Source organism: Gossypium raimondii, chromosome 6, assembly GCF_025698545.1.
Source record: "Gossypium raimondii isolate GPD5lz chromosome 6, ASM2569854v1, whole genome shotgun sequence".
Classification (NCBI taxonomy): domain Eukaryota; kingdom Viridiplantae; phylum Streptophyta; class Magnoliopsida; order Malvales; family Malvaceae; genus Gossypium; species Gossypium raimondii.
This window is the reverse complement of record NC_068570.1, coordinates 24,212,429-24,284,517: the sequence shown is the minus strand read 5'-3', so window position 1 is coordinate 24,284,517 and position 72,089 is coordinate 24,212,429. Positions and strand designations below refer to the sequence as shown.

At 34.0% G+C, this 72,089-nt stretch overlaps 1 protein-coding gene and 1 non-coding gene across 2 annotated transcripts; both read left to right on the top strand.

The window, feature by feature from the left end:
* Positions 1-41,588: 41,588 nt before the first annotated feature.
* Positions 41,589-42,026, top strand: LOC105771835 (uncharacterized). The gene has a single exon (XM_012593227.1). It carries the CDS (start codon positions 41,589-41,591, stop codon positions 42,024-42,026), a length of 438 nt encoding a protein of 145 aa, XP_012448681.1.
* A 9,887-nt stretch (positions 42,027-51,913) lies between these two features.
* On the top strand, positions 51,914-52,020 carry LOC128042237 (small nucleolar RNA R71). The gene has a single exon (XR_008197443.1). It is a non-coding gene; the product is annotated as a small nucleolar RNA R71 (small nucleolar RNA).
* The last annotated feature ends 20,069 nt before the right edge of the window (positions 52,021-72,089 follow it).

Below are 72,089 nucleotides of genomic sequence, written 5' to 3'. Positions count from 1 at the left end.
TCGTGTTTGTAGTATCGGGTAAAGGTTAATATCCTAATTCATAGCTCATGTGAGCAATTTCATTCACAACTAGCGTGAGCAACTCTATTACGCATATCCGAAATTCCTTTGCTATAGTGCTCCGGGCAAAAAAAAGAGTAATCAAATGAATACGAAATGAATTGAAAGATTAAATGTGAGATGAATAAGAACTTAAGTATATACATTAATAAATCAAGTACGAATTGGATATCATATGTTATGCTATATTGAATTATTGTACATGTATATGTGAATTGCTTTATAAGGGCTTGATGTATGAGAAAACTGACAATTTGATTATTTCATAGAAATGTATATGAAAGCAACAGGATGCCAAAAGATTCTTAGCTATATTATGTTTTCATTGCTTAAATGTTGATTTATCAGGGTAAGTTAAGTGAACTTAATACGGCTTACTAAGCATTCGTAATGCTTATCTTATTTATTTTTCTGCCTCTGTATAGATCATTTCGTAGAATTTTCCAGTCGAATCAACCCAGAGCTCACACTATCCAGTCTCTAATTCAGTATGTCACTCACTCATTTGACGAACTGGTATTGTTTAGAAGATTGTGCTGGTGAGACTGCATAAGTTGTGAGACTTAGACTGGTTAGCATGGTGAAATTTACTGGTGAGGTATTTTTTCTAAGCTTTGCCAAGTTTGTAGATTCTTATTTTACGGTTGGCTAGTTCCTTGTTTTGGTAAGATCCTTATTTAGCGCACTGTTCCAATAATAAGCTTGACCCATGTTTTGTGTTACTGTAGATGTAATTGTGTATTAGAAATGGAGGTTAGTGGGACATGTTTAAGTCATCTGGCATCCTAGTGGAGGTAACGTGTCAATAACCAAGACACTTGGAGAGCCTCGTAGAATGTGATTAATTAGTGGAAGCATCTGTCCATGGTTACTAATTAGAGATTAACCCTGAGTGGGATTTGGGTTAGAGTTAGCTATAAATAGGACAAATAGGTAGTGGAGAGAATATTTTCATTTCCATCTTCTCTGCTTGCCTTTGTTATCATCGAAGAAAAATCCAAAGGTGTTCTTCATCGTTTTCGGAGGAGCTGCTTGTTAAGCTTGTAGAAGTTTTTTTTTAAGTTGTCTGTTGGTAAATTCTTAAATCTTTATTTAAGTGTACCAAATAGAAAAGAGGTATTGTAAGAGGTGTTTATTAGGGTTTCCATTTGAGTATCATATAGGAAGAAAGCTTCTATCTGGAAATTGTTTGCATTTTTACCGATTCATGTTATTTCATTAAGTTTCGGTTGTTCTTATATTTAAAGAAGTTATTTGATTGCTTTTTTTAGCTAAAGTTACAGGAGAAGGACCCAATGCTAAGGGAAAAGAACCGTTAGTAGAAAGCTATGTGTGACATTTTATGGTGAGTTCCTTTGTACTATGAGTCTGTTATTTGTATTAATATGTTTGAATTTTCCTACTGTATATCCAAGTAAGTTACCTTAACCCTTGGTTTTGGTATGTATGTTAAAAGGATATAGTAAGGATTTAATGCATGTACTTTTAAAATCAGTAAATCATAAACAGAAGTCTTGCATGTACATTGGTATAAATACTCCTTCCATGGTGCACAAGCTTCGTATATGGAATGGTGTATGGAGGTATTAGAGGGTTGATACTATGACGATGAAAAGAAGAACAAGAAATTATGTTTTGCCTCCGGTATGGCACTTTGGTGCAAAATGTGACTGGTAAATACTCGGCCTTGCGAGGAACACTTATGTGTATGAAATACAAAGAGGGATGATAGCGTACGGATGGTATGACTAGTATATTGTCTCTATAGAGCAGTATGAAGATACATGAATATTGGTTCTTCGAAACTAGGATCAAAAGCTAGCACAAGGAAGGGAGTATACAGTTAAAAAGGTGTTTATCATGTTAAACCATGTATGGAAAATTGCTAGTTGAGGTGAGACCCATAAGAGAACATAGTCAGGGCCAGACCAGGGTCTATGTTCGCAAATAAATGGCTCAGGGAGCTTAAGGTGTGGGCCTTGCCAATCAAGTTCATGAACTCTTTTATAAAATTTAGGGAGTTTAATTCTAAGCCAGAAATCTCATTTTCTTAAAGATTTATTCAATCTTACATGAATTTATTGTACAGATCTAACTAAGTTCTTCCGAACTTATTCAAATGCTTGAATGCAGGTTAGGTAAAGACTCGGAAAAATCAAGAGGGACCAAGCCAAAATCTGCTAGTGTTATGTGGTGTGTGATAGCTGTTCATGTATATAGATGGGTACTAGTAAAGGCCAAGCCTCAGGGTTGGAGTTAATTGAGTATATATATTAAGGAATAAACTAAACTTGTAAATAACCATCGGACTAATTAACAATGTCAAGTTGTATGAAATTGGAACTATTATGATGGGTGTGTAGATTTCAGACAGTAAATTTGAGGCTTAAGTTGTATAAGTATGCATTCAAAACAAGACAGAAATGTGTTAAGGTATTGGAATTGTTGTGGCATTCGATACCTAGACTTGACAATCAGGTCAGGTAAGGGGTGTTGCAAATTGAGTGGTATCAGAGCTTTGGTTTAGCTGATCCTCTAGACATGGAAAATTATGAAATATCTCCTATATACATGATACATTAGATCTGGCTTAGTCCCTCGAGATGCTGTAAGATAGTAAGTGTGACAAGAATAAGTGCAGGTTGGCGGATCATTATAAGATTGATGATAAGTGTCACATAAGGAAAGATAAGTACTGTAGAAATAAAGGGATAAGGAAAGACAAGATGAGAGTTTCCATTATGTTAGAAGATCAGTACAAGTACAATAAATGATTAAGCTTTAGCCCCAATTGGCTGATCAATCGTTTCCTTTATATTTCCATCCCTCTGAACACTAGTTTCCCTTTGGGCAGAGGAGGTGGCGGCATCATTAGGGGTTCCATCCTCTAAGGCAGTACCATATGAGGAATCCAAGTTGGACGTGTCTGAATCATGGTCATAAAAGAGTTCATCAGACTCCTTCCATTTCTTTTGGAATTTCCTCCATACAGCGCCCTAGGGATATAGGACACCGAAGCCAATGTCAGTCTTGATGAGAGATCGTAAGCATTTGAAGTTCATGTAGCGTAGATCGAAGGGACCCAAAGCTCCTTGCAACAGCAGTATCAAGCTAAACCTTTAAACTGGAAAATGTGGCTCAATGCCTTTGTTAGTATTCACCACAAAATTTTCTAAGACCTCGTTACTCTCTTTTTGTATTTACTCTTTACCGGTAATGTGTTATTTCTCCAAGGTCTCCAAATGGCGAACCTTTTCTTATAACTATTTTTTAAGCCATCGATGCTTGGTATTTAGCTTCTTATGCAGAGATGAATTAAGTAAGTTCATGATTTTGGAGAATAAGGGCATCATAAGATTGGTGAAGTTTGGACGAGTGATTGTTTTCTTGAAAGAATGATTCTCTCAGAACAGCCTAACTAGCCTCAACCTTTCTACAGGCCTGATGGAGAGCCTAACTCATAAGTTCCATTCTACAGCCATTAAAGAGAAAGAACCCACCAACTCAGCGAGGGTGGGTTTATGAATAGTCTTGGAGGAATAAGATGGGTAGGCAAATTCCTTCAGCTTAGAGGGTAAGTCCCTATCTTGTTTTTACTAAATTAAGAGTGGGGAAAATACTGATCTTTACCTATGTGTGCCTTCTCCATGGGAAAAAAGGTTTGTACCTCGCTAGAAGAAATGTTATAATCTGTAGTGCAAGTCGGGAAGTGTGCGAGGTGGAACTGGTAGTAACCCAAACTGGAGCCTCGGGTAGAGACACCGATGGGTGTGGAGAGGAGGCTGCATTATAATCTAGCTTGGTTGGAGGAATGAAGATGGCTGGGGGAGAGTTGAGGGATTTGTTCTCTAGGATCCACAGTGTTTTACCAGGTCTGTGGCAGACCAAACCAGCTTTGCTCTTTTCGACGGCATTGGGGACTCTCCTTCTAGCCTTTGCCTCTTAGCTCCCAAACCTGAATGTTAGATGTCGTTGCAACTTCTTGTACACTTTCCATAAGTTCCTCCACATCCATGTACAGAGGATGTTGGAAAAAGTTAAGGGGAGCGAAAGAATCTACAATGAAATATTAGGAGTCAGCAGTAGGATTAGTAAAGGTCTGGTGAGAAATGACAAGTGTTTATGGAGATAAGCATAAAAGAGGTATACTTTGGTGGGTAGAAGGCTCCCTTCTTCTCCTTACTAAGGACTAGACCAACTCGTCAGAAGCCTCATAAGGTCATGCTTCACTGGCAGGCTTTACTTTTTGGGGGTCCGCTCACAACGCTAAGTCCACCAATCTAAAGCCATTAAGGCTTTGCTCTTCTAAACAATAATGAAAAATGTTCCTTTCTTTTAAGAGTTTGTCCGGCTTCAAAGGACTCCCCAGCCTTAAGTTGTCATACTGTGACCGAAAGAGGTTAGAGACAATTGGTTGTCATTGAAAACAAACATACTTATGAAGGATAGACGCCAAAGTTGCCATCAAACTTCTTTCTCACTCATATGAACTTGTGGCAGTTTGAGTGGAAAATTGAAGTGGAACTTTGAATTATAGAGTCGTGGCCCTTGTGAGTACAGAAGTAGACCGTTCCAGTTGAGATCCTTTGGGTAATGAACTCCAGTTGGTAAAAAATGTTAAAATACGCTAAAGAATAGAGGCTCATAGTGTTTACTACAATCAATGAAGTAAGGTACCGAAGTCCACTAAGAAGGATCGATAAGCTGCTCGGGTGCAACCCCATAGATATTTAACACCATACAAAAAGAAATGATGTAAAGAAATATGGAAGTCTTCCTCCAATAGGTATAACAGGAGGATAAACCAATAGCGAGAGTCTCTCCACTGGAAATCTCCTTTTACAATTTCAAAATCGTAGGTAAAATTGGGTAATTTAATTCCTCTAGATGATAAATGCTTGAACATATTTTGCGAGTAAATATACATTTGTAAAACGATGATTCAATGGTTGTTATGGCACTATGGTCAAATGACCCATGCACGCGTGCTGAAAAGGGCCTAATGCCACTCTAACCCCTTTTGATTCTAATCATTGTAGTCACTTCTTTTCCCTCTCGATGATGGCTTGATTCAGGGTATGACGCTGTTGTAGTAGGTTGTAGAAGATGAAAAGGATTAAGAAAGAGTCACTCAGAAGTTGGGTAATGCCTTAGAGTGGTAAGCTCGAGAGAGAGAAAACCGTGGGAGGGGAAGAGGAGAAAGGGAAGAAAGAACTAAAATGATAGGGAAATTTTGAAGAGAAACCAGAAATCCAGTGAAAGGAATTCCTTTTCTCTATATATCTCGATCTTAAATGACCAAACATCCGTGGGAAGTTAAATTTAGAATTTCCAAAAATGATTCAGGTCTCCCAACCAATGTTTGACACATGTTAGCTACCAGGAAGGTTTTTCTTAAACCCTTCGGTAACCAGAAAAGTGGAAATGCCTCTAGATGATGTATGTTAATCTAAGAATCTCCCGTTGGCCTTGTACTGAGCGAACGCCTAGCCGATGGTGCAAGTAAGAATCCGGCAGAATAATTACGAAATAGTCTTTACGTAGTGAACTACCCTATTTAGAGTTAGGATAAGAGCCATTGTTTCAGTGGAATAAGTTCAGGATAAATTTATAAGTGTTATGACAACGTTGTGAAAATTGGAGATAGTAGAGGTGCCTGCCACTAGGTATGCAGACAATTATCTGAGACAAGAGAAACTAGTTTGGAGTCTGCCTCAAAAATTTAGGTAAGAGAGAATTTCAAGGATAAAATTTTCTTTAAGGGCGGGGGAGTTGTAACACCCGGTTATCTTTATTGACCCGAAGTTAAGGAAAGCTAGGATTAAATTGGAAGGATTTGTGAATTTTCAGGCTCCACTAGGAAATTCAAAAATGTTAATAGCTTAATTGTGATTAGTTGTATTGAAATTTTGGTTTGGTTAGGATGGAACCGGTTGGTTCCATAATAAGGGATAGAATGATTAAGAAAGAGTGGTTGTTTTGGCCTGTGGAGACCGTGCTTTAGGAGTAGATATATAGGTGTATATGGAAACAAAATTGTTTTCAATCATGTTTACCAATTTTTCTCCCTCTATAGCTTCATCTTCTTCAGCCACTCCAAAGAAGAGGAGGATGTAGTTGAGGAAAGCTTTATATGTTATAGCTGTCGTGTGATTTGAAGTCTGGAAGTAGAGAAATTTAGGAACTAGTAAGTTTCTTACCTTTATATACTTTTGGATTGAAGGAAGAAGTAAAGTAATGATTCTTAAAAACTTCTGTATAATTGATGATTTTGGATTTTTAAGGACTTACAACCTTTAGTTTATTCAATAAGTGGTTTTCATGCTTAGCTACTAGGACGAAGGAGACTCTGGCGATTGGACAAGCTAAGCTGATGGGAATAAGAGAAATTCAGGTAAGTTTCTATACTTCATTCCTGGGATGTTGTGTGGATGGCCTGAACTTGTGTTGAGTCGTGTGATGATGTACTATCTTTGCTAGTTTTGAATGCTAAGCATGTATAAAATTGTAAAAGTATATGAGTATTCACTAATGTAGTTCAATATGAATGAAAGAGTTATGATTATGTGTCTAAAAGGTAGCATAACCCGTGAAAGTATGTTAATAAATTGCACACATTGTATGTTTTTAACGATGGAGTACGAAAAGGAGATTGTTGACGGGTTAGACAAAGTTAGGTTTGGGGAAGGGAGTTCCTGTTACCGCAATTCGATGTTGTTGAGTGAAAACCATCATGTGCAAAGCTTCGGGCCTTATGAAGGGGACACAGCGCTCTTCGAGCATCAAGGTTAGAAATGGTGAAATAGAGGAATGGGTAGATGGATAGGGGAATGAAATTTATGTTATATTTTGCAATCTGGTGTTGCTAAGTGCAAATCGTGATGTGCGAAGCTCCTAGCCTTACAAAGGAGACATTGTAATGTTCGAGCATCAAGGTTAAATATGAAACGAAATGGTATTGACTGGCTCACTAGACCAATACCGTGATGACGATTATCAAGTTCTATAGAGCAACACCGCGACAATGGTAAGGTCCTTCGGGGCGACACCTCAAAGAGGTTTAAGGTGTAAGAACATAGCTCGGCTATAGCAACCAATGACATCCGCTAGGACATTAAACATGGGGAAGAATGTGTAAGTGATCTACCATAATATGATATGGCAAATTAGGCTTTCTCGGTATACCTAAGGAGCTTATTCTCTAGCAAAGTAGCACATTTTTCATAGTTTTTCGTAATTTTTAGATTTTTAGTTAATAAGTGTAAATGTCTCATTTTTACTCATTTTGTGACCCAATTTGGCCAATGGTGTCATTGGGGGCCTACCATGTGGTTGAGTGGTGTAAGATGTGTTGGAGGTTGAAAATGAGTGAAAATGGAAACAAAAGAAAAGGTATCATGATATCCATACCTTGGAATCTCGATACCTCCAATAGTACGAAAGATTGGAGACCACCCTTCAGTGGTATCGCGATATCCACCCTTCAAAGAAGACCCCCAAGGTTCGAAATTGATTGAGGTATCGCTATATCCTTTTTTGGGTATCACGAGACCGACATTGTGAGGGGGACAAAATTGGACAAAAATGGTAGTCTTTGTCCACCCGAACCACCAATCACTAAAGGCTTGTGTAAGGGAAATTTTAGCAAAGAAAATGCATCAACATTCAGCCTAAAACAACCAATTTTGGCTGATGAGGAGAGACACAGACACTAGTTTAGTTTTAGCTTTAGTTTCCTAGGTTTTCTTTTAGTTTTTTTGACAACTTTACTAGGGTTTTCATTTTCCCTTTTTCTTTCTTAGTTTTAAAGTTTTTTTTTTCATTTTCTTCTTGTTCTTAGTGTTAGTTAAGTTAGTTATCATTGTAACTTAGGTTTATTTACACTTTCAATCCCTGTACCTTGGTTGTAAAACATTTCTAGCTCTAGTTTAATGTATTTCAGTTTCGTTTACTTTAAATCAGCTAAAGTTTGTTCCTTTTTATGTTTATTACTTTAGATTTTCTTGTTAAATGCCTTTAGTTCTTTAAGTTTTCTTGCATAAAAATCAAAGCTTCTATATTTTTCTTAAGCTTTATTTTAATGGCTTCTTTACTTTTCCTTTCTATGTCCAGTTTCTTTATTTTCAACATGTGTAGCTAAACCTAAAAAGGAGGTTGGTTGATGGAGATGTGGGAAAGTTGATTTTTTGGACAATGGACTAAATCGTAAAAAAAATGGACTAAATCGAATAGACATAAAAACTTAGGAAGTGACGCCTTAAGGGAATATCTAGACAAGTGAGACCGAGAGGTAATCTTGTTGTGCACCAATTAATTAGTCGCAGATTAACCGATGAGATTAAGAGATAAATCAGATTAATTTGTCTAAGTTGGTAAAATTGAGATCGAGAGATAAAATGAAGTTACTTAGTAATTTAAGCGATTAAGTCCCTTATTCAAGGATCGACGAACCATATTGAAATCAACCAACCACTATTAATCATTTATTGATTAATCTCTTAGTTTTGTACTCTTTACTATTTGGTCCTTAGATTTGCATATTTAATTTTCTTGCAAAACTTTCTTGTTATGATTTCTCTTACTATAAAATCATATCAGTAGCCGTTTAGACTCTATAGTGTACACTATTTATTACTCAATCATCATCTCCTTTAAGTTTGGTCCTTGGAATACTCCAATGTTCTATTGTAACGTTACAAATATTACAAGTGACTTGCACGCTTGTAATAAAACCACGCTTTAAATTTATTTTATAAAATCGTTTGTTTTATGTGCACGTGCACACTCGATAAGTAAGACCATGGCTTGGTCATGGCAACATAGAGAGCCCATCGAGACATTAAACACGAGGTAGTTTGTTGGAGCAATAAACACGAGGAAGTCTGTCGTGACGTAAAACATGGGGTTACATGTGTTAAGTTCGCAGATCAGTGTACCAGGAGACACGCCAAGGTATAAACTAGAGTTCACAATGTGATTGGTGTGATAAGTTGCAAGGTCGATTGAACTTGGTGCTCTGGGGAACTTGGACTAACGGGATAATGCGAGAATTCACCAAAGGCAATGATGAGTGGAGCCAAGAAGTGTCTAAACCCAGTTAGTGTGAAAAAGGAAAAGACTCTTTAAATAAGGAGGTAAACGTAATGTACATCAAAGCGAGTCCACCAGGGAAGCCGCGGATACCATATTACTTGAGTAGATACGGAATGGGATAAAATAGTACATAGACTTAATTGGTAAGTCGACAAAGAGGGAGCCAGAAGTTTGGGTAAATCGACTAGAGTCTTTATGGTTGAAAATGCCAGCCCAAGGCTAAATGATTAATAGAGTCCGATAGAGAATAGTAAATAACGAAAGGCTTACAGGATCATGAAACAAAGTGAAGATCTTGTTGATCTACCAAAGGTAGAAACTTTCAAGAAATACCTGAATAGGAGATAATATGTTAGGAACCACATGTTTAATAGAGTATCTTGAAGGTATAGGCTGAAAGAGTGGGTACTATTGAGTTGCATTGTGGGTACTAGTTCTCCAAGGAAAAAATGAGATTAGGAAGAGATTTTATTCTGGTACGAACTCGTAGTTACGACAATCAATTGAGTAAACGCCAAGCATCACCAGTCAGAGTAATGGATACAAGTATTCGGGATGTGGAACATTGATAGTTGGGCTGAGACACATGAGAGAACATGGTCAGGGCTAAACCAGGGTCTATGTCCACAAATAATTAGCTCAGAGAGCATAAGGCATGGGCCTTGCCAACCAAGTTCACGAACTCTACTATGAAATTCAGGGAGTTTAATTCTGAGCCAGAAATCTCATTTTTCTTAAAGATTTATGTAGTCTTACATGAATTTATTGTACAGATCTCACTAAGTTTTTCCGAACTTATATAATTACTACTTGAATGCAAGTTAGATAAAGACTCGAAAAAATCAAGAGGAACCAAGCTAGACTCCGCCAGTGTTAAGTGGTGTGCGATAAATGTTCATGTATATAAAGGGGCACCAATAGAGGCCACACCTTAGGGTTGGAGTTAATTGAGTCTATATTAAGGCATAAAGTAAACTTGCAAATAACTTTAAGATTAATTAACAGTGTTAGGTTGTATGAAATTGGAACTATTATGATGGGTGTGTAGATTTCAAAGAGTAAAATAGAGGTTTAAGTTGTCTAAGTATGCATTCAAAACATAATAGAAATGTGTTAAGGTATTTGAATTGTTGTGGTACCCAATACTCGAACTTGATGATCAGGTCGGGTAAGGGGTGTTACATAATTAGGGTCTAAACAATAGCAGATGCTTTATACTGATGTCTACAAAGTATTAGGTACCTCATATCGGTGTTGGATACCTTATCGATGAATGAGATCCTACATGTGTTATAGATTCTCCATAGCTCATTTGAGACACATCAATTAAAGGTTAATGTCCCAATTCACAGCTCATGTGAGCAATTTCATTCATAGCTCATGTAAGCAACTCTATTCCGCATATCCAAAATTCATTTGTTATAGTTCTCTGGGCAAAAAGAAAACAATAATTAAATGAGTATCAAATGAATAGAAAGATTAAATGTGAGATGAATAAGAACTTAAATATATACATTAATAAATCAAGTATGAACCGGATATCATATGTTATGTTATATTGAAATGTTGTACATGTATATGTGAATTACTTTATAAAGGCTTGATGTATGAGAAAACTGACAATTTGATTATTTCATGGAAATGTATATGAAAGTAATAGGATGCCAAAAGTTCTCTTACTTAGCTACATTATGTTTTCATTTCTTAAATGTTGATTTATCGGGGTATGTTAAGTGAATTTCATATGGACTTACTAAGCATTCGTAATGCTTATCTTGTTTGTTTTTCTACCTCTGTATAGGTCATTTCACAAAATGTGTCGGTCGGATCAACCCGGAGCTCACATTAGTAGTATTTTTATTGTTTCAGACTCGATTATGTGGCATGTATATAGGGTTGGATTTGCACTTATGTTATCTTGAATTATTATAGGTTTGGCCTAATGATTATATTGATTTTGGATCATTTGGTAAGTTGTGCATATGTGCGTGTAAATTGGCATTACGGTAAGCCATGTTTGAGACAAGTGCTTGGCTAAGTTCTAATGTTCCATAGGTTAATATTACATGTTTGGGTTGATTGGTTTGTTTGGCTTTGAATTTGATTTGGTAGTATAAGTTTTAGTATATGGAAATGGTATTAAAATGGTGTCAAATGGTAAGTTTATGTATATAGGCTTGAATGCTATAAGTGTTTATCTTATGTGGAAATAGTTTTGATCCATATGAATTACTCGATTTTGAAGTGTTTATAAGATTTGTTTACAAGTAAGGTTTATAATAACATGGTAAGTTATGAAATAAGCATATGAATGGTTAAATTGAGTGACATGGATATGTGAGTGGAAATCATGAAATATAATGATATGATTAAATACTACTTGTGGTAGATTGACAAATGATTTTGGTATTGATAATTTGGTATGAAATGCATATATATGTCTTGCATTTCAAGGTATGTGTTTGAGAGTGAAGAATGACAATGCTTGGATGTTATGGTGTATAGCTTGATGTATAGTTGGTTAGTAGAGAAAATAATGTGTATTAAATTTGTGCATAATCCCATTAATATATATAATATGAATGTGATTGCAAATTAAGTACCATTTGAAGTAGTTTAGTAAGTTGGTTTATCAAAGATGAATTGTGGTAAATTGGAAGGATTATGTATTAGTTGATTATGCTCAAATGAATGTTGATTGAATTGGGTGACATTTGAGGCATATTGGTATATTGTTTGAATACAGTTAAAATGTGGTAAATTGGTATGTGTTATATTGAGTTTATGCAGGTTTTTAGTGGGTGTAATTGTACAGTTGAACATAAAATTATGCTTGGCATGAAGTAGGCACTAATTGACATATTTTGTGGTACACGATCTGGCCACACGGCCATGTCTCACATACGAGTTAGTGACTTGGCCGTGTGTCACATACGAGCTAGTGACACGGCCGTGTGCCACTGAAAAATAAGGTGCATTAGAAGTAAACGATTCCTGTTTGTCATGGGCTAGCCACATGCCCTTGTGTAGGGATGTTTAAATTTCGATTAAAATCCATTTAACCGACCGAACCGAACTAATTTGGTTAATTGGTCTGTTAACCAATCAAATTTGGTCGTAAATCGATTAATAACTTTTTGAAAGTTTGGTTAATGGTTAATTCGGTTCAAAATCAGTTAATTAACCGAACTTCATAATTAATATTATATATTAACCAACCAGGCCACAAACACTAACCTACTCCCAAAATAAACCCAATCCACTGACTCACACAAACACCGATCCACTCCCAAAATAAACCCAATCCATTGAATCACACAAAAAATTAGAAAACATAAAATTCTAATTTCTCCTAAGCCTAAAAATAATGCACACGGTACACTCAAATCTCACAGACTCAAAAATCCCTAACCCTAAATTGAAAATCCATAAGTTAAAATCTCCTAAGTCCCAAAATTCCTAATTCTAGTCACCACCGTCTGACGTCCACCAGTGACACCATTCAACATACACCAGGTTACCATCATCGTTCGACGTTCATCTGCCATCGATTTTGACTTCACCCAAAATCCCTAATTGAAAATCTCCCAAAATCCCCAACCCAACGCAATGACCAATGACGCACCTTGGATTTCGACTTCACTCACTATTGTCCGACACTCACCTTGGATTTTTCAAGTGCTTTTTGTCAAAGGGATATTCTTTTTGTTTTCACTAAAATGGATTTTTCCGCTGCTTCTTTTTTTTATGACAATACTTTCATTCTTGAATATTTCATCAATTCTGTTACTGCTTCTTTGTTCTCAACGTGTGTTTGTGAATGTAATTGAGTAAAAAGGAGTAGAGGATAGATATTTGAACTAACTTTTAAAATTTTAAACGATAAGAAAAAGAAGAGGTGTTGGTCAAAACTCAAATCTATATTTAAAAGTGATTTTAAATTCTATAGCGTCTAATGATATATAGTTCCATTAAATTTCATAACATTATATTGAATTATATATGTTTACATTGCAACTTGCAAGATGTTAACAACTATATTTATGTGTCCATATTCTTACTCTTTATATACTTATTAATTAATTGTTTACAAATATCTATTGGTTTATCGATTTGTTAACTTACTCTTTATAAAAATATTGAAAATTTTCCCTTATTGAAGTCAATATCTACATCTATCATAACAATTAAGCGTTGGATATATCATAGACCAAAGAAGTCAAAGATATTGCATGCATTATTTTTCAAGAAGTCGATCCATAGAAGCATGGAGTAAAATATTCTTTCTCGCTAAAATTAAACTGTTAAAAGTTTATTTCGATGTTTTATATATAATGCATAATAATCCTATGAAATCAAATAGCGAGTTGCAAAATATAAACTTTACAAAATATTACAGATGGATAAATATTTTAGAAAAATAATAAAATTATCTAAAACTTCAAATTAAAAAGTTAATTGCCTAAAAGAGTTGATGTGATCATAATTTTTTTTAAAATGAAAACTATTTCTTTTTAAGGAAGAACATAGGAGCTCGGATGACAGAACATAGGAGCTCGAATGACAGAACCATACATGATAGAACCTAAATTTTAATTCATTTATATATTGTATATAAATGTATTTTAATCTATTATATTATGTTTTTTTCCTGCAGACTGTCCACCAAACGAACATTTGTTGAGGGTAGTGTTACACCTCCTAGTTCGCATATTCTGGAAAATCAGTAGGTGAAACTTCAAGCCAAACAAAGGGAATTGCTGGAAAAAGAAAAGTTATTCCTCAAAGGTCAGAAGTTTCGTCTCACTTCACTAAGATTATTAATAGTGAGGGTGTAAGCAAGGCTAAATGTAGTTATTGTGAAAAGGAAATTTGTTGTGATGGGAAAAAAATGGTATGGGGTCATTGAAATATCATATCAGTTCATGTAAGAAAAATCCTAGCAATGTTGTTGACAATAGCCAATGACAACTATTTTTTACCTAGTAAGGGAGTTGAAGATGGAAAAAGCAACTTTCAACTTGGATATTTGATCAAAAAGCATGTAGGAAAGGGTTAGCACAAATGATTGTGATTGATGAATTACCTTTCAAGTTTGTTGAAAGTAAAGGCTTTAGGAAATTTATGTTCGTGGCATGTCCTAGGTTTCATATTCCTTCACGAATTTCTATGATTAAGGATGTTTATCAATTATATTTAGATGAAAGGACCAAGATAAAATAACTTTTGAAAAGTTCTTATTCTAAAGTTTGCTGAACTACTGACACATGGACTTCTTTACAAAGAGTTAATTATTCGTGTATCACTGCTCACTTTATTGATAACGATTAGAAATTGAATAAAAAGATTTTAAAATTTTGTCCAATTTCTAGTCATGAGGGTAAGCCCATCGGGATGGTGATTGAGAAATGCTTGTTGAATTAGGGGATTGATAAGTTGTTTACTGTCACTGTTGATAATGCAAGTTCAAATGATGTTGCTATTGGTTATTTGAGAAATAAATTTAGCTCTCAAGGGGGTTTAGTTCAAAATGGTAAGTATCTTCTCATGAGATGCATGGCACACATTGTGAATTTGATTGTTGTTGAAGGCTTAAAGGAAATGAATAAATTTGTTGAACGTGTTAGGGGGCTATTAGATATGTGAGACAATCTCCAACTAGATTACAAAAGTTTAAGAAGTGTGTTGTGGTTGAAAAGAAAGAGTGAAAGAAAATGTTGTGTCTTAATGTTTGTACTAGGTGGAACTCGACCTACTTAATGTTAGACACTACTCAAAACTTTGAGAAAGCTTTTGAAAGATTTGAGGAGCAAGTTACAAACTTTTGGACTGAACTTGAAAGGGGAGAGGGTTGGCCTAATGAGAATGATTGGCCTAGTGTTAGAAACTTGAGGATTTCTTGGAACACTTTTATGAATTCACTTTGAGTATATCTGGCACTTCATATGTCACATTCAATAATTTTTTTGATAAGCTTTCTGAAATTCATATTCTTTTATGAAATGCTCAGTCAAATATTTATATTGGTTTTAGTGTTATGGCCATGAATATGAAAGATAAGTATGACAAGTATTGTGGTAATATTGATAAGATGAATTTGCTTGTGTTTGTTGCTTGTGTTTTAGATCCTAGACAAAAATTAAAGTATCTTGAATTTGCACTTACTGAAATGTCTAATGCTAAAAAAGCTTATGAAATGATGCAAAAATTGAAGGAAACTTTGTATGAATTGTTTGATGAGTATAAGCCTCCACTTTATAGTACTTGTAGCCAATCTAGTGTGGCAACACATGTTTCTCTCGGTGAACCATAACAAAAAATGAAAAGGCATATGCAAGCTTTGTATAAAAAGCGTGAGTTGGAAAATGGTGGTGAGGACAAAACATTTGAATTAGATAAATATCTAGTTGAGGATAATGAGAATTTTGTCGAAGATTTTGATATTTTATTGTGGTGGAAAGTGAATAGCTCTAGATTTCCCACTATTTCAAAGATGGCTAGAGATGTGTTAGCTATACCGGTTTCTATGGTTGCTTCAGAGTCTGCATTTAGGATTGAAGGGCGTGTGCTTGATCAATTTAAAAGTTCTTTAACTCTTAAAATTGTACAAGTTCTTGTGTGTACTCAAGATTGGATTTGAAAATCATCATCACAAGAAGACATAAAAAATATTAAAGAACAAATCCAAGAGCTTGATAAGATTGAAAATGGTATATTTATTTTTAATTTAATAGTTTCAAATTTTTTACCACATCACTCCTACATTAACCTTATTTAATCAATTCAATGTTTAGACTTTTCTTGAAATGCATCGAACCTACCCTAAATTAATGAGCTTTTGTGAGTTCAAGGGTATGCTTACTATCTTATTCTTGTTAACTTACAATCTATTCCTTTGTTTATATTATTTGATTGTTTAAATGCATATATTTCTATTATATACTCATTTTTTGCACATATTTTTGTAGGTATAATGTAAATGGAGATCTTTTGGAGAGAGGAAATCGATGCAAATGAATATTAAAGACTTAGATTTTAATTATGTGTTAATTTCAAGACTTATGTAGTAGTGTTTTTAATTATGTGGTGATTCGATACTTAAAATTTGGTTAATTTCGGTTAATTCAGTTAATTTTTTATATGTTTTGTACTTTTTTAACTAAAAAACAAAAAAAAAACATATAGATTTTGGTTAATTCGGTTAACTGACTGAATTAACTGAAATAGTTCGGTTCGATTAATTTTTTTTGAAAAAATTTTGGTTCAATTAATGGTTAAGGGTTTAAAAAGTTTGATTAATTCGATTAATACTAGTTCAGTTTGGTTAACCGATTGAACACCCATACCCGTGTGAGTACAATAGATTTGGTCATTTAGATTTTTACACAATCTCAATTTGTTATATGGGCCAGCCACATGACCGTGTGACTGTTGATGAAATTATGCAATTTGGTCCACACGGCTTCAAAGAGTTATACAGCTTGGACACATGATCGTGTGACCCCTGTTTTACACGTTTGCTTTTGTCTTTTGAAATTGTTTCAATTTGATCCTTATTTTGTCTCGGGTCAACTCTAGAGCTCATGTAAGCTCGTATAAGACTCAGGGAAAGTTTTAAATGGTATCTCATGATTGAATTGATTAAAGTAATTGATTTTTTTACTGTTGATTGTTTATAACTATTTCGTTTTGTACTGTAGCATCCTGTAACCCGATTCCGATGATGAGAACAGTTGAGGGGTGTTACAAAGGTATGCCACACAATGAACATCCCAAGCGAATAAATCCATAAACGAATTCAAAATCTATTCTACTTGGGTCATGTTCGATGTACTGTCAGTCTAGTCAACCATATTTATATTTCTATCTTTTGAGAGTTATACGCTTTGATGCTTAAGACAGAACATCTCTCTAATTGGACTTGATAAACGGCAAATTACACTTTCAATCGATTTGCTCATTTCTGATTAGTCTAAGGACATATTTAGGTTCACCTACTAATATATGTTGTCTTTCCGTATTACAATTTAACCACATGATATTGCTTAGTATTAGCTAAACATTAGATAACCAATGAACTAATATTTGCTTTCATTTTGTTTTATATTCAAAAACCATTGAAGACAATATAGAAAGCGTATTAATATAATTTATGAATAATTGAATTAAACCAATATACTTGTAAAAATACAAGTATACATAGACGAAAATTATTCTTAGAACACCAAATCTAACAATTTGCCCACCCCATCCCCAGGCACTGCGTCCTGATTCAAAACGAACTCCAACTCTATCTCCTCCCACTCTTGACCGACAGTTGCTGGAACTTTGTCTCCATGCTGCCCCTACACACCCACGATCACAAGAAACAAACAGACTTGACCCGGGCAAGACAAATACATGCACTAATGGCAGAATAACTTGCACTCTTCCAACGCTAGAAACCTTAAGAGGCAAGATGGCATGTTTTAGTTTTCTCCCTATTGTTAGAAAGCAGGTAGAATAAATGATATTGCATCAAGTATTGTTATTTATAAAAAAATGTAAAATTTTTAATTTTCCAGCATTTATGTTGTTCAAAGTTATGGTTTTAGTCTCTCTACTATCATAAAATTTGGAATTTATTTTTTCTACTTTAATTTAGTAAAATTTAATCTCTCAAATTTTAAGATTTTATTATTAAGTCTAAATTGATAATACTTGAGAAAGTTTAAACAATAATATTAAGTCTAAAAATAGACTTGAGCAAAAATTATGCCCTTCTAAAATGAGTTGGGCCAAAGCCTGGGGTTCACCTAAAACAAATTTCATAATATGCTACTTTCTTTATATTTATATATTATTTTTTTATAAAATATTTTAAAATATAATATAAATAAACTTAAATAAATTTATGTAACCGAACTTCCATAAAATTTAAAACACATATTTTATATGGAGGTGAATTTGAATAAGGATATTGCTATCATATGCGATTCAACCCATTTATTAACATTTAAAATGTTTAATTATTATTGTTGAAACCAACTTTTATTTTTAAAAAAAACATAAATTAGTTGTCGACTTTAAAAAAACAAAAATTGGGAGTCGCCACCAATCTTTTATTGAGGTGTGATTGGATCACCTAAAAAATAGCTTTGGTCTATGAGTTTTAGAAAAATGAATCCGGGAGTTAGTGACGTACGAGGAAGGATTAGCACCCTCGTAACGCCCAAAATTGGTACCTAGTTAATTAATTAGTGTCTTAATGTCGAAAATTTAAAAATATGATCCTTAATAAAAACTTAAAAAACGTTACTTATTAAGACTCTTATCATTTCGGAGAAAGAAAATGTCACACCCAATGCGTTAGGGCACGACATTCTAATTCCTCAAAAATGAATTAGTCCAAAATACTCGTGTAATAAAATTTAAAAGAATATTCATTTGTTTAAGATTTAGAAAGAAATTGCGGCCCAATACGTTAGGGCACAATTTCTCAAAATTCTAAACTTGGAATATTTCATTTGTTATTATTTTTTTAAAAATTGCGGCCCAATACGTTAGGGCACAATTTCTCAAAATCCTAAACTTGGAATATTTCCTTTGTTATTATTTTTTTAAAAAAAATATTTGTATCGAGAAATTAATACGTCTCATCCAATACGTTAGGATACAACATATTAAATTGCCGACAACAAGCTTTTCATTTTATTTTTGATTAATGAGCAATTCTTGATTGTTAGATTTAACGAAGAAAATTGAAACCCAATACGTTAGGGCTCAATTTCCTTGAAAATCCTAAATACGAGTATTATCTCAATTTTGAAAATTTTAAAATCGAGTAAAAAAATGATGTAATGCTACATTAAGTGTAAAATATAATAATAAATACAACAATGGCATAGAAATAAATGAAATAAATGTACATAAAAAACAACGACATGTAAAGTATCAAATGAACAAAATATAAATGAAAACATAAATCAATAAGCAAATGAAGGAAATAAACAAAAAAATATAAAGAGAAAAAACGGTACAAAATATATACATGAAATTATAAAGAATAAAAGACATACACATGGGTTTACATATAAAATTTTGGACTATAGAATTTATAACAAAATATATATAATGCATTTATGAAAATAAAGAAAATATATAAATATATAAATATACATATATATATATATTATAACATATGTGTTGAAAATATAAGTTTGTATTTAAGCAAATAAAAACATAGACATGTGCGTATATATATAAAAATATTCATTAGAAAATATATAAATACATACATGTACATATATACAAAAGTAAAAAAAATTGAAACTAAATATAAAAGTATATATATGTATATAAAAGTTAGGAAGTAAAATAAAACAAAAACATATGTATAAAATATATATAAGCATACGTATACTATATATAAAACAATATATATATATTACATAAAAACAATGCATGCACATGAATATAATAATAATAATAATAATAATAATAATAATAATAATAATAATAATAATTATTATTATGATACAAGATTAATGGTGCCACATAATAGTATTAATAATATTAAAATAATTAATTTAATAATAAAAAACTAAAATAACAAATAGAGGATTAAATAGCATCAATAATCAATGACCAATGAATTTAAAACAAAGAGTATAAAATAAAAAAATATAAGGCCAAATAAAATGTAAACAAATTTGAAAATAATGAATTTGAAAATGAATAATAAGGGAAAAAGAGATTTGAAGTCAACAATATACAAATTAATAAATAAATTATATACAAATCAACAAAATAAGAACGCAAGAGAGAGAGAAATTTGAGTAAATATTCTTAAGAATTATTATTACTCCCCACTTCCGTCCTTTACAATGAAGGGAGAGGCATCTATTTATAGTTGAGCCTCCCCAAATCCAACAGTACAAATTAATTACATCAACAGCTAAGATTAAAAGGTATCTACAAATTAAATCTCTAAGATTACAAAATCATATCTTCTAAGATTACATATCATATCTAAGATTGCATATCATATCTAAGATTACATATCATATCTAAGATTACATATCCTTGAAGATTATGTTTCCATATGCATCAAGCTTGTAGATAGACCTTCATCCTTTTCAAGTAATGGTCGGGCCAAATGATATAATTTTGGACTTTGTTTTATTATTTTAGGTTTATTATTGTTTTATGAGCCCGGGCTAAATTGGCTTATTACAATTATTGCACTTTTTTGTTAGAATAATTAAAAATATATTATCATTATTTTGATGATAGGATGGACCAACCTGGATCCATTTTGTGTTTCCTGTTAATTTTGGTTTTCATTATTTTGATATATTATCAATGAAAACGTAATTTTTAAATAAGACGGATCATGTACTAAATAATTTTTATTATTTATTTTCCGATGAAATTTCCAAAAGAAAATCTAAACTTACTAATAGTCAAAGGTGCATGATAATTATAGTGAATGATAATCATGATTAAATCCATTATCTATAATTCTGCATTTAAAACCTGAAAAATAACTTAGTAGTCTGGTTTCTGATTCCATTGTTGCTAGTTCAGCATTATTCAAATTAGAAATTAATTTCTATGAACAGAATTTCTTCTATTTTAAAAAAAAAATTAGTTTTAAGTTTTGAAAATAATAATATTGAGAAGGATAATTTCAAATCTCGAAAAAATTGAAAATTTTAAAGTGTTATAATGAATTTGGGTGAGGGGCTGAGGCATTAGTCAACCACTACTAGACACAAGGAGACGATTAGGTTCTTGGAAACTTTGTATACTTAAACTAATGGCTGATCCATTAATTGAATAGATAGGCATTGTTACTGAGGAATAAAAACCACCCCAACAGTTGACGTCAACTCACTCTCTCTTTGACCCATCATCATCGCTAAGTGATTTTTAGAATAAATTTTTTGGAGGGCACCTAATTATCAGTTTATGCTCTTGTAGTGGATTTTTTAGTGGAGGGGAAAAACTTTACAAAACAAATTAAACAAGATGAAGTAAGAAACAGTGGAAAAGAAGCCAGGAGTAAACCCTGCAATATTGAGTGTAACCACAAGTGGGTAATTAGTAAGGTGAATAGCTAATAGAATAGGTTAAGTGTAGCTGAGAATAAAATTGAAGTTGAGAGAGCTCCAATGAAAGTTTGGGGCTTAGAATTGTCAAAACATAAAAAAAATAATATTAGAAAATATAGACATCACATACATAATAAGAGTAATTATATGTTATTATTTATTATCATAAAAAGTTAATCTAAATTAAAAGTGATATAATTTGGTTAAGATATATTGAACTTTAGTTATTAAATAAAGTATAAGACAAATATGTGTATATACTCTAGTAACTAATTTCTAATTAATGATGGGTTGATTATAAATTAGGGTTAATGTGCAAAATTATATATTAGGGTAATAGTCCCCAAATTACACATAAAGTAACTTTTCTAATATCTAATCATTAGAAAAGAGAGAGTCACCTTATCTAGTTTACTTGTGTGTTAATTTGAAAGATTAAAATCACAAGATCGAAGATTCCAAGAAATCAATATATTCAGTGCACGCTTTCACATTTAGTTTTATTCTTGATGATTTTACATGATGATCCTAGTTTTGTTAACTTTTATATTAGATCTTATTTTATAATTCTAACAAATAACATCCGAGATTCATCATGTTGAATCATTAAGAATGATTAATTTATTATAAAATTAAATTTTGCTTTGAAATAAAATAGTGGCTCAATATTTTGTTGAATGCTTTTGGTATATCTATATGAGAAGACAAACTTATTTGGATTTGGTAATATATTTTGTGCGATTAAGAAAGAAAAATATGAAAAGTTTTGGATGGGTTTCATTAATGAAACCATGGCTGCATATTAGATAGATAGATATATATATATATGATTATGGCTTTAAAGGGATTAAAAAAAGAGAGCGTTCATGCGTCTATTAATTATTGATTCTACCGCATGTCCATTTTTATTGATTGTGGTCATGGTTTTGAATATGGTTTTTTTACAAATTGTTGTAATCGACACTACTCTGGTTGCCTTAAACCGGATAGTCTCTATAACATTGATCTGATCAAGGACAAGTTGGATTAATTTACTTAAAAATGTTATTTTTTTAAATTACGAAAATAAGTCTAATTTTAGAATATTTACGGGAATAGGTCAATTTAGGTAAAATGATTTAGGTTGAATTATGAATTTCTCTTGAAAACACTTCAAACTAGAAGTGTTTTTTCCTGTGTAATATTAGGGTTTCGAGTTGTTTAGGGTTTTAGAGTTTAGGGCTAGGGTTTTGGGTTTTATAATTTTTTTAACACAATAATTCTAATTACCAATGGTTCGATATTTAAAATATACGTATTTACACCAATTGTATGTTCAAATTTCATTTTGCAAATCGAGTAAAAATCAAAACTTGGAGTACTCGATTCGGATGCAGAACTAGTTTTAAATACTTATCCAGTGTATTATTTTTGACGAGATGGGTTCTGAAAATATATCTCGGGATATCTGAAATGTTTCCAAAAAAATGCCACAGATAGTGAGGGTTGAAATTTGTAGAGAAAAAAATGCTCCAAGCAGGACATATTGTCAGCAGAAGTACTGAAAGCGCGTCCACCCAGTATCCAGGACATATTTTCAGAATCAAATAGGAGACTATCCCTAGGGCTATAAATGTAACGTATTTTAGCCTCTGGTGGCATTAGTCAAGGAAATAAAATTTGAAGAAGTTCAGAAGAATAGAAGTTCGCAGGAAAGGCATAAGTTGGAGCAACGATACTATTTGTATAAAAATTAAGCATAAGTATTGATTTTCCGTGTTAATATTTATTTGGAGCATTATATTTTTTGCATAATGTTTTTGTTTGAAACTTCTCTCGACAGATAATTTAGTTAAAAATGAGTTGACAAATTAATGCTATTATTTATTACAACGGTGAGGTCTGTGACACTAAGAACAATGTGATTTTTTTTATCGGAGAACATAGTGCGGCTGGTTTTTAACTAAACCATAGAGTTGCCTGAAATTCGAAAAGAATTAGGCAAAAAATTATCAGATCCAGACAGATGAGAGTATCGTCTATTTAGTATCGATTTTGTGCTTCGGTTGGTCCCGTGAGATATGACGCTTTTGATATCAAAGGTGTTAGGGGCTTGGAGGTGATAGTGCAAATGTACATCAACAGTGGGTCCCCATTTCTCAACTTATATGTGGAATTTTCAAGGCCAAATGAAAAAATTCGATCGTTAGCATTTGTTCTTGTTCGAGAGGCCAGAACGATTGAAAATGCCGATAGTCCTACCACTTTGTTAGAAAATTCTCATTATGATATCCCATAATCATCAATGGGAAGACACCCATCCGTTTCAGCCTTAAATTTCAATTGTGGGAGGTAAAACACCGAACAATCAGGTTTTGATGGTAGAACGGAATACACGACACTCAATTAGTGGGTAGAATGAATCTTAGTGGGTTGATGTTCAATGTTGGGAATACTTACTAGGAATGGAAGTAACGTTCAATGGTTGGTAATCAAAAAATGATTCTGGACGTTCCAATAACTACACGAGAAGGATGATGTACTCCCTACGTGTCCACCGACGAGGGGACATCCAACATGGCAAATGTTGGTGGGTCCGAGAATGAAGATGACAATGAATTTGATATGGATCTAGTCTAGGAGCCCGAGATCCTGTTCCAACTGAACTAGAAGATGGTGAAGGAGGTGAAGATGAAGAAAAAGAAGATCCACGATTCACAGTGTACTCGCCTCCAATCCACATGCATAATGTCAATATATAAGCAGATGATGAGTTAGAGTTTGCAGAACTACCACACATGAGGTCGGGCCAAACAAGTTCTTCGTTGGATTTGGGTGATTTGGAAGTGGGTAAAGAGTTTTCCACTAAAGATGGTTTTCTCGCTGTAGTGAAGCAATACAACATCAAGAACGGGGTTAACTTCTACGTGGTTAAATCTCGACCTGAAAAGTTTGAGGCCAAGTGTGCAATGCGAGACAGTAGATGTGCATGGAAATCATGACTTCTATTAAGAAAAAAATAAGGTTGTAGACAATAAAGAAGTTTACCACTCCGCATACGTGTGTTGTAGGTATTTCATGGGATCATCCAAAGTTGGATTCAGAGATGATTGCAGGCATAATACTACCGATGGTGAAAGCAAGTTTGAGGACTGCTATGTCAGTTTTAATTGCAAATATCCGTAGCCAATTCCCTTACATGCCTTCATATCGCAAGTCTGGAAAGCAAAGCAAAAGGTATTAGAGAATATGCATAGTGGGTAGGACGCGCCATACAACGAGGTATGGTAGTTGTGTAGGGTGCTAGAGAGGTACGTCCCAAGTTGTATAATTGGTATGGAAACAGGGCCCACGTAACACAACGATCGCTTGCTCCGTGGATGCCAAGTGTTCCACCATTTGTTTTGGACCTTCAAGCAATGCTCTCAAGCATTCCAATATTGCAAGCCATTGGTAAAAATAGACTGTACCTTTATGTATGGTAGATATACCCATCAGATGTTTTGGTTGTGACACAAGATGGAAATCAAAGAATCCTTTCAATTGCATTTGCAATTACACTGGAAGAGTCAGCAGACGTCTAGGATTTCTTTATTTCTAGGTTGAAGAGGCATGTCTGCCCCTAACCTGATATATGTGTCATCTCAGATCGGGGAACTAGAGTACTATTCGCAATTGAATGACAAGGAAGCCTCTGGGACCACACATACCATTGGTACTGTCTAAGGCATGTTGAGTCCAACTACAATAAAAAATATCCCTCTACCGCTGAGCGAGCACAAGTGACCAACATGGGTATGTAATCGTGACCAATATTATTTGGTTTGTAATATTTTGTTCATTTTTTCTATTCTTTGGTATGTAATCGTCATTATCCATTTCTATCGATAGGGTACAAGCTCGTAAAGGGTTGTTTTCATGAGTTGCTGGAAATCTTTCTGTCTACTACTCAGGCAGGGGCACGATACCTCTCTAACATACCCTTTAATCAGTGGACACAATCCTACGATGAAGGTCTACAATATGGCCACATGACCTCAAACCTGGCGGAATGCATCAATTCTGTTTTAAAGGGAATGCGTCATTTGCCGATAACCTCAGTTGTGAAAGAGACATACTTCCATTCGACGATATTGTTCCCAAAATACGCAGCGAGTTATGTTGGGAAATGGCAGGGAGGCCACGTATGGTGCTCGGAGGTGGTGAAACAAATTAAGAAGCCTACGACACGAGAGAACTGCATACACTCAATGTGTTACTCACGCGAAGACCTATGGTTTTGGGTAATGGAGTTCAATAAACCGGACCAAGGTATTGCTAGGGGAGTGTACCATGTACAGCTGAGAAATAGGACTTGCTATTGAGGGAGATTTTACACACGTCATTTTCCACGTGCTCATGCAATTGCAACGTGTAGCAATCTATGCTTGGATTCCATGAGCCTTATGGATGAAGTGTACAAATGAGAAAACTTGTACAACATGTGGAGGAACATATTCCCACCAATCTCAGATGAACGTATGTGGCCGTCTGTATCGAATGCTTTGTTTAATTTGTTACCCGATATGTCATTGCGTCGCAAACCAAAAGGTCGACTGACGTCGACTCGAATACACAACAACATGAATATTCGAGATAGGTCAAACCAACCAAGGTTATGCAGGTGGTGTAGGAACCCAGGACATACAATGTTGTCATGTTCATATTGAAAGGAATATGCAAACTAGAAAACAAATATCAATTTCATTATAATATGTAAACTCGCGGTTCTATGAAATGATAACAAATTTCAAGTTTTCATTTTGTGAAATGATAATAAATTACAACGTTAATTTTGTAAAATGATAACAAATATCAACTTTAATTTTGTTAAATGATAAAAATATTCATTTAAAAACATAATAATAAGAAACACCGATACAATATAAACGTTCGATACAAGGATAAAATTAATTAGTCAAGATGTCGGTCAGAATCTGTGCCACATTGGGGTGGTCGCCGGTTACGCGCTAGATTTTTCTTAGTTTAGCCTCCGGGCAGGGTTGTGGTTATCGTGGTTGTGATCTCAGTAGCTCCTTTTCTTCACCTTCGGTCAATTGCGATCCTTGCATTCTCAGTTTCCATCGTGCATCTTCCGGTCTAGGAATAAGTGGTTGGAAAGATGACCCAGCTTGGTAAACAAAGATCCTGGAAGTGTTTGAGTCACAAACAGTTATTAAGCATAATTATGTTGAGTCCCATACATTGATGGGATAACGAGTGGAATCTCTGTCAATGCCTAAAACATAGAGGGTCTATACGTTGTCATAAGAAAAGTAGATAGCATGGATATGTAATACATCGGGGATGAATGTGCAAAAGTCCAACCTGACATTGGACTAAAAGTAGAAAAATGTGGTGCAACATATGGTGCTTGTGTGAAGATGATAGAGTTAGAATATGCACCAGAATAAGATGGTACATACTGAACGGTGGGTGGTGTGGGCATCGGTGTTGCGGTCGTCAATGCTAGTTCTTGCGTGGCTATTGATTATGACTCGTCTCGCTAGCCCTTGATTTAAAGGGGGACCGTCATGGCATACTCGTATGGGGATGCTGACGCCTCGCTTCTTCCATGTACAAATATGGCTTGCCATGGATCCTAAACTATGGCATGTACTCTGAATTGCATACTAACTCCAAAATGATAATAGGTTCGCAAGTAGGTAAAAAATCATACCAATTATTCCATATGTTGATGTGTTGGGAGTGAAATACCAGCCAATTCTCATCCAGCCGTTGCAAACCGATAGGATGCAAATCATCAAGGTCTTGAGGTGCCACAGGAATCAATTATCTAAATTCAAACTACCGCAACACTCTATCGGTCTCGTGCATATCAACAATAACATACCCTACCAATAGGACCTTCACGTGCCAAGCGTTAGGATTCACAAAGAATTCCTCGAGGATGACTCTCAAATTACCGGATCTTCGTATGGTGTCCATTCAAACTATATTAATGTGATAAAAACATTCGTTATATATATACTACTAAATACAAGATCGACTACGTTAAGATTATATAGTTCAAATTTAAATAAATACATACCTTCACTTTTGATCATTAGTCTAATAGAAGCCATATATCTTAAAGCTTAACAGGTAATCCCACGTGACTCAACGCATGGTTCTACCTATTTAAATAACTTCTTAGCACAATAATTTTAATTTAAATCAGTTTTATCACGGTAATATCTACTGAATTTTACCATGTTACGAGTGGGAATATATGTAGGTAGTTCGCTCGAGGACGTAAAATTGGAAACCGGTACCGCGCCCATGATTGCAGTAAGAAAAGACAACCACCAATTTTGATTTTTCCTGGTTGCGTCACCCGACACATCTTTTGGTACAATGTCGCCAACACGGTGGACCCCCAACTGAGTTCACCCGCTTCTCTAAAATCATCGAGTTTTAGAAGCCACCTTAGATAGATGAGATTTAGTGACTTATCCGACATCAATATACCCCAAATAGGATGTACGCCCGAGCGTGTCGTTCTCTATCGACTTCAGTCGAATCCTCATCCATCCCCGCAAAATTTTTTCGTATCCAAGCCATTTCGATTTGACCTCCGTAAATCATCTCTAGAGTTGAACCCAAAAATTCTCCAAATATAGATGCATGTCCTTTAGAGTGATAGTACACTTGCTGCATGGAAGATGGAATGTGTGCATCTCGAGTCTCCACCTCTCCACCAACACACTTATGAGTTTCAGGTCCAACTTACACCCCTGACCTACAAGGGCCACGTTCCAAAAACTGCCTTCCCTCAAGTATGGTTCGATCAACGGTGTGGGGGATCGAGTTGATTATGAATATAGGATTGTAAAATTTGATCTTCCACCTATTTAAGTAAAAAAATACAAAATATTAAGTTAAAATATAACAATGAAATAAAAAAATAAACAAAATTTAAATGTATTAAAATTTATTCTTACTATTTTCAATTGATTGACGAAAATGTGCTTGTCATCAAGATGGATATAGACCTAAGCATTGTTAATTATATAAAACACGAATTAATTTTAATAAAAATATTTTTAAAAATATTAATAAAAATCTATTAAAAATATAATTTAGATAGAAATAGAATTTTACTAATAAATTTAAGAGAGAATTTGAGAGATTTTTGAGAGAATATTGTGAGAAATTAGTAAGGGGGTTTTATAGTTTTTTTTTACCGTTGTGGGAGGGGCAACGACTATTGAAAACATTCATTGGAAAAGTAGTCATTGGGGGGACGCATTGTGTTGGATGCATGTTTTATTAACACTTCTAGATGGAAGCGTTTTACTGGTGACACGCAAAAAGCACTTCCAACTGGAAGCGTTTTACCTAAATCAACTTATTCTTGTAAAAATTCCAAAATTCAGCCTATTTCGGTAATTGTTTTTAAAAAAAAAATCAGCATTTATTGGTAATTTAGTCAACAAGTTGAGTATATTAAAGATCCAAGATACGATTCTAATAAATTGTAGAAATTAGTGTAAGGACTATCAATTGTTATTACATGTTTGTGACATAAGATTGTTATAAAAGTCCTTTTCTTATTCAAGGTTTTATTGGTAAGTGAAAAATTTAGAACAAACATGCTATTCATACTTTGGGAATTTAAGTCTTTGCTGGAATTTTGCTTTGGTTTTTTCTTTCATTGACTAATGCGAGTCTCAATGCCCAATTTCAGATCTATGGATGTGACAGGATCACACTACCTCAAGACCCAATAACAATTTCAAAGGCTAAGCAAATCAAACCAAGATTTGATGAAAGACAAGATTTGAGGATGAATCTTTTCGAGGAAAGGGGGATTGATACATGCACGGATGGGGTGAAATTTATTAAATTTCATTCACCAAAACTGCCAATTTTCAAGTTTAGGAAATTAGTAGACTTGAAATGACTTTTTGGATGGGATCCAAACATTTATGGATTAAGATGTCTTAATAGAGTTCAAAGATCTATCTCTTTGCTTCAAAACGCACTTTTAATCACTCGATTTTGAGTTCAGGAACTCAATTTATGACCGTTTAAATGAAGACTGCGCGAACATAATTTTTGGACAGGATTATGACGAGAATTACGAGTTCCAGGCTTTTAATTTGAGTTTAAATCATATTGGGTTCAAGTTTTAGGCTTAATTTTTATTATAGAGGAGCCAAATATTGTAGTTATCAGCTCTTATTATTTTTTATTCCATATTTTTTTTATAATTATTAAGTATTTTAAGTTATTTAAGAGTTTTATATTAATAAGAAATTTTAGTTTAAAACTACTTATTTAGGTTAATTAGAGTTCTAGTAAACTTCAGAGTTTTATTTAGATTTATTTAGCTAGTCTATCTAAAGGCCTTTACATTGTACACAAATATCAATTCATTATTATTGAATTTTTTTAGTTAATAAATTCTCTTTGAGTTTTTCTTTTCAAGAATTTCACTTGAGTTTTCTTTTAGAATAGTTTTAACAATATTTTCAGATTGTGGGGATTATCTTCAAAATTTTTCTTGTCAAGTTTTCTGTCTTTGAGCGGAAATTAGAGTCGCTTGAAGGAGTTGTGGATCCTTCGTGTTTCCAAGGCTTCTTAGGAATACCACGTTCTATCTTTTTTCATCTATCTTCTTTATTTTCTTCTTTATTATCCAATCTTTGATATATTATTGTACTTATTTATCTTATTTATTTATTTATTTTTATTTTTTTATTTGACTAGGATTCGACTGTGGTTGTGTCAAAATCCAAGTTTCATTTTCGAATGTTTAGAGCCCTAATCAAATTCGTGACTTGGACAAACTTTACGATTCTGTTTCTGCTATCATTCGTATCATTGATTTTTTATTATAAATTCTGGATATAATTTTCCATATGAGCATGCTCTATTGTTGTTTTTTGCATATTCCATGTTTTTTCTTTTCTAAGAATTTTGATGTTGGATGCTTTAGTGTAAATCTAAACGAATTTTGTTTTTTAAACATCAGTCATAGCATCGTAATGATGGAATTGTCTAGTTGGTTTTCAGTTAAATTAGTAAAAAATTATGACTAATTCATCATCATTATATTTTAGTTAAATCAGTCAAAAATTAAGGTTTTCGGTTTTGATGGTGGCATTAAGGCAACCTTATTTTGGGTTATTTCAAAACTATAAAGCAATAAATATATTAGTTTTGACCTTTAACTATTATGGAAATTTTAAATTTTGAATGTTGGTATATTTATATATATACTTTAAAATAACTTAATTGAAATAATAAGTTGTTAAAATGACCTCTGTTATTGAAATTATTTTGTTTTAAAATATAAAAGGTTGTGTGCAAGTAAATTAAGCCATGTTAATATTGATTGCCCCAAAGGAAGGTTAATATTTAACAAAATTACATGTACAATTGTGGTAATAAACATGTGATGATTATTTGGTTTTACGTGAGTAATAAATCAGTCAAAGGAAGATTTATTATTCGACATGTTCTTATTACTAGTATTTGATTACTATACTAAGATATCACTTAGAATTTAATATTTTGTCCGAAGATGAAATATTAATGGAGTGTCTAATACCTTAAGATGGGGTTTTCTTTATTCAAATTACTTTGGTTTAAATTTGAAGTCTTATATGAGGTTGTTTTAATTTATTCAACTATTATTATACTTGCGAATATCACTTGTATATTATTTTGGGATAAATTAAGAGAAATATTTTCAAAAAATAAATTGATTTTGGCATAGGGTTTTAATTAAGGATGTCTAATATTTTAAATAAATTAGTTGAAACAAAATACCACCAAAATGACTTTAACATCCTGTTTTTGGTGGTGTTGAAAACAATGGTTTTGGGACCACAATTCTGACAAGTGAATTAGTATTTTAATATTTATTAATGTCTACAAGATTTTATTAAGGTTGTATTAAAATTTCGTTCTAAATTTTTGATGTTTAAATGATTAATTAGGTAAAAAGGACTAAATCGTAAAAAGTGTAAAGGTTGAGTTCTATTAGCTAAAGGGGTCTAATGGCTATGAAATCTTAAATTAAAGGACTTGAATGGTAAATATATCATTTAAGGTGTTAGAGGATGTGCATGGACAGAGTTTTGTAGAAATTTTGATAGTTTTAAAAGTTAAAATAGTAATTTGGTAAATAAAGCTAAAATAACTAAATGAATTAAGCTCATATTCTTCCCCATTTCATTTTTCCATAGAAATTCATCAGTGAAATAGGGTTTGAGCATTCTTCTACGCTTCCATCTTGCATGTAAGTGAATTCAAGCCTCGTTTTTAATGATTTTTATGTTTTGGAGTTCGTCTTAGATTAGCTAGCTATCCTGAGGGTTAATTTTCAAAACTGTTAAAGGTTGAGGGACTTTCCATGATTTTTTTTGGATAGGTTTTGAAGTTATGTGATAGATTATTTATCTTGGTTGTGAAATAAACGTGTTTTTTTAAGTTATTTTTGTTAAATTTTAGAAATAGGGATTAAATTGTTAAAAGTATAAATCCAAGGGTTTTGTCCTGAATTGTTGGTAATAATGGATTGTTTCAAGGTCTCCTGTAACATGGGTTAAATTGTATTTAGGTTAAAATGAATTATATTCAAGTTATGAGCTTAATGACTAATTGTGAAAAGTTAAAATTGTAAGGAGGAATTTTATAATTTTGCATAGATATGAAATATTGATTAAATTGAATACTAGAAGTACTTAATTGATTGAAATTATCCTTTTATATCAAGATAAACCATATTCGACTTTACTTCTACGCCCTAGTTATCGAGGTAACTTCGTATGAACTGTGATCGTTTTAATATTAGCTAAATTGAATGTTTACTAAGATGTTTCAATATAAATGAATCTATATATAAATGTATCCATGTTTTGAAGAATTGACGAATAATGATTCCCGATTGAACCTTAAGAATTCTTAGGATACAATGACATGTCATTAGGGATTTCATGTTTCAGGTACTAGTCTTGAATGTCCTACTGATGGCTGAGGTCCTGCATTTGTTGCGGATTCTCTATAGCTCGTGTGAGCAACATCGTGTAGCTTACATTCTGATCCACAACTTTTGTAAGAATTGATGTAAAGGAAAGGTTACGGTTATACGTAAAGGTACACTATGTGTAAGCTTTCCCGAGTATCCGATGTAATTCTAAATGGTTCAACGGCTAAGAAAAAGGAAATGAAATGGTAAGTATGCAAATGGAATGGACCATGATCTTATGGTAAACTACATATCTTATGGTTGAGTTCATATGTATCATGAGCAAGTACACTAACTTGTGAAATTGATGATGTTGTATATGATTTTACTAAGCATATGGAATTGGTAATGGTTTATACTTAATCCATGAATTGTATTGTTGGAAATGGTAAGTTATGTTTAAAGTTTATACGAGCTTACTAAGCACTCGTTGCTTACGTAGTTATTTTTCCTTTGTTTTATAGATTATCAGAAGCTCGACCATGTGGAAGCTCGTCGGAGACCTATCACACTATCCAGCAACTAATTTGGTAGATTTTGTGTATTTTGGCCAAGGTTAATAATGACACGTATAGGTTGTTTAGTAATGGTACTTTGTAAATGTGTTAATGGTGATTTGATCTGTATGAGCTTTGAATTTCATGTTTGGTTTGGTAAACCTTATCTTCTCACCAAATTATGTCATTTTGGTCATTTTCAAATGCTTGTTTATAAGGTTCTTTTGGCATGTTGATGATGGCTTGAAAATGGTTACTTATGACATGTTTTAGTACGTATTTGAACTAGGTTATTATGTTTGGAAAATGACAATATTGACATGTTTAGGTAAATGATGTTTGGATACAATCGTGGTGCCTTTTAATGGCATATTGGTTAGGTGAAATAGGTTGTTTGAAATGGCATGATTATGTGTATTTGAATGATGCTTAAGTCCATTGAAAGTGTGCACAAATGGATTGGTTAGTTATGCATGAATTGGTTATGAAATGGCTTGATTTTAGGTAAATTTTGGGTTTACACGTGTTGTCACACGTCCGTGTGACACACACAACCTAGCGACGAGGTCGTGTTTCACACATAGCCTGACGACACGGTTGTGTGTTATTTGAGATTTTTTTAGTGTTCCAAGTCACTGAGTTACACGAGATAGCAAACGACCTGGCACACGGGCATGTGTGGCAGCTCAGAGAGTTACACAGCCTGGCACACGGGTGTGTAGGGCATCTCAGTGAGTTGCACAATTGAGGAGACGAGCTGGGACATGATCGTTTGTCCCTTGTTTGAATGTTACTCAGCCTGGGTTATGTCACACGGCTGTGTGACCCTTGTTTTCCAATTTTTACAAATTTTTCTTAGACTTCTTGTTTTATTTCAAATTAGTCCTGAATTGCTTCTAAGCTATTTTTAGGGCCTCAAAGGCTCGATTTAGGGACAAAATGCATGTGATTGAATGTATTATAATATGTTTAATTTATTTAGATGTTATGATGTTAAATGTTTTTCGATTGTATGGTAATGCTTTGTAGCCCTAATTTGGCGATGGAGATAGGTTAAGGTGTTACATTTAGTTGTATTAGAGCTACGATTTAGTCAGTTCTCGGACTGAACGTAGCATGTATGGAGTCTAAAAATGCATGCCATTATATAACCTGTGATAGTGTGATATCTCTTGACTCAAATTGATCTACGTTTTTGTATAAATAAGATGTCATCCAACCGAGTCGATTCTGATGAGGTTGAGAGTAACTCGCAAGCCTCCATACACTCGCAACCGTAGTTGAGGATCGGGAAAGTGAGGTGAAAGAAGTCTTCTTCCAAATGTTGTCTGAGCGGTTCTTTGAGTTTGTGAGAATGAACCCGATGGCTCAACAACCTCCAGCCCCTCCGTACCCGAACCTATCTCTATTATTCCTCAAGGTTTGAAACAAGTACTTGCAAGCAAGCCTTCAATTGATAACATTCATAAATATGGGGTTGAAGAGTTTCGCGGTACAACTGAAGATGACCTTGAAAAAGCCAGGTTTTGGTTAGAAAACACAATCAAGGTTTTTGATGAATTTTCCTCTACACCTGTTCAATGTTTAAAGTGTGTAGTATCTTTGTTGAAAGATTCAGTGTATCAGTGGTGGAATACCTTGATTGCGATAGTAGCTAAAGACCGTGTGAATTGGGAATTCTTTTAGATGAAATGGAAAAAAATTCTCAAATTGAAACAGGGTCATATAATGTAGTCGAGTACGAAAGAGAATTTGTGCGACTCAGCAAATATGCTCGAGAATGTATACCATTAGAGGCTATTATGTGTACCCGATTTGAAGACGGTCTAAATGAAGATATCAAGTTGCTATTTGGGATTCTAGAATTGAAAGAATTCGTGGTTCTAGTGGATCGGGCACATAAAGCGGAAGAACTCAATAAATTGAAAAGAAAAACAGATTCCGAGGCTCGTGACATTGGTAAACAACCCATGGAAAAGTCATATTCTTCTCTCGTGAAGAAATTAAAAGAATTTCACAGTCATACATTAGCTTCAGTGGGATTCTTGGGAAGAGATAAAGGAAAGCAACATTTGAGTTCGAGACCTTAGGCTACATCTGTAGTGAGTGTGGGTAGCATCAGAAATAATAAACTTGAATGTCAATAATGCAATAGACGACATTTCAGGGAGTGTAGATTGAGAGATGGGTCGTGCTTCAAATGTTGTTCTTACGACCATTTCCTTAGAGATTAGCCTTAAATTTCTAATAAAAAGAAAGCTCAAAACACTCGTTCAAGTTATACGACTGCAAGAGAGAGATTGTCCAGAAATAGTGGCAATACGGGTAACAGTCAAAGTGAGATGAAAGATTCTACTGTTAAATTTGAGGCACGAGCTCCAGCTAGGGCTTATGCGATTCGAGCTCAAGAGGAAGCTTCAGCACTTGATGTGATTACTGGTATATTTTTCATCTTTGATACTAATGTTAATGCTTTGATTGACCCAGGGTCAACGCACTCATATGTATGCACAACTTTATTGTCAAATAAGAAAATAACTTTTGATTCTACTGAGTTTGTGGTCAAAGCAACAAATCCTTTAGGTCAATATGTGTTAATTGATAAAGTCTATAAAAACTGTCATTTGATGATTCGAGATTGCAACTTTTCGGCTAATTTGATGTTGTTACTATTTGATGAGTTTGATGTGATTTTGGGTATGGACTGGTTAACTTGGCATGATGCTACTGTGAACTATAGACGAAAGCAAATTGAATTGAAATGTCAGAATGGTGAAGTAATTCGAGTTGAATAAGATAGAATTGATAGTACATCTAATGTGATTTTAGCTTTGTCGGCAAAGAAATATGTCAAAAAGGGTTGTGAGGCATATTTAGCTTATATATTTGATTCCAGGGTTTCAAAATTAAAATTAGAGTAGTTTCTGACTGTATGTGAATTCTCAGATGTGTTTCTAGAAGAGTTACTAGGGTTACCGCCGATTAGAGAGATTGAATTTGCTATTGAGTTAGTACCAGTGACTTCTGCGATATCAATAAATTCATATAGAATGATACCTACAGAATTGAAAGAGTTGAAGGCACAATTGCAAGAGTTGACAGATAGAGGTTTTGTTTGGCCTAGTTTTTCTCCCTGGGGTGCTCTTGTATTGTTTGTCATGAAAAAGGACGGGTCAATGCGATTATGTATCGACTATCGACAACTTAACAAAGTCACAATCAAGAAAAATATCATTTGTCACGTATTGATGATTTGTTTGAACGGCTAAAAGGTGCGACAATCTTTTCAAAGATTAATCTCCCTTATGGATATTACCAGTTATGGGTTAAAGATTCAGATGTGCCGAAAACTGCTTTTAGAACTAGGTAGGAACACTACAAATTTCTTGTTATGCCTTTTGGTTTGACCAATAGACCTGCTGTGTTTATGGATTTGATGAACAGAATATTCAGGTCGTATCTAGACAGATTTGTTTTAGTATCGGTAGACGATATTAAGGTTGACTCTAGTAAAATATAAGCTATAATTGATTGGAAGGTTTAGCCAGATATTATTGGATACTTGTTAAAAGATTTTCGATGATTGCTACGCCGTTGACGAAACTACTTCAAAAAGATGTCAAGTTCGAATGGTCTGAAAGTTGTCAGCAAAGCTTTGATTAGTTGAAAGCATTGTTGACCGAAGCCTCTATGTTGGTTTAGCCAGAGTCCGGTAAGGAATTTGGGGTTTATAGTGATGGTTCATTGAATGGTTTGGGCTGTGTTTTGATGCAAGAAGGCAATGTAGTAGCTTATGCATCCCGACAGTTGAAATCGCACGAGAAGAATTACCCGACTCATGATTTAGAGCTTGTAGCTATTGTATTTGCTTTAAAGATTTGGCAACGCCATTTATATGGAGAATAATGTCATCTTTACAGATCACAAAAGCCTGAAGTATTTAATGTCACAGAAAGAACTGAATTTGAGACAACATAGATGGTTAAAGTTGTTAAAAGATTACAATTTGATCATCGACTATCATCGGGAAAAGCTAATGTTGTTGATGATGCTCTAAGTAGAAAATATTTATTTACTTTGTGAGCTTTGAACACTCGGTTGAATTTGATTGATGATGGTTCTATTGTAGTAGAATTAAAAGCAAGATTGACATTTCTGTAACAGATTTGCGAGGCTCAAAATAGTGATTCTGAGTTGATTGCCAAATGGAAATAGACTGAGTCGACACCTAATTCAGAATTCCATGTTAGTTTAGATGGTAGTTTTTATTTTCACAACAAAATTTGTGTTTCGAGAAATTCTTGTGTCATTCAGAAGATTTTATAGGAAACTCACAACAGTAAGTTATTGATACACCCTGGTAGCAATAAAATGTACAGTGACTTGAAACAGATGTACTAGTGGCCAAGTATGAAACGAGAGATTTTTGAGTTTGTATCAAATTTTTTAATCTATCAACAAGTTAAAATCGAGCATGAGGTACCTTCTGGTTTGCTACAGTTTGTGATGCTTCCATAATGGAAATGAGAACGAGTTATGATGGATTTTGTATCGAGATTGTCTTTGTCTCCGAGAAAGAAAGATGTTGTTTGGGTTATTGTGGATCGTTTGACTAAATTCACGCATTTCATTCCAGTACATACAAATTATTAACTTGAAAAGTTGGCAGAATTGTACATTTATGAGATTATTAGACTGCATGGTGTGCTGGTGTCTATTATCTCTAATAGGGATCCACGATTTACTTCTCTATTTTGGAGTAAATTACATGAAGCTCTGGGTACTTGAATGCATTTCAGTACAACGTTTCATCTACAAATCGATGGTTAGTTTGAGTGAGTGATTCAAATACTCAAAGACATGCTTCAATGTTGTATTTTAGAGTTCAAAGGCAGCTAGGAGAAATTTCTTCGGTTGGTTGAATTTACTTATAATAGTAGTTATCAAGCGAGCATTAAAATGCACCGTACGAAGCTTTGTATGGTCAAAAATGCCGAACTCCATTATACTAGTTTGAGTTGAGTGAGAAAAAACTATTCGGTGTTGATTTGATTCGAGAAATCGAAGAAAAGGTCAAAGTAATACGTAACAGTTTAAAAGCTACTTCTAATCATCAGAAATCTTATGCGGATTTGAAAAGAAAAGATATTGAGTTTCAAGTCGGCAATAGAGTATTTCTAAAAGTATCACCTTGGAGAAAAGTTCCCCATTTTGGTCGAAAGGGAAAGCTTAGTCCGCGATTTATCGGGCCTTATGAGATTATTGAAAGGATTGGACTAGTGGCTTATCGATTGGCTTTACCGTCTGAGTTAGAGAAAATTCATAATGTGTTTCATGTATCGATGTTATGATGGTATCAATCATGCCTTTCACAAATGATGTCACCTGTAGATGTTATGATTCAACCAGATATGTTATACAGTGAAGAACCAATCAGAATCTTAGCTCAGGCAGTTAAAAAGTTAAGAAATAAACGTGTAGCTTTAGTTAAGGTTCTTTGGCAACGTCACGGAGTTGAGGAAGCTACCTGGGAACCAGAAAAAGCTATGAAAGTGCAATATTCGAACCTATTTTCTGGTAAGATTTTCGGGGACAAAAATTTTTTTAGGGGGTATAGTTGTAACAACCCATTTTCAGTGGTATTGAAAATAATGGTTTTAGGAACACAATTTCGATGAGTGAATTAGTAGTTTAATGTTTATTTTAATGACTATGGGATTTTATTAAGGTTGTATTAAAATTTTTTTTAAGAAATTTTAATGTTGAAATGGTTAATTACGTAAAAAAGACTAAACTGTAAAAGTGTAAAAGTTGAGTTCTATTAGCTAAAGGGTCTACTAGCCATGAAATCTTAAAGTAAAGGACTTGAATGGTAAATATACCATTTAAGGTGTTAGTGGATGTGCATGGACAAGGTTTTGTTGAAATTTTAATAGTTTTTAAAGGTTAAAATAGTAATTTGGTAAATAAAGCTAAAATAAATAAAGGAATTAAGCTCATCTTCTTCCCCATGTCATGTTTCCACTGAAAATCACCATTGAAATAGGGTTTGAGCATTTGCCTAGGCTTCCATCTTGAATGTAAGTGAATTCAAGCCCCTTTTTTAATGAGTTTTATGTTTTTGAGTTTGTTAGCTTAGTCTAGCTAGCCCGCGGGTTAATTTCCAAAAATGCTAAAGGTTGACAGACTTGCCATGGTTGTTTTTTTGATAGGTTTTGAAGTTATGTGATAGATTATTTATCTTGGTTGTGAAATAAACATGTTTTGTTAAGTGATTTTTGTTGAATTTTAGAAATAGGGATTAAATTGTTGAAAGTATAAGTCCAAGGGTTTTTTTTGTGAATTGATGGTAATAATGGATTTTTTTCAAGGTCCCTTGTAACATGGGATAAATTGGATTTAGGCTAAAATGAATTATATTCAAGTTATAAGCTTAAGGACTAAATTGTGAAAAGTTAAAATGTTAGGGGAAAAATTTGTAATTTTTCATAAATATGAACTATGGATTAAATTGAATACTAGAAAAACTTAATTGATTGAAATGATCTATTTAGATCAAGATAAACCACATTCAGACTTAAATCAAGGAAAAGCTAAAGCTTTGGATTAGTTCGACTTTATTTCTATGCCCTAGTTATCAAGGTAAGTTTGTCTGTATTGTGATCGTTTTAATATTAGCTAAATTGAATTTTTGCTAAGATGTTTCAATATAAATGAATCTATATATAAATGTATCCATGTTATGATGAATTGACTGATAATGAGTCCTAGTTGAACCTTAAGAATTCCTAGGATACGAATGACATGTCATTAAGGATTTCATGTTTCGGGTGCTGGTCTTGAATGTCCTACCGATGGCTGAGGTCTTCTATTTGTTGCAAATTCTCTATAGTTCGTGTGAGTAGCATTATATAGTTTACATTCCAACCCACAAATTTCACAGCTTATGTGAGCATTGATGTAAAGGAAAGGTTACGGTTTTATGTAAAGGCACACCATATGTAAGCTTTCCTGAGTATCCGATGTAATTCTGGATGGTTCAACGGGTAAGAGAAGGGAAATGAAATGGTAAGTATGCGAATGGAATGAATCATGATCTTATGGAAACATTGATGAGTTAAATTTTATGTATATATATGGTAAACTACATATCTTATGGTTGAGTTCATATGTATTATTAACAAGTATACTAACTTGTGAAATTGATGATGTTGTATAGGTTTTTACTAAGCTTATGGCATTGGTAATGGTTTATACTTAATCTATGAATTGTATTATTAGAAGTGGTAAGTTATGTTTAAAGTTTATACGAGCTTACTAAGCACTCGTTGCTTACGTAGTTATTTTCCTTTGTTTTATTTATTATCGAAAGATCGATCAGTTGGAAGCTCATTAGAGACCTATCACACTATCCAACAAATAATTTGGTAGATTTTGTATGTTTTGGCCAAAGTTAATAATGACATGTATAGGTTGTTTAGTAGTGGTACTTTGTAATTGTGTCAATGGTGATTTGATATGTATGAGCTTTGAATTTCATGTTTGGTTTGGTGAACCTAATCTTCTCACCAAATTATGTCATTTTGGTAATTTTCAAATTCTTGTTTATAAGGTTCTTTTGGCATGTTGATGATGGCTTCAAAATGGTTACTTGTGACATGTTTTAGTACATATTTGAACTAGGTTATTATGTTTGGAAAATTGCAATATTGACATGTTTAGGTAAATGATGTTTGGATACAATTGTGGTACCTTTGAATGGCATATTGGTTAGGTGAATTAGGTTGCTTGAATTGGCATGATTATGTGTATTTGAATGATGCTTAAGTCCATTGAAAGTGTGCCCAAATGGATTGGTTAGTTATGCATGAATTGGTTATAAAATGACTTGGTTGTAGGTAAATTTTTGGTGCACACGGCCTGGTGACACGACCATGTGTCATTTGAGATTTTTTTAGTGTTCCATGTTAGTGAGTTATAGGGCCTGGCACACGACATAGCACACGGGTGTGTGGGGCATCTTAGTGAGTTACACGAGGTAGGACACAGCCGTATGTCCCTTGTTCGAATGTTACATGGCCTGGGCTATGTCACACGGTCTGGCCACATGACTGTGTGACCTCTGTTTTCCAATTTTTGCAACTCTTTCTTAAACTTCCTGTTTTGTTTCAAATTAGTCCCGAATTGCTTCTAAGCTATTTTTATGGCATTGATGGCTTGATTTAGGGACAAAATGCATGTGATTGAATGGGTTATAATATGTTTAATTAATTTAAATGTTATGAATTTAAATATTTTCTGATTGTAAGATAATGCTCGATAATCCTAATCAGGTGACGGAGACAGGTTAGAGGTGTTACAGTGACCTCTTGCGTAAATTAGTTTATTTAAAATATCAAGATGGTTTCATGTTTTTGTGATTCGTGCATTTATTAATTGACCCAATAGTAAGTTAATATTTGGTAGAATTTCAATGACATCGGTGGTGATAAATGTATGACAGTTATATGGTACTTTATGTGAGCAATAAGTTGGTTTAAATATTGATTATTTGTTTGACATAATTTATTGTCAATGCTTGATTGCTACAACAAGAGTATCGCTTACTGTTAATATTACTTTCCAAAAACTTGATATTAATATTTTGTTTATTATATTGAGATGAGATTAGCCACTATTTTGAATTTATTGTTTGTTTATGAATATTGATGTAAACTTGTTTTTATTTATTTTGTTCTATATCCAACTAGTTCATCTTTTGCTACCACAATATCGGCTAATATAAATTCTACACTCATACTTAATGAGACTAATTTCAAGGAATGGAAAAGACACTTACTTATAATGCTTGGTTGTATGGGCATAGACCTTGCATTAAGGGAAGAACAACTTGCACCTCTCATTGCAGCAAGCACCCCTGATGCCAAAAGGGATTTTAAGAGGTGGGATCATTCAAACCGCATAATTCTAATGATCATGAAGCACAACATTATAGAAGCCTTTAGGGGCACAGAATCTGAAGAGATTACTCAAGCCAAGTGTTTCCTTGATGAAATTGAGAAATGTTTTGCCAAAAAAGATAAGGTTAAGATGACATTACTTCTGACTTGTTTGATGTCTATGAAGTATAAGGGTCAAGGAAACATGATGGAGTATATTATGGAGATGTTCCATGTTGCTTCAAGACTTAAGGCACTTAAGATCGAGATTTCTAAGAAATTGCTTGTTCTTATGGTTTCAGTATCGCTTCTTACACAGTTTAACCAATTTAAAAATAGTTAAAATTGTAAAAGAGAGAAATGGACTCTAAATGAGCTAATTTCTCATTATGTGCAAGAAGAAGAAAGGTTGAAGCATGATAAGTCAAAAAATGTTCATTTGGCCTATACCCATTCGGTCGCTTGACCCGAGCTATAAGACATTACGGTAAAAATCTATGAACATTTATCATAAATTTCAATCAAATTCAATTAAATAAATCATATTCAATCATTTCCATGCTTTTAAATCAATTCTGGACCTAATTCGAGGTTATAGAACATTTAAAACAAATCCAGATCAATTCTGGATTAAATTGAAATTTCTACAAAATTGTGAATAAAATGTACAGATAGGGGTCACACGACTATGTGGCTTAGGGACATGATCGTGTGGCCAAATTGTGTTCAGTTTAAAAATAGGGTCACACGGTCGTGTCGTCAGGCCATGTGTCCGAACATATACAATTCAAAATAAAAACACACGGCTGTGTTGTAGATTGTGTGCCAAACCATGTGTGATTCGAACTAAGATCACACGGCCGTGTCTCCTAGCTGTGTAACAACCTGAGACATTGTAGGATATACTTGCACCAAATTGAATAGGACACATGGCCATGTAGAGTGACCATGTGTGGCACACATGTGACAACCTGTATCCCAGGCCGTGTGCACCTAAAATGACTTCTAAAGCAAGCCAAAACATTACCCATTTCTTAGGTGCCAAGCGAAACCAATATCAACCATTTTTATAGCTTCAAAACACATTCAAACAAGATTAAAACATGCCAAAACCATTCAACATATGTGCATAACCTATATGCACACATTGGCATCACAACAAACACCATTCAAAGCTAATCTCAAACTTCATTTCCTACTCAAATCACATTTAACTTAACATATTAGAACATGAACTATTTCACCATTTTTCTAACAAACATATTCATTTTCTTGAACACATAAGTTCACATAGATGTATATGACATATTCCTATTACATGCCATATATCCCAAAAATAAACGTTTTCAACATCTACCAAAATGAGTTTGGATAGTGTGAACTTCGCATTGATCTGTTCGCCCGATTCCACAAAACGATATCTACAAGGAACAAGAAAACGACTTGAGTAAGCTTCAATAGAGCTTAGTAAGTTCATAGGTTAAAACAATAAACTTGTTGTATAAACATAGCATAACATTTTACATCATTCTTAATAAACATTAACCCTATCAACCATAATCATTCAACATGTGAGTTTTACACACAAGTTGCATAATCTATTTAATTATTCAAAGTCATTCAATTATCAATTCACCATCTAATGTCAAGAATCATGTAAACGTTCATATAATTCACTAATAAGATATTTAACCATTTAAAATCTGCCCAATGAACGATATACACTGATACAGATATGCGATTATCTACCCAAGACACGCCAGAAAGCTCAGCTGAGCCAATCCAACCAAGAACACGCCCAACAATCAAGTGCCTAGCCCATAGGCTAACATCCTTCCAAAAACATGCATGGGCACCAAGTGCCAAGCCTATAGGATTTTTATCCACCCCCAGAAGTACGCCAGAATCACTGTAAATATAACTCGATAGTCTGAAACAAATGTTGAACTTCGATATATTCAGTGTATAACATTTATTTAGATATCATCATCTCATCACTGGTCAATCTCGTACAGCGCACAAAATAACTTATTGGCATGCCAATTGTATCTTATCCTATGTTCATCCGGATTCAATACCTAAATTCATGTAATACTTTACAATTCAATTATATTTCTCACCTTCAATTCATTTGAGACAATTTACTTATATATATACATATTCAATAAATCATATGTCATATATCATAAATCAACAGTATTATACATTATACTAAATTGAACCTTTATAACTTACAAAGGCTAAACTACGAAGATAGTAAAAATTTAGGGACTAATCAACAACTTTTCTTTTCCATGATTATGTCTTGGTTCTTGATCTATAAAGTAGTTTGTTTCAATTTATTAGCTTTAACTTCATGTAATATTCAATTTAATGCATTTGTCTTCCTATTTATAATTTTTCACAATTGCCTTAAACTTTTACAACTTAATCAATTGGGTCCCTAAGACCAAAACAAGATTATTTTCAAAATTAAAGTTTATACCCATTGAACTGAATTTAAAACTACCCCAAATCAGTCCTCACATGCTAAAATTTACAAGAAAAACATGTTATGTTTACTTAGTTTTCAATTAAACCACTAAACTTAAAAATTATACAAAATTACTTTACAAAATAGTCCTATTTAACAACCAAGCTTAATAATCTACCATTAAACTTCAAAAACATATCAAACTCATCAATGACATCTTTTAAAACATCTAACAATCTTACGAATTAACCCCCAGGTTAGCTCGATTAAGCTAAAATGATTACAAAAACATAAAAATTACTAACAACAAGACGAAAATCACTTACATGCACAAAACCTATCTTGGTCGAACCTTTTTCTTCAGCTATGGTGTTTTTTCCTTTTAATTTCGGTGGTAAGCATGAAGATGATGATAATCTTGTCTTATTTTTAGTTTATGTTTTCTTAATTACTATTTTACCCTTATAATTTAACTTAATAATTAACAAAGCTTTGTCCATATTTGTCCACTATATTTCTATATGGTTTATTTACCATAAAATTCCATCAACTCACATAACAATAGTAATTTCACACATTTAACTAATAGAAACTAACTTTTTTTAGGTTTTACGATTTATCCCTTTTTACTTAATTAACTATCTAAACGTTAAAATTTATTAACCAAATTTTAATACGACTAATGACCTCACTGACACGTCGGAATGTGGTCCCAAAACCATTGTTCCGACACTATTGGAAAATGAACTATTACAATTCCCCTCCTTTAGTAAATTTCGTCCTCAAAATTTTTACCTGAAAATAAGTTCGGCTATTACAATTTCATATTTCTTGGTCTCCTAGATAGCTTCCTTAATGCCGTGTTGATGCCACAAAACTTTTACAAATGGTACTTGTTTATTCCAGAACTCTTTTACCTCGTGAGCTAAAATCTTTATTGGCTCTTCAGAATACGACAGATCAAGCTGTAATTCAATCTCATTGGAAGAAATCACATGTGAAGGATCTAATCTATACCGTCTCAACATTGAAACATGGAAAACATTGTGAATATTTTCGAGTTCTGGAGGTAGAGATAATCTGTAAGCTACAGGACCAATCCTTTCAATAATTTCATATGGCCCTATAAACCTCAGACTTAATTTTCCTTTTCTTCTAAGCTGTAGCACTTTTTTCCACGGTGAGACTTTTAATAACACTCAATCACCAACGGAAACTTCTATATCTTTTCTTTTCATGTTTGCGTACGATTTCTAATGATCTGATGTGGCTTTCAGGCAATCACAAATAACAAGAACTTTTTCTTTAGTTTCATGAATCAAGTCTAGTCCAACTAAATTGGATTTACTTAACACTGACCAGTATAGCGGTGTTCTACGTTTTATTCCGTAAAAAGCTTCAAGCGATGCCATTTTACTACTAGACTGATAGTTGTTATTATAAGCAAATTCAGCCAACGAAAAATATTTTTCCCAGCTACCTTAAAACTTAAAAATACAAAATCGTAACATGTCTTCCAGAATTTGTATTGCCCGTTCTAACTGTTTGTCTATCTATGAATGAAATGTCGTACTGAAGTTGAGTTTAGTACCTAGAGCCTTGTGAAGTTTACCCCAAAATCTAGAGGTAAATCTCAAGTCTCGATTGGATATAATAAATATCGGTACTCCATGCAATCTAACGATCTCGGACACATATAACTCAGCTAATTTTTTTAGTGAAGAATATGTTATGAATGGAATAAAATGAGCTAATTTCATCAATCTATCAAAAATAACCCAGATCGAGTCTTTCTTTCTTAGTGACACAGGCAATCCAGATACGAAATCCATCGTGACTAGTTCCCACTTCCATTCAGGAATCATAACAGGCTGTAATAACCCAAACAGAACCTAATGCTCAACCTTCACTTGTTGGCAAACCAGGAATTTAGCCACAAATTTTAAAATTTCATGTTTCATACCCGACCACTAATATATCTATTTTAAGTCAAAATAACATTTTAGTACTACTCGAATGAATAGAGTACGTACTACTGTGAACCTTAGAAAAAATGTCTCAGTTTAACTCCAGATTATTCGGAGCACACAATCTGTTACAAAAAATTCAATATACCATCAGTATTAACTCTAAATTTTGTATATTGGTCACTCTGAATCTGATCTCATTTAGCTAACAATTTCGAGACATCATTGTGCAACTCTTGAATTCTCTGAAGAAACAATGGTCTAGCTTTCAATTAAGCTAAAACAGAACCATCACCATTCAAAGTAAACTGAACATTCAACGCTCTAAAAGAAAATTGTCATTTCTAACTTAACGTGTCAGCAACTACGTTAGCTTTTCTGGAGTGACAACCAATTACCAGCTCATAGTCTTTCAATAACTCAAGTCATCATCATTGTCTAAGGTTCAATTCTTTTTTAGTCATTAAATGTTTCAGGCTTTTGTGATCGGTATATACGTGACATTTTTCACCGTAGAAGTAATATCGCCAAATCTTCAAAGCGAAAACAATTGCGACCAGTTATAGATCATGGGTTGGGTAATTTCCCTCATGTGGCTTTAATTGTCGAGAAGTATAAGCTATAACCTTTCCAGCTTGTATTAATACATAACCTAATCCACTGAGCGATGGATCATTGTAAACAATATATTCTTTCCTGGATTCAAGCTGAGTCAGTATAGAAGCTTTTATCAACAGAGATTTCAACTGATCAAAGCTCTGCTGGCACCTATTTGACCAAACAAACTCAACATTTTTCTGTAATAGCTTAGTCATCGATAAAGCAATTATAAAAAAATTAAAAATCAACAAAAATAACTAGCTAAGTCCAGAAAAATTTGGACCTCTAAGACATTCTTTGGAACTTTTCAATTAACAATAACAGTAATCTTTGAGTCGAAATTCATATTTACTAAATTTTGCATACAATTAATTCTCACGCAAAATCTGTAAAACAATTATTAAATGTTGAGCATGCTTGGATTCTATGTTAGAATAGATCAGTATATCATCAATAAACAATATCACGAATCTATCTAGATGAGCTTGAAAAATCTGATTCTTCAGATCCATAAAAGCAGTAGGGGCATTTGTTAATCTGAACGGTATCACCCAAAATTCATAATGACTGTAATGAGTTCGGAAAGTAGTTTTTGACACATCAACATCTTTCACTCGCAACTGATAAAAACTCAATCTGAGATATATTTTTGAAAACACTGCCGCACCTTTCAATGAATCAAATATATCATCGATATGGGGTAAAGGATATTTATTCTTTATGATAAATTTATTCAATTTCCTATAATCAACACACAATCTCATCGATCCATCCTTATTTTTCACAAACAACACAGGTGCACCACAAGGAGATACACTCAACCAAATAAAACCTCTATCTGACAGCTCTTGCAACTGTGCTTTAAGTTCTTTCAACTCAACTGGTGTCATTTGATATGATGCAATTGATATAGGAGTAGTCTCAGGCATCAAGTCAATCGCATATTTCAACTTGATATTCTGGTGGTAATCCTGGTAACTCTTCAGGGAACACATCTGTAAACTAACCTACAATCCGTACTTGATCAAGTTTCGATCCTGATTCTTGAGTATCAAGTATATAAGCCAAAAATTCCTCGCAACTTTTTTGAATTAGCTTCTATGTCGAGATAGCTGAAATAACTCTGGTAACATTAATTGGTCTTTCAGACTCAACTGTGATCACTTCACCCATCTAACACTTTAGATCGATCTATTTCAGTTTACAATTCACCACAAAATCGTGTAACGTCAACTAATCTATTCCCAAAATGATATCAAATTCACGAAAGGGTAAACAATATCCCCACAATTAAGCATTTTCTTGTCCTCAAGCTAAATCCTCAACCCACATTCAAATTAACTTTTCTCAATTTATTGTTTTCACCAATCATGTTTTAGGAAAGCCCATAAATAATCATGCATTGAAAATTCAACCAAAATGACACTAAAGAACACAAGCAACCCAAGCAACAATTTTTAAAACATAAAAACATAGGCACCTCCCCTATCTCAATAATTACCTGAAACTCAAACTCAATAAGAATTGACATCCTCACTAAGGTTCACTCAAAGCCGTCAAGGTGTTTAAGGTTCAAGTTATATGCACTCAACAATCAAATGAGAAATTTTATTACCATATGCTTGCTTGAAATCAAATCTTCACCACTATAAAAATGAGATGACACATCAATCAAGAGGTCTTTACACGGTTGTAATGAGGCTTAGGTTAAGGGTATGGAAAATGTTAGAAAAGTTGGTTATAATCGAGAATCGAGTTGATAAGCTACCAAACTAGAAAAAAAATCAATTGTTGGATTAAAAGAAATTACATCAATAAGAATAATCGCAAGTGGAACTGAGCTTTTCAATAGAATATGAAACTAAGTATTCAAGCTCAATAAAAAAATAAATTTCTTTTCTTTTGTTATTTTTATTTATTTTTATTTTTTTAGAAAAATAAAATAAAATAAAATTCAGCAATTCAAAATAATGAAACATAGTTAGGCAACTAACCAAATCAAATCTCGACAAAAAGATTTGGGTTAAGGGTTAACATTAACAGGTTAATAAAAAAACATGTTAAGATCAATAGAGTTTACTATGGGTTAACACAACAATTAAGATGGTTAAAGGTTAAATGGGTTAAACTCTAAGTGCTTTTATCATCTTAGTTTATCAAATCAATAATGTGGTCTCGACATGTATAATCGAAGCAAGTTTTATAATAAAAAATCAAGTTGACACACTCACAATCAAAAATAAAATGAGTATGAAATGAAATATATGCTATATAGGCTCAAAAGCACATAAAAAGTATGGTTTTGATGTCAAGCTTGCAAATTTAAAATTTCAAGATAATACTTCAATTTAGGAGACAACCTAAAATATCTATTTTTGAAAAAACAACAACTTATCATGCTTGACTCTTTTGTGTCTTAAAGTATAAATCACACAATGTAAAAAATCCACAAATTATTCCAAAACTAAATTAATAAAAACTCAAAATTAAAAGAAATTACTTCAATGTTAGGTTCGAGAAAATTACTTAAACAAAAACAATAATTCAAGGGATATAACGCATAAACATATAAAATCCACCCCGCACTTAAGATGTACAATTCCCTCAATGTACAAACAATTAAAATCACAGAATAAGCACAATATCATAAGCAGGAAGAGAACTGAAATTGCCCTAAATTTGGATGAATTTGTCGGAATATTGAAAACTAGAATCACGGGCGATTCTAAATGTAGTGCATGTTTCCGAGCAAACGAATAAGAAAATAGATGAAAAAAATGAATAAGAAAATAAAGAGATAAAAAATAGAAAAACAACCGACAAAACAATAAAAGTACGATTGTATAATAAAAATAAAAATAAAACAAAAAAGGAAAAAGTAAAAAGCAAAAGCAAAAGCAAAAGCAAAAGAAAAAAACAAAAACAAATATAAATATAAATGAAATCACTTTAGTTGGGGTAGGAAGAAAATAAAAGAAGAAGAAAAAACTAGCTTTAAAAAGGGAAGAAAAAAGAGTACATGGTCATGTGCCAGGCCGTGTGAGCCACACGAGCGTGTGTAATCACCTAGACCGTGTGTGATTCAAAAATAAAGAAAAATAAGCCCAGTAATTACACAGTCATGTGCGATGCTCCTTCGCTTCTCCCACGCCCATGTATGAGTCCGTGTGAGCCATACGGTCTACCACACGCTCGTGTGATAGGCCATGTCTCCAACCTGTGTAACTCTCTGTACCCGTGTACGTCAAATTAAAATTGAAAAAAATTAGCTCCAGTACAAACACAACCTGAGACACGCCAGTGTGTCTAGGCCGCGTGTCCCACATGGCCATGTAGATCACCCCAGACCATGTAGACCACTTTTTTTTATAAAAAAATCAATTTTTTTTCAAATTTTTTACTTTTCTTTTTTTTTTCAATTTTTTTCAAAACTTTTTTAAGGTAATAAAAATAAATGTTCTATTTTTTAAAAAAATTAATTTTTTTATTTTTCTAAAAAAATGAAAGTAAAATATATAAATAAAAATAAAAACACTCGGCCTCCCGAGAAGCGCTTATTTAGAGTTTAAGCTCGACTTCCCTTTTTAAGCTCACAGTTAAGGCGGATCTTGGAGCCAAAGTTCCTCTCTCTTGGTATCAGTTTTACCACCAAAACAAGGTGTGAGACGAGTATTGTTTACCTTGAATATGTCAAATTCAGGATGTGTTATGTCAATTGTGCCATATGGAAACATAGTTTTTACCACACATGGGTTGGACCCTGTTGACTTAAATTCCGCAGGAAAAATTCGTGGATCCGATTTGTCTAATAGCACTTTTCCCCAACTTTGAATTGGTTTATTCTCTTTACATACACATCATGGCGTTTCTTTGTTACTTCCTTTTGCTTTCTCAGTTTCTCATCAACCTTCGTTCCCCATTCATTTCGTTTATCGAGCTGCACCATTCGCTCTTCACTTGTTCCTCGAGTTCTACCACTTTGAATAAAATATGGCTCCAACATGTTTTCATGAGTGATTTCCTGTAAAGAATGTTGAGCCACATGGTTACTAACATTAACAGAACAATTTAGTATCATCTTGTTCACTAGGGACTCTCACAAAATTACTTTCTTAAAGAGTAATCTTTTCATCAGCTACAAGAAGCACAAGTTCACCTATACTCACATCAATAACAATTCTAGTAGTGGCTAAAAAGGGCTGACCTAAGATCATAGGTACCTCAATATCCTCATCCATGTCCAATACAACAAAATCAACAAGGAATATAAATTTATTGACTTTCACAAGTACATCCTCAATAATACCCCTAAGATGTCTAATTGATCTATCCGCTAATTGAATACTTATTCTAGTGGGTTTGGGTTCCCCAAGACCAAGTTGTTTGAACATCTTAGAAGGCATGACATTTATATTAGCCCCCAAATCATCCAAATCTTTTCAACATTTAAACTACCAATGAGACAAGAAATAGTAAAAATCCCTGGATCTTTAAGTTTGTTGGGTAGTTTGTTTAGAAGAATGGTCAAGCAAATTGCATTGAGCTCCATAACCGACAAGTCGTTTAACTTCCTTTTATTTGTTAACAGTTCCTTTAAAATTTTTACATACTTTGGCATCTGCGAAACAGCTTCAACAAACGGTAAGTTAATATGCAATTTTTTTAAGAGTTTAAAAAATTTACCATATTGTTCTTTTATGTGGTCTCTCTTCATTGCTGTTGGATATAGAGTTCGTGCTTTGTAGTCTTTAATTAATTTATTTTCTTTCTTACCTTCCTCAACCTCATCACTTTTCACAACAACTTCTAACTTTGGCTTCTTTTCAGGCTCGAATTGAACGGTACCTATGAACGGTGAATATTTTGGATTAATCATCTCTGCTCCATTCACATTGCATTACATCACCGAATTTACCTGCTTAGAAAAATTCAAACCATCAAATTTTTTATTCAGTGCTTCCACTTGGCTTGCCAACATAGTAACTGCATCTATATTAAAAACACCAGTTGCTTTCATCGGTTTTGTTCATGACTTGCCACTGATAGTTATTCGGTGATATTTCTTTAATAAACTCTTAAGCTTCGTTAGGTGTTTTATTATTCAGTGTTCCACCAGCTGCTGCATCAATTAATTACCTAGTTGAGAGATTCAACCCGTTGTAGAAGGTATGAACTTGTAACCACAAAGGTAACCCATGATGAGGGCACATTTTCAAAAGATCTTTAAATCTCCCCCATGTATCATATAATGTCTCCATATCAAATTGAACAAAAGAAGAAATGTCATTTCTCAACTTAGCTGTTTTAGTTGGTGGGAAATACTTCAACTTAGCTGTTTTAGTCGATAGAACCCCGTGGAAGTGAATTCAACCACTGTTTTGCCTTGCTCCTCAAAGAGAATAGGAACAACCGTAAATGTATGCAATCATCAGTAGCACCATTGATCTTAAATGTGTCACAGATCTCTAGAAAGTTAGCTAAATGAGTATTCGAATCTTCATCTTGCAAACCATCAAACAGAACATAATGTTGTACCATCTGAACTGTGTTCGACTTCAACTCAAAATTGTTTGCAGCAATTGTCGGTCTCGCAATACTCGATTTAGCCCCAATCAGAGTAGGCTTAGCATAATCAAACATAGTACGAGGAACAGCAGTTGTAGGAGGTAGCTGATTATTTTGATTATCACCCATCTCCACAGTAATATATTTTTCCTCTTGATCATTTACTATATTTTATTAACCTTATCTTTCTTCTCAAATCTCTACGATTTCTACAAGCAGTCTTTTCAATCTCACTGTCAAAAAGTACTTGATCCAACAAGTTTCCTTTACTCATAAACCAAAAGAACCTGCTAGAAACAAACAAATGAAAAATTATAATGAAAAATTAAAATTAAAATTAAAATAAAAAAGCTAAATGAATAGAAATAAAATTTTCCTAATATTTCAATCCCTGAAATTGGCTCCAAAATCTTGATTGCAGTCATAAACCAACTAAAAATCTGACTAAGGCAAGTACACCTATCAATTAATAGTATAGCTACAGTGAGCAAAGATATCGTTCCCACGAAGACTAAAAGTACGAGTAATTAGGGTCTTTATATTATTTAACAAATAAATTGAAGTGATTGATTAAAACTAAAATAACTTATTAAATTAACTAAAACACACGACTAAGAACAAGTCAAGAAAATAAAAAAAATTAACAACCAAGAAGAGAAACAATACTCGGGAAAGAATCCACCTAGACTTCATCTGTCATTATCAATCTAAATCACACAATTTCTTCAATTAGTATCTCGATCCATAGAAATCCCTAAATTATGCTAATATCTCTCTTCCAAATTAAGAGAAACTCACTATAGGTTGATTAATTAAAATTTCTTTCTAATTAAAACTCCTATTATTGCATTAACTCGATCAATAGATCTCCCTATTAGATTTAACTCTAATCCGGTAGATTTATGTCATCCTATTTCTAATATTGCATGCAACTCCATTCAATTATTCTGGAACTACTCTTAAACATGGTCTATTCCTCTTCTGATTCAAGCACACCAAATATGGATTAATAGTCTAGAAATATTAAACCAAGAATTAAGCAAACATAATTGAGAACAAGATCCAGATATTTATTGCGTAAAAATATAAATCAAATAAAAGAATCCATCCTAAGGTTCATCTCCCTAGGTATTTACAAAATTAGTTCATGATAGCAAAAAAAAACAACTCAAAGGCAGTATAACCACAAGAAATAAATAAACTCATAATAAAATTCAAAGAAATCAAAAGGAGATAGACATTCTTGATGGAAACCTGCTTCAGAGTCGGCTTCAATGGTGTTTTTCGAGTCATTTTCTTGAGTATTCTGCGAAGGCTCACTCACATCTTCTTATTTGTGTCATATAATGATCTTAGAATGCCCTAAAAACCTAAAAATTGAATTTTCTCACATTTTTGGAGTGCTATTCAAAAAATCCACACGGTTTGACACATGGTCGTGTGGCTCACACGGCCGTGTGTCCAACCTGCGTGGAATGACCCAACTCGTGTGGCTCTGAAAACTTGCTCTGATTTTCCAATTTTTGCTCTTTTTTACTCCCAAATGCTCTCCTAATTATAGGAACATGAATTTAAAGGATTAGGAGCATAAAATTCACCCTTTTAAATTGAATAATCATCCAAAAACGCATTAGGAATGCGGCTAAAACATGTTACTTTTGGCATTTATTAATATCAAATTCACGAAATCGTAACAACATTAAATTAGCAGGAAAGTCACAGCCCTGAATTCTCAACAAACACTTGAGACATATTAAGTTAACTATCACAGTCTAACCTACTAGATTAGTAACTCGAATATCTAACTCAGCTAACTCAAGAGGTAAATTCTTATCCATTACTAATGAAGTGCAAATATACGAGTGAGTTGACCTAGGTTTAATCAGTGCATACACAGTAACATCAAAGAGATAGAATACACCAGCAATAATATCAAGTGTGTTAACTTCGATCAATAGATCCCCTATTAGATTTAACTCTAATCCGGTAGATTTATGTCATCCTATTTCTAATATTGCATGCAACTCCATTCAATTATGCGGAACTACTCTTAAACATGGTCTATTCCTCTTCTGATTCAAGCACACCAAATATGGATTAATAGTCTAGAAATATTAAACCAAGAATTAAGCAAACATAATTGAGAACAAGATCCAGATATTTATTGCGTAAAAATATAAATCAAATAAAAGAATCCATCCTAAGGTTCATCTCCCTAGGTATTTACAAAATTAGTTCATGATAGCAAAAAAAAACAACTCAAAGGCAGTATAACCACAAGAAATAAATAAACTCATAATAAAATTCAAAGAAATCAAAAGGAGATAGACATTCTTGATGGAAACCTGCTTCAGAGTCGGCTTCAATGGTGTTTTTCGAGTCATTTTCTTGAGTATTCGTGAGGCTCACTCACATCTTCTTATTTGTGTCATATAATGATCTTAGAATGCCCTAAAACCTAAAATTGAATTTTCTCACATTTTTGGAGTGCTATTCAAAAAATCCACACGGTTTGACACATGGTCGTGTGGCTCACACGGCCGTGTGTCCAACCTGCGTGGAATGACCCAACTCGTGTGGCTCTGAAAACTTGCTCTGATTTTCCAATTTTTGCTCTTTTTTACTCCCAAATGCTCTCCTAATTATAGGAACATGAATTTAAAGGATTAGGAGCATAAAATTCACCCTTTTAAATTGAATAATCATCCAAAAACGCATTAGGAATGAGGTTAAAACATGTTACTTTTGGCATTTATTAATATCAAATTCACGAAATCGTAACAACATTAAATTAGCAGGAAAGTCACAGCCCTGAATTCTCAACAAACACTTGAGACATATTAAGTTAACTATCACAGTCTAACCTACTAGATTAGTAACTCGAATATCTAACTCAGCTAACTCAAGAGGTAAATTCTTATCCATTACTAATGAAGTGCAAATATACGAGTGAGTTGACCTAGGTTTAATCAGTGCATACACAGTAACATCAAAGAGATAGAATACACCAGCAATAATATCAAGTGTGTTAACTTGATCTATAGATCCCCCTATTAGATTTAACTTTAATCTGGTAGATTTATGTCATCCTATTTCTAGGATTGCATGCAACTCTACTCAATTATGCTAAAACTACTCTTAAACATGGTCTATTCCTCTTCTAATTCAAGCACCCCAAATATGGATTAATAGTCTAGAAATATTAAACCAAGAATTAAGCAAACGTAATTGAGAACAAGATCCAGATATTTTTTGCGTAAAAATATAAATTAAATAACAAAATCCATCCTAAGGTTCATCTCCCTAGGTATTTACAAAATTAGTTCATGATAGCAAACAAAAACAACCCAAAGGCAGTATAACCACAAGAAATAAATAAACTCATAATAAAATTCAAAGAAATCAAAAGGAGATATCCATTCTTGATGGAAACCTGCTTCAGAGTCGGCTTCAATAGTGTTTTTCGAGTCATTTTCTTAAGTATTCTGTGACGGCTCACTCACACCTTCTTATTTGTGTCATATATTGGGCTTAGAATGCCCTAAAAACCTAAAATTGAATTTTCTAACATGTTTGGAGTGCTATTCATAAAATCCACACGGTCTGACACATGGTCGTGTGGCTCACACGGCTGTGTGTCCAACCTGTGTGGAATGACCCAACTCGTGTGGCTCTGAAAACTTGCTCTGATTTTCCAATTTTTGCTCATTTTTTACTCCCAAATGCTCTCCTAAGTATGGGAACATGAATTTAAAGGATTAGGAGCATAAAATTCACCATTTTAAATCAAATAATCATCCAAAAATGCATTAGGAATGAGGTTAAAACATGTTACTTTTGGCATTTATCAATATCAAATTCACGAAATGGTAACAACATTAAATCAGCAGGAAAGTCACAGTCCTGCATTCTCAACAAACACTTAAGACATATTAAGTTAACTATCACACTCTAACATAGTAGATTAGTAACTCGAATATCTAACTCAGTTAACTCAAGAGGTAAATTCTTATCCATTACTAATGCAGTGCAAATATACGTGTGAGTTGACCTAGGGTGAATCAATGCATACACAGTAACATCAAAGAGATAGAATATACTAGCAATAATATCAAGTGTGTTAACTCGATCTATAGATCCCCCTATTAGATTTGACTTTAATCCGGTAGATTTATGTCGTCCTATTTCTAGGATTGCATGCAACTCTACTCAATTATGCTAGAACTACTCTTAAACATGGTCTATTCCTCTTCTGATTCAAACACACCAAATATGGATTAATAGTCTAGAAATATTAAACCAAGAATTAAGCAAACGTAATGGAGAACAAGATCCAGATATTTATTGCATAAAACTATAAATCAAATAACAGAATTCATCCTAAGGTTCTTCTCCTTAGGTATTTACAAAATTAGTTCATGATAGCAGATAAAAACAACCCAAAGGCAGTATAACCACAAGAAATAAATAAACTCATAATAAAATTCAAAGAAATAAAATGGAGATATCCATTCTTGATGGAAATCTACTTCAGAGTCGGCTTCAATGGTGTTTTTCGAGTAATTTTCTTACGTATTCTGTGGCGGCTCACTCCCATCTTCTTATTTGTGTCATATATTGGTCTTAGAATGCCCTAAAACCCTGAAAATTGAATTTTCTCACATGTTTGGAGTGCTATTCATAAAATCCACACGGTCTGACACATGGTCGTGTGGCTCACACGGCTGTGTGTCCAACCTGTGTGGAATGACCCAACTCGTGTGGCTCCAGAAACTTGCTCTGATTTTCCAATTTTTGCACTTTTTTTTAATCCCAAATGCTCTTCTAGGTATAGGAACATGAATTTAAAGGATTAGGAGCATAAAATTCACCCTTTTAAATCGAATAATCATCCAAAAATGCATTAGGAATGAGGCTAAAACATGTTACTTTTGGCATTTATCAATATCAAATTCACGAAATGGTAACAACATTAAATCAGCAGGAAAGTCACAGCCCTGAATTCTCAACAAACACTTAATACATATTAAGTTAACTATCACACTCTAACCTAGTTGATTAGTAACTCTAATACCTAACTCAGTTAACTCAAGAGGTAAATTCTTATCCATTACTAATGCAGTGCAAATATACGAGTGAGTTGACCTAGGGTGAATCAGTGCATCACAGTAACATCAAAGAGATAGAATATACCAGCGAAACATCAAGTGCGCTAACTCGATCCATAGATCCCCCTATTAGATTTGTCTTTAATTTGGTAGATTTATGTCATCCTATTTCTAGGGTTGCATACAACTCCATTCAATTATGCTAGAACTACTCTTAAACATGGTCTATTCCTCTTCTGATTCAAGCATATCATATATGGATTAATAGTCTAGAAGTATTAAACCAAGAATTAAGCAAACATAATTAAGAACAAGATCCAGATATTTATTGCGTAAAAATATAAATCAAATAACAGAATCCATCCTAGGGTTCATCTCCCTAGGTATTTACAAAATTAGTTCATGATAGCAGATAAAAACAAGCCAAAGGCAGTATAACCACAAGAAATAAATAAACTCATAATAAAATTCGAAGAAATCAAAAGGAGATATCCAATCTTGATGGAAATCTACTTTAGAGTCGGCTTCAATGGTGTTTTTCGAGTCATTCTCTTGAGTATTCTGTGACAGCTCACACACATCTTCTTATTTGTGTCATATATTGGTCTTAGAATGCCCTAAAAACCTAAAAATTACATTTTTCTGCATGTTTGAAGTGCTATTCATGAAATCCACACGGTCTGGCACATGGTCGTGTGGCTCACACAGCCATGTGTCCAACCTGTGTGAAATGACCCAACTCGTGTGGCTCCGAAAACTTGCTCTGATTTTCTAATTTTTTCTTATTTTTTACTCTCAAATGCTCTCTTCGGTATAGAAACATGAATTTAAAGGATTAGGAGCATAAAATTCACCATTTTAAATCGAATAATCATCCAAAAACACGTTAAGAATGAGGCTAAAACATGTTACTTTTGGCATTAAACAATATTAAATTCACAAAAGGTAACAACATTAAATCAAGAGGAAAGTCATAGCCCTAAATTCTAAACAGACACTTAAGACATATTAAGTTAACTATCACACTCTAACCTAGTAGTTTAGTAACTCGAATATCTAACTTAGTTAACTCAACAGGTAAATTCTTATCCATTACTAATGCAGTGAAAATATACGAATGAGTTGACCCGGGGTCAATCATTGCATACATAGTAGCATCAAAGAGATAGAATATACCAGCAATAACATCAAGTGCGTTAACTCGAGCTATAGATCCCCCTATTAGATTTGTCTTTAATCCGGTAGATTTATGTCGTCCTATTTCTAGGATTGCATACAACTCCACTCAATTATGCTAGAACTACTCTTAAACATGGTATATTCCTCTTCTGATTCAAGCACACCAAATATGGATTAATAGTCTAGAAATATTAAACCAAGAATTAAGTAAACATAATTGAGAACAAGATCTAGTTATTTATTGCGTAAAAATATAAATCAAATAACAGAATCCATCTTAGGGTTCATCTCCCTAGGTATTTACAAAATTAGTTCATGATAGCTAATAATAACAACCCAAAGGTAGTATAACCACAAGAAATAAATAAACTCATAATAAAATTCAAAGAAATCAATAGGAGATATCCAATCTTTATGGAAATCAGCTTTAGAGTCGGCTTCAATGGTGTTTTTCGAGTCATTTTCTTGAGTATTCTTTGACAGGTCACACACATCTTCTTATTTGTGTCATATATTGGTCTTAGAATTCCCTAAAAACCTTAAAATTACATTTTTCTGCATGTTTGGAGTGCTATTCATGAAATCTACACGGTCTGGCACATCGACGTGCGGCTCACACGGCCATGTGTCCAACCTGTGTGGAATGACCCAACTCATGTGGCTCTGAAAACTTGCTCTGATTTTCTAATTTTTGCTCATTTTTTACTCTCAAATGCTCTCCTAAGTATAGAAACATGAATTTAAAGTATTAGGAGCATAAAGTTCACCATTTTAATCGAATAATCATCCAAAAACGCATTAAGAATGAGGCTAAAACATGTTACTTTTTCATTTAACAATATCAAATTCACAAAAGGTAACAACATTAAATCAGCAGGAAAGTCATAGCCCTGAATTCTAAACAGACACTGAAGACATATTAAGTTAACTATCACACTCTAACCTAGTAGTAACTCGAATATCTAACCCAGTTAACTCAACAGGTAAATTCTTAACCATTACTAATGCAGTGCAAATATACGAGTGAGTTTACCTAGGGTCAATCAGTGCATACACAGTAACAAAAAAGAGATAGAATATACCAGCAATAACATCAAGCGCGGTAGTTTCCCCTTGGCTGGAATAGTGTAAACACGAAAATATATAAACTTTTTCAGCACCTTTTGAGCTCTAATTCATGCAATTTCGTCGTAATTTTTGTCAAAATTGATACTTTAATTATAAAGTAATTAATTTTCATTTAAATTATTAACATATTGAATTTTAATTATTTTTATAATAAATTTTCATAGATTTCTGGTGTGATCGGACCACCTTGAAAATAATTTTAGGTCTGCGAATTTTGAGAAAAAAACAGGTTCGGGAGTCGGTTACGCACGAGGAAGGGTTAGCACCCTCGTAACGCCCAAAATTGGTACCGAATCAATTTTTGAGATTCACTTATTTCAAAGAAATAAATCGTCACACTCAGTAAATTAGAGTGCAACATTTTAAATCCTCAAAATTAAATTTATCTCTTGCTTTTAAAACCTATGCTTTTTGAGAAGGATTTCCAATTATCTGGATCAAGTGAGAAAATCAAACCCAGTAAGTTAGGGTTCAATTTCACCAAATTCCTAAATATCGAATATTGCCTTTATTTCCATTTGTTAGAAAAAATCCTCGTCTCGAGAAAACAATATATCATATCCAATGCGTTAGGACACCACGTATCGAATTCCCGAGAATGAGTTTTTTATTTATGTGTTTTGATTAAGGAAAGTTTTCGATTATTTAGATTCAACAAGGAAAATTGGAACCGAATGCGTTAGGGCTCAATTCTCTCGAGGACTCCAAATTTCGAGTATTACGTTATTTTGAAAGCTTTTTGAATAAAAGTGTTTTTGATATTTAAATCATATAAAACGTAACCTTTTAAGTATATATAATGGAATAAAATGTTAATGTACAATGTGAAATGATAATTGTAAGCCCAAAATGTACATTAATGAATACAAACAATCAATTGATACAAACAAACAATATCGTATACATAAGAGCAATGGTTGCATGTAAATATTAACATTTAAAAAGCTAATGAATTTAAAATCAATAATAGTCATATATTAATTTAAATAACATATGTATAAAATGAAAAGTTTAATAATAATACAAATAATAGTATATAACAATATGAAAATTTAATAATATATAAAGATAATATTTAAATAAAGTATCTAAGTAGGGTATTTTAAAAGAAATAATTTGTATATATAAAAAATGGTTTAAAAAAACATATAAGCATATGTAAAAACTTGAGGTCAATAATTATAATAATATGAAACCAATAATATATAAAATAAAATAATTTAACATAAAGTATGTGTATGTATATACATATATAATACTATTGTATAAGAATATTATCATGCAAATCCTTTAAAACATAAAGACGCATAAAAGAGAGATAAAAAAAAACATTATAAAACTAATAATGAATATACACAAACTATATTGAATTTACCTAAAATATGTGACTAGTTTAAATAATAATACAAATAACAGTCGGATTAATAAATAATAATATTATTAAATTAATTGGCAAAAAGAAAAAAAATACGAAAGGGATTAAATTGCAACTAAAACAGAGTTAGTAGGGAATAAGCATTAATAAAGCCAACTAAGGGCCATGTGCAATGCGCGAATAACATGGGGGACTGAAACAGGAAATATCCTGTCCCCAAAACGCTGCGTTGCATAAGGACCAAAATGTAGCAGAAGCAAAATGAATCATGAAATTCATAAATAAAAAAAACTGATATAAAAACACCACGAAGAAAGGGGGACCTTATACGCAAATAGACCAAACGACCAAAATGCGCGGATCCTTCCCCGGATCGGGTCATCGCGTGGGTCGCTGTGGGCAAACAGCGCCGTTTCTTTCGTGGTTAGAAAACAAAACCCTAAGATATTAACCATTTTTCTAATCTAACAAAAAAACTAAAGAAATGAGAGAAAAACTCTCTTTGTGCCGTTCGACGATGAACATCTGGAGGCGCCTAAACCACCGCTTGATTTCGACTGCGACGAAACAAGCGACAGTCCAGCAACCCAGGTAAACTCCCTTCCTTAAACCTCTCCTTTTCTGTTGTTTAATGTTTCCTAAATGAAGAAACCAAAAAGAACAGTGAAGAAAAACGCAAAAGAAAAAAAAACAATATACCTCTCAAAATCCCTTTTTTGTATTCAATCTCTCTGTGTATTGATATTGTGTAGAAAAAAGAACCCCTTTTACAGATTCAAAAACGGCTTTATATAGCCGAATCGAAATAAAAATTAAAAATAAAATTCCAATTCATCCTTGCTGTTATTTTCCTTTTTGCATGGTTGTTTCTGTTGCTATTTTTGTGTCTGCTGCACGTACGGTGCTGATGTAGCAGTGTGCGTGGCAGATGCGGAGGGTACGGAGGCGCACGTGAGGGCAGAGGGTTGACACGAGTGGACGAGTGGGGCTGTTACGGCGCTCGGGTTTGCCTACTGCCTTAGGGTTTTTGGAATCATTTTGGGCATTGGGCCTCATAGTAATTGGGCCACTGGTTTAGGAATTGGGTCCGGGTTAAGTCTGGGTTTAGGGTTTCAATTGTATGGGTATTGGTTTAAAAACGATTTGGGCCATGCTGGGCCCATGTGTTTAGACTGAGGACTTTTAAATTTGGATTGGTTTATTTTATTACGGGCCGGGCAAATATTGGGCCTTACAGCTGCCCCTCTTTGCTTGTTGTCGTGTAGCGGGAACAGAGCAAATACTCAGAAATGGCCAATTTTGCCCGGTCGTGCTTGGACTTTGGTGCTCCTGCTTTTCAAGTAGCCTCATCCCATCCTACTGCATCTTCAGCGGTACAGGAATTGGTGCCTCGATCCACTCTACCGCAACGTCGGGGAGATAGGATTTGTAACTCGTAACTTTAATCTGTTTAACTGTGATGTTGAGGAAGCAAGATTCGCTGTCGTAGCTTTAATCTTTTTTAATTGCAATGTCGGAGAAGCAAGATTCGCCGTTGTGGCATTAATCTGTTCCACTGTTCTTCCAGGGAAATAAGATTCGCTGTTGTAGCTTTAATCTTTTTAACTGTAATGTCGGGGAAGCAAGATTCACCGATGTGGCTTTAATCTGTTCCACTGCACCACTCAGGAAGATAGAATTACTGGCTTCAATGTACTCCACTGTAACCACAGGAAGGTAAAATCCCCCGTCTGCTGCCTAGGGAAATAGAATTACTGGCTTCAATGTACTCAACTGTAACCACAGGGAGGTAAAATCCCCCGTCTTTGATCTGCTCCACTACTGCTTTGGGAGACAAGACCTGAAATCTTTAATCTATTCCACTGCTGCCTGAGAAATAGAATTACTGGCTTTAATGTACTCCACTGTAACCACAGGGAGGTAAAATCTGCCATCTTCGATCTGCTTTGCCGTCAGTACAGGAAGGCAAGATTTGCTATCCTCAACCTGCTCCACTGCAACCGAGGGAGGCAAGGCTGGTGTCTTCGATCCGCTTCACTGTCTACGCAGGAAGGCAAGATCTGTTATCTTTAACCTACTCCACTGCAACCGAGGGAGGCAAGGCTGGTATCTTCGATCTGCTTCGTTGTCAGCGTAAGAAGGCAAGATCTGCTATCTTCAACCTGCTCCACTGCAACTGAGGGAGGCAAGGCTTTATTTCTTCGATCTGCTTTGTTGTCAACGCAGGAAGGCAAGATCTACTATCTTTAACCCGCTCCACTGCAACCGATGGAGGCAAGGCTTTGTTTTCGATCTGCTTTGCTGTCAATGCAGGAAGGCAAGATCTGCTATCTTTAACCAGCTCCACTGCAACCGATGGAGGCAAGGCTTTGTTTTCGATCTGCTTCGCTGTCAATGCAGGAAGGCAAGATCTGTTCCCTAGGGAACATGACCTAATTATGCCTAATGATTAGGATGGCATGACCAAAGTGAATCAGATGCTCCTAACTAGACATGTGTGAATGGTGTTTGCATGAATGGAAAATTTTATTTTTTTGAGAATGATCCCGCTTAGGTTGTCATTACTCGAAGTTTATTAAGGCTTTGTCACTGAAGTGTTATAACACCTTCCTTCTCTACTGGCGTTTTCTGAAGAAACACTTAGTCAGATTGCCTCCACTGTAAACCGAAAAAGTTCAATCCATTGGGGCGCAAGATTTGTACCATCATTCTCCCACTGTAATCCAAGGATAGAAATATGACTTTTCCTCAATCCTCTTTTATCATAATTCAAGGATATGGGATCTACATCGTTCTGGTTCCTTACACCATTCTCAGGGTGTCATACCAAAGGCCTATGCACAGATGAAGGCCTTCTTTTCCGAGGTGACCTCTTCCTATTGCCTGATGATTATTGCTTGCTTGTTCATTTAAGCTTTGTCATTAACACGTCATCTTATCATTTTGTTCAATCAATGCATTTGACAACAAAATCCAAAGAGAAAGTCCAAATTTAGACTCTTCCTTCTCAAATTTCCAACTTTTACCTGGTGCGTTCTAAACAATAGTCATGTTTCAGGCTCCTATATTATTTAGAAACTTTTCAGAGTAATATGTAAAACTTCCTTTGTGAAATTTTTATTAGTCCATTGATCATTATTCCAATGCAACATGCTTGCAAAAAGGGTCATGACAATGGATAAGAATAAAGTTGGTTCTGAGCATAGCTCAAAATGAATAAATTATCAAAAATAGTAAAGAAGGATAATAAAATAATTGATTGGGAATGTACATCTTGGAAAAGAAACAAGTATTCCAAGAACAACAAATTTAATATAAATAATATGAGAATTGGGTGCCCCAGATATCGCAGCTTGAACTTCTCTGTACAAACTTTCTGAAGACCATTTTGAGTTTGACATGTGTTTAGGAGATCTACAGTGCTTTGTCGATGCCCCAAGATGTCGCCTACTTTTTCCTGTTGATTCAGGTATAACAAGATTACCACATGCCCCAATCTGATCAAGATACGAGTTGCTCTGATCGCTTCATGCCCTATTCTGATTAATATTTGAGCCGCCCTTTTCGGGTTTTCAACTCAAATCCCCTTTGGCCTAAGGTGCCCTTTGCGGGTTTTTTCCCTTAGCCTCTCCATTTTTACTTTTTCATTTTCATTTTTCATTTTCATTTTTCACTTTTCACCCTTTTTTTTTGGAATCAAGGCACCCTTTGCAGGTTTTCACCTTGGTCCTTTCTCCTTCTTCAGGTGAGGTAATTTTTGACTGAATCTGAGTTTACAGGATTTGGCGAGTTTTACCATCTATCCTACTCAAGATCAGAGCTTCTTCGGAAAAGGCCTTTGGCATCCATTTCCCTCTAAAATCCTTTTGTGTAGAAAGAATCTTTCTCCAAATTAGGTTCCCCTTATGGAATTCTCTGAGGCAAACCTTTTGATTGTAGGCTCACATTATCTGCCTTTGGTACATCTGACTGTACTGAATAGCTTTTAGCCTTTTCTTTTGATCAGATTGGATTCATTCTACTCAACCACAACCCAGAGAACATGGATTTCTACTTCAATTGGTAGAACTACTTCCGTCTTGTAAATTAGAGAAAATAGTGTTGCCCCAGTCAAAGCTCCGATAAACGTTCCAAAAAACAAAGAAGGCAGATGGTAACTTCACATGCCAACCCTTGTAAGTCTCAGTCATTTTTTGCAATTCATTGTTTTGCAATACGGTGACAAACCATGGTGTCTGATTTTGAATTGATTTCAGCCCTCAGCTATCGTACTGTCATTCAAGTTCAATGCATTTTCCAATACCATCTTCTCTGGAATAAGCATATGACGACATTGGCTTATGAAACAGCCTCGAATGATCTCAAAAATGAGGTAATGCCCATTAGAAGTCTTCGATAATGGTGATGTCCATGCCCCATTTGCCTAAAATTTGAGTCGCCCTTTTCAGGTTTTCAACTCAAAACCACTTTTGGTCACAAAGCGCCCTTTGCGGGTTTTTGTCTTAGCCTCTCCTTTTCTTTTCTTTTTTCTTTTTCTTCTCTCTTTTCATTTCTCTTTTGACTTTGATTTTGATTTTTTTTGGATTTTTTTTTGTTTTTTTGAATCTGCACTCATAGGATTAGGCAAGTCCTTGTTATCCTCTTTCGACAAGAATCAATGTTTTTATAGATAAAGTCCTCCACCTAAGATCTTCCACTTTCATCTTGTATGCGAAAAACCTTCTTTGGTATCAGATTTCTTTCATAGAGCCTTCAGGGGTGAAACTTCGATAGAAAACTTTGGATCCTCCTCTTCAATCAAGATAAAATCCAACAAAACTTGAAGAGATGGAAACTCGACTTCAAATAGGCAAAGCTACACTGAGTCAACAAGAAAGGCAATGCCCCGGCAAAGAATTACATCATTCATACAAATTTTGACATCGTGCTATTGTGCAAATTTCATTATCAGTGGTTAACCCGGGCATATCCTGGTATGATCCTACAAAGATATCTTCGAACTCTAGAGGTAACTTAATGAGGTCTCATTTCATTTTTACGATCAGGTCAATTCTAATCTTCACCAAGCTCACAATTTCTGATGATTCCTTGTGAGGTAGGATCTGTCTATCCTCTTGTTCAACCATCCTCAACAAGTCAGGAGCTAAGCTACAATCTTTGTCATTTTCAAAGTTATGAGATCCCTCTTAGCACATGCCCCGCTCAAAAGGAAAATCTGGGTCCGTAGCAGAGTCATTCACGTAATGGATATCTAGGGACCCATGATAAGTACCGAAGAATATACAAAAGAATGTATAAATTCATGAATAATTATTTGTACCATATGATTATGAATGAGTGAATAATAAGAAAATCCAAAAGAATGAAAGAATCTGGAATTGTTTGTAAAGAATGAAAATATTGCCTCAGTAATGATTGCAAAGATGTATTTCATTAAAATAACAACGTTCAGACATGAGCCTATTTCACAAGGAATTTCTATCATTTCTAGGCTAAAAACAACAAAATGTTCTGAACATTACTCTAAATAAGCTCTAAAAACTACAGGGATTTCTTCCGCAGTCTAATTTCTTAGAACACTCCCAGGGTTATGAGGGCGGATATCTAACAAGGTCCCTTCTTCAGTTGCTTTTTCGTCGATGTGAACATTTCCCACTTTTCTTTATGCGTTGCATTCACTCTATTTATCCATTATGATCGGGTAATGGATTTTCCGCACTGGAGGATTCATTAAATTTGACGACGCTCATACTGATAAGCCTTTCAATCAGTTTTTTAAAGGCAATGCAATTTTCTATGGAATGCCCCATCATTCCCGCATGATAATCGCATTGTGCATTTGCGTCGTGCCATTTGGGGTACGGAGGCTGTGGAGGTTTTGTGTAGAGAGGGAAACAATGTGTGCGTTGAATAAGCTTTGATACAACTCCTTATACGACATTGGAATTGGCGTGAATTGGAGGTTCTCAGTGCCTTGTTTCACATAAGATTCTTGTCTTGATGAACCTTGTTTACTAGCGACCCCTTTACATGGATGACTTACTGACCTTGAGTAACCTATGTTGTTCACCTCATTTTCTCCTTGGGGTTGACCTCTTATTACTCTCTTCCGCCTCAATTTTCCGACTCTTATAGCATTCTCAATCATTTCACCATTCATAACTATGTCAGAAAAGCTTTTTGTTGCGCTTCCTAACATATGCGTAATGAACGGGGCTTTCAATGTATTGATGAAGAGCATTGTCGTCTCTTTCTCTAAGAGGGGTGGCTGAACCTGGACTGCAACCTCCCTCCACCTCTATGCATACTGCCTAAAACTTTCACTCGATTTCTTTTCCAAATTTTGCAAGGTGATTCTATCGGGAACCATATCCGTTACATGACCGTATTGTTTCATGAATGCCTGTGCTAGGTCCCTCCATGAACCAATCTCGGTACGGCTCAACTGATTGTACCATTTTGACGCTGCTCCAATAAGGCTATCCTGAAAACAATGTATTAATAGCTGATCATTGTTAATATACCCAGTCATTCTCCTACAGAACATGGTGATATGGGCTTCTGGGAAACTGGTCCCACTATATTTCTCAAATTCAGGCATCTTGAACTTGTGAGGGAGTACTAAGTCTGGAACCAAGCTCAGATCTTTTGTATCGATTCCATGGTGATTTCTGGCGCTTTCCAAGGCTTTGAATTTTTCCTCCAACCATTTACACCTATCTTCCCACTGTTTGGCAATTCTGCGTTCGCCTTTCCTTCCTTAGCTGCTTCATCAAAATTCGGTACGGTAAGATTAACCAGATTATCACCAGGGTTAGGACCTGATCCGGCCAGAAAGTTTATCGGTAATGAAACATCGGTTTGAAACCTCTGAGGCCCAATGGAAATAGAGGATCTGCAGGAAGGTACCTCGATCTGAGTCTACGCATGTAGAGGCATAAAGCCTAGAGGATAGATAGGTCTATCCTTGTCTTCTTCTTCATCATTTATCATAGGGCCTTTCCCCTTATTAATTCCTTTTAGTAATTGCGTCAGCTCAGTCATCATGTCCTTTTGAGACTCCCGAATCCTTTTTATCATGTCCTATTAAATTTTTTTCCAATTGCTCATTCATTTGTTTCTGTAGCTGATCTTGCATTTCTTTTTACATTTGCTCCAATTTCTCTAATCTTTGATCCATTTCCTTAGTTTTGCGACGAGTACCGTAAGGATGTTTGGTTGGTTGGTTTTCCAGATTAGCTGAAATAAATTGACCCAATTAGACTCTTTTAATGGATTTTAATGCATGTAATGCAGATGCATAAAATGAATGCCTAAAGAGACGTTGATTCTGGTTCAATTACATTTAGAAAAATTTTCTAGAAGACAAATTTCTTTACATAAAACGGATACATGTACGGCCTCACCCTCATATTCCAAGAAACAACATCGATCTTTTTCTTCAGGCGCATGTTTGAGATAATCTCACCAATTTCCAATAGATGCCACTGCTAGCTCCTTTTCTTGATATTGGTCGCGATCCATCACCTGCCCATCTTCATAAGGCTCGTCAGCTTCTTTAAGGGAGTTGGAACGTCGAAGGCTCTTAGACAATCGCCTTGAATCCTCAGGCCACGAAGCAAAGTCACGAACTCTTCCATGTGTTTTTCAGAATATATTAAGGTAGCCATATTGTTTTCCACTTTATCTAGGAATTTGTATTCCATGACAAGCTTTCTAATTTAGTAATCGGACTTGAATCAATATTTCTTTCCTAAGATGCAAATGCAATGCAATCACAATCAAAACACAACAAAAGGGGTTAGTACAAAACAGAAGTAAACAAGGAAACAGAAAGTACCTAATCATGTAACCACTAGGAATTTCGAATGGCTCTACCTAGGTTAAGTTCCTAAGTCCACTATATGAGGTTTGGATCTAAAGTCAAGGTACCCGAACCAGCAGATTCATCTATCTTCACCCATTATAGGCTCATACAGACCGAGTTCAGTCAGGGGAATACATTTCCCTATGGCTGCACAGAGATAAAAATCTCACGAAGACATAGGTACGGATATATTCCGAAAGTGGTCCACTATCCTGCACGGAGGTGAAAACCTCACGAATAAGTAGCTTCTCACTCTCACTTAAAAGGGAAAGACTAACAATCTTTATGCAATATGATGCCAAAGTATACGATGCAAACAACTGCAAAGAAAAGATCGTAATTTTTCAAATCAATTTTTCAATTTTCGACAATAAGACAGAAAATAATCAATTTACGACTTGACTCTCTAAAGGTCCCCAGCGGAGTCGCCAAGTTGTCGAAACCATTTTCAAGTTTGAAAAACGAACGGGAATCGACTTTGAAAATAAGATTGGGAGTCGCCACCGATCTTTTATTGTGGTGTGATCGGACCACCTTGAAAATAATTTTAGGTCTAGGAATTTTGAGAAAAAAATAGGTTCGAGAGTCGGTTTTTATTAAGGAAAGTTTTCGGTTACTTAGATTCAACGAGGAAAATTGGAACCGAATGCGTTAGGGCTCAATTCTCTCGAGGACTCCAAATTTCGAGTATTACGTTATTTTGAAAGCTTTTTGAATAAAAGTGTTTTTGATATTTAAATCATATAAAACGTAACCTTTTAAGCAGATATAATGCAATAAAATGTTAATGTACAATGTGAAATGATAATTCGTAAGCCCAAAATGTACATTAATGAATACAAACAATCAATTGATACAAACAAACAATATCGTATACATAAGAGCAATGGTTGCATGTAAATATTAACATTTAAAAGCTAATGAATTTAAAATCAATAATAGACATATATTAATTTAAATAAGTAACATATGTATAAAATGAAAAGTTTAATAATAATACAAATAGTAGTATATAATAATATGAAAATTTAATAATATATAAATATAATATTTAAATAAAGTATACTAAGTAGGGTATTTAAAAGAAATAATTTGTATATATAAAAAATGGTTTAAAAAAACATATAAGCATATGTAAAAAACTTGAGGTCAATAATTATAATAATATGAAACCAATAATATATAAAATAAAATAATTTAACATAAAGTATGTGTATGTATATACATATATATAATACTATTGTATAAGAATATTATCATGCAAATCCTTTAAAACATAAAGACGCATAAAAGAGAGATAAAAAACATTATAAAACTAATAATGAATATACACAAACTATATTGAATTTACCTAAAATATGTGACAAGTTTAAATAATAATACAAATAACAGTCGGATTAATAAATAATATTATTATTAAATTAATTGACAAAAAGAAAACAAATACGAAAGGGATTAAATTGCAACTAAAACAGAGTTACTAGGGAATAAGCATTAATAAAGCCAACTAAGGGCCATGTGCAATGCCCGAATAACATGGGGGACTGAAACAGGAAATATCCTGTCCCCAAAATGCTGCGTTGCATAAGGACCAAAATGTAGCAGAAGCAAAATGAAGCATGAAATTCATAAATAAAAAAGCTGATATGAAAACACCACGAAGAAAGGGGGACCTTATACGCAAATAGACCAAACGACCAAAATGCGCGGATCCTTCCCCGGATCGGATCACCACGCAGGTCATTGTGGGCAAACTGCGCCGTTTCTTTCGTGGTTAGAAAACAAAACCCTAAGATATTAACCATTTTTCTAATCTAACAAAAAAACTAAAGAAATGAGAGAAAAACTCTCTCTTTGCGCCGTTCGACGATGAACATCTAGAGGCGCCTAAACCACCGCTTGATTTCGACTGCGACGAAGCAAGCGACAGTCCAGCAACCCAGGTAAACTCCCTTCCTTAAACCTCTCCTTTTCTGTTGTTTAATGTTTCCTAAACGAAGAAACCAAAAAGAACAGTGAAGAAAAACGCAAAAGAAAAAAAAACAATATACCTCTCAAAATCCCTTTTTTGTATTCAATCTCTCTGTGTATTGATATTGTGTAGGAAAAAAAGAACCCCTTTTACAGATTCAAAAACGGCTTTATATAGCCGGATCCAAATAAAAATTAAAAATAAAATTCCAATTTATCCTTGCTGTTATTTTCCATTTTGCATGGTTGTTTCTTTTGTTGTTTTTGTGTTTGCTGCAGGTACAGTGCTGATGTAGAGGTGTGCGTGGCAGATGCGAAGGGCACGGAGGCGCACATGAGGGCAGAGGGTTGACACGCGCGGACAAGTGGGACTGTTGCGGCGTTCGGGTTTGCCTACTGCCTTAGGGTTTTTGGAATCATTTTGGGCATTGGGCCTCATAGTAATTGGGCCACTGTTTTAGGAATTGGGTCCGGGTTAAGTCTGGGTTTAGGGTTTCAATTGTATGGGTATTGGTTTAAAAATGATTTGGGTCATGCTGGGCCCATGTGTTTAGACTGAGGACTTTTAAATTTGGATTGGTTTATTTTATTACGGGCCGGGCAAATATTGGGCCTTATAGGTAAAATTATCAAAATACCCTCGAAGGGTAAAATTACTAAAATACCCTTGAAGGGTAAAATTACTGAAATACCCTCGAAGGGTAAAATTACCGAAATACCCTCTATGGGTAAAATTACTGAAATACCCTCGATAGGTAAAATTACGAAATACTCTCGATGGGTAAAATTATCGAAATACCTTCGATGGTTAAAATTACCGAAATACCCCCGATGGGTAAAATTATCGAAATACCCCCAATGGGTAAAATTACTGAAATACCCCCGATAGGTAAAATTATCGAAATACCCTCGATGGATAAAATTATCGAAATACCCTCGATAGGTAAAATTATCGAAATACCGTCAATGGGTAAAATTATCGAAATACCCCTGATGGGTAAAATTATCGAAATACCTCCGATGGGTAAAATTACTAAAATACCCCTGATGGGCAAAATTACCGAAGTATCCCTGTAGGGTAAAAAGACCATGATGCCCCGTAGGTAAAATGACTGCAATACCTCTGTTAGGTAAATTGACCAATATACCCCCAAAGGGTAAAATGACTATTTT

Coding starts and splice junctions, on each gene's coding strand:
- LOC105771835 (XM_012593227.1), top strand. CDS start 41,589: ATGCTTGGTTGTATGGGCATAGACCTTGCATTAAGGGAAGAACAACTT.